The 72,089-nt window shown below is 43.1% G+C and overlaps 2 protein-coding genes across 2 annotated transcripts in view; both read left to right on the top strand.

Moving 5' to 3' along the window:
• ifrd1 (interferon-related developmental regulator 1) overlaps positions 1-25,703 on the top strand; it is a 34,574-nt gene extending 8,871 nt beyond the window's left edge. The window contains exons 2-12 of the mRNA XM_078219899.1: positions 7,175-7,279; positions 11,190-11,274; positions 12,248-12,372; positions 12,687-12,844; positions 12,974-13,024; positions 13,122-13,300; positions 13,804-13,912; positions 16,701-16,835; positions 19,168-19,296; positions 24,787-24,882; positions 25,189-25,703. Of these exons, the coding sequence (XP_078076025.1) occupies positions 7,175-7,279; positions 11,190-11,274; positions 12,248-12,372; positions 12,687-12,844; positions 12,974-13,024; positions 13,122-13,300; positions 13,804-13,912; positions 16,701-16,835; positions 19,168-19,296; positions 24,787-24,882; positions 25,189-25,278 (1,262 nt within the window). The 3' untranslated portion in view covers positions 25,279-25,703. The remainder of the gene's footprint in view (positions 1-7,174; positions 7,280-11,189; positions 11,275-12,247; positions 12,373-12,686; positions 12,845-12,973; positions 13,025-13,121; positions 13,301-13,803; positions 13,913-16,700; positions 16,836-19,167; positions 19,297-24,786; positions 24,883-25,188) is intronic.
• Positions 25,704-36,536: 10,833 nt separating this feature from the next.
• Positions 36,537-65,259, top strand: LOC144499095 (uncharacterized). The gene is made up of 5 exons (XM_078221171.1): positions 36,537-36,968; positions 42,702-42,838; positions 45,255-45,344; positions 60,360-60,497; positions 64,361-65,259. The coding sequence occupies exons 2-5, from the start codon at positions 42,706-42,708 to the stop codon at positions 64,525-64,527; spliced, it is 528 nt and encodes a 175-aa protein (XP_078077297.1). The 5' UTR covers positions 36,537-36,968; positions 42,702-42,705; the 3' UTR covers positions 64,528-65,259.
• Positions 65,260-72,089: the final 6,830 nt, after the last annotated feature.

Here is a 72,089-nt window from a genome sequence, read left to right as displayed (position 1 = left end):
CGAGGCCTTTTCTTTCAGCCGCTGTAGAAAATGTGTAAACTGCAAATTCATCCCTTGGTGGGCACAATGGTTAGCACTGCTGCCTCAGTGCCAGGGATCCAGGTTCGATTCCAGGTTTGGATCACTGTCTGTGCAGAGTCTGCACCTTCTCCTGGGTCTGCATGGTTTTACTCTGGGTGCTCTTTTTTTCCCCCCCTCACAGTCCATAAGATATTCTGGCTAGGTGCATTAGTCATGCTAAATTCTCCCTCTGTGTCTGAACAGGCACCAGAGTGTGGTGACTAGGGGATTTTCACTAACTTCATTGCAGTGTTAATGTAAGCCTATTTGTGACACTAATAAATAAACTTAAACTTGTTTTGGGAGTTATACACTAGTGAAACACCAAATTTTCCAGCACTTAATACATCACACCATTTCCATTTAAATTTGGGCCCAGCAATATTAAATTTTTGTACATATCTGGAAAAGTGGTGTGTGTATATGTGATTCTTATGACTGGACAACATGAGATACTGTCAATTATTGACAGTGAAAATCTAGTCCAATGATGCATGCACCTTTTTGTTTGGGTCAGACTTTAGGGCTATGTTCTATTATGTCCTTAATGTTTGTAGTATTTCATCCAGGTGGTGTTTGGCCAAGTCCATTGATTTAAATAGTCCTGAATTATTTGAAGTCTGGTTCTATTCTTGATGCTTAAAAATAGACCAAGTACCGAGTGGAATAGGACTTTGGGGGTGGGTAAAGTTGGTGAATAGAAGGCTGAATGAGATCATAACTTATCAGTATTCTGTCTCCCACTCGGTTCCGTATCCACTAATAGCCTTGGCAAGCAAAACGTAACCACATTATTTCGGCTTAAAAGGATAACATTGAATTTGATCATGATAATTGTCCCCTTATTAATTAACATTAGTCCAAGTCAGTCTTGTTCATTATAATCTGTATTGGACCCTAAAAATTTGTTACCTTGACTTGCACTGTTCTGGTACAGCTAATGTCATGAGCTTGCATCTTGTCTTTCAACATGACATCTGTGTGTGGGGGGAGGGGGGAGCCGGTTTGTGACGCTGACCTTATTAGTACAGCTATACTGTTTGTTGAGAGGTACTTCCCAATTAGATATGGACTATCTTTGACTGGGGTGACTTGGATGAGAGGAAATCTATTTACAATCGTGATAGTGTATTTAGTGATCAGCATCTCAGCATCAAAGAACATGTTGACTAAGTTGCCATAAAGAAATGCATACAAGATCTAAAACTGATCAGCTGTAGAATTATTTTGTGTAGTATGGTAATGTAGATTTAAGGAAGTGCTCCCCATAAAAGGGAGAGATTAGTGACTGTGCATTTTTCTTGAGCTAATGTATCGTGACTAGGATTGTGTGGACAGGGAAGTGTTGACAGCTAACAGTCAGCATCAATACCCGTTTGAAACTATATATACTTTATGATGAGCATGTACAGATTAGCATGGGAATCCGGAACTTGTGATCTGCTACTCAGTACTCCATCACAGGCTGAGCTAGCAATTAATGAAATCAGTGAGAACTTCAACTTTCCTGCTCCCTTGCCACTGTTCACTCCATTGTTGGGTTTTTAATAACCTGATTAATGACCTTGATAAACTGGCCCTGAAAAAGAAGTGCTAAGTACTCAGGATATATTTCTAGTGCTAAACGATATTTTTAATGACCTTCAACCTGTTTTGGTTTCCTGGTTAGTCTGTGGAAAATCCTTTCATGTGATGGGCCATGAAATCAAGTTGTCCAAGCAGCCAAAGTGGGATTCTCTAAACAATGCTAATTCTCACTAGTTTTGGCGCAAGCTTGATTTGCCACTGACTGCAAACTATGGATCAGTAGTGATCCATAATGAGTATGCATGTGCAATCCTTGTGGGTCAGTGTGTTTGCTATTGTGATATTATAAACCCAGATTCCACTTGGGTCCTAACTCCTCTTGCAGTAGAATATTGGCTGCTAACATGTTCTTGCTGCTTTTGACCATTTTTCTCTAATCATCTAATCATTCATGAGATGTGGGTGTTGCTGGCTGGGCCAGCATTTATTGCCCTTGCACTTGGTGACTTATTCAGCCATTTCTAAGGGCATTTAAGAGTTGACTGCATTGCTGTGGATCTGGAGTGGTATGGAGGCCAGACCAGGGAAGGATTGTAAATTTTCCCCAAGAACAATAGTGAACGAGGTTTTTACTCAAATTTCACTATCTGCCCGAGCTGAATTTTAAGAAGCTCCAAAGCTTTACCCTAGATCTCTGGACTGCTAGTCCAGTGATGATGCCATTACACCGCTGCCTCCCCAAATCATAACTTAAGCTTGGTGGTTTGCCATTAATAGTGGGATCAGCAATAAATGTTGGTCTTGTTCGTGAAATGCTTGTCCAGTGAATAAATTTTAAAGTATCCGATTGCCAATTAGCATATTTATTGGGCTGTAATGGTCTATCATAACTTTGCAGATTATGAAGTGAAATGTGTGGAAGAATGATAGTGTTGATCATGCATCTTTATTTCTTGTCTCAAAATGCAGACTATAGAAAGAGCCTGCTGCACTGAAGTAAATTACTTGGGCGTGAATTAGTAAGTGTCTGGCAGCTTGCTTTTGCTGTTTAGCAGTAAGGGAATAGGATCGTGCTTTTAAATATTTTTCATGAGGTATTTTTTAGTTTGGTACAAATGTTAACCTGGTGTGAAGAATGTGGTTGTATGGAAAATAACTACCTGTGATTTGAAATGTAAATAACCATCTGTGTTGTTGATTTGAATTGTTATTTACTTTAATGTGACCTAATAAACTTCACTTTATAGATGTGAACAGAACGTACTGTACAATGCTTGCCAGCACTGCAAATTTTGTACAGCTAGCTTAATGTTGTAACTCAGTCATTTTGCTGGAATTCTTTTCTGTAATGTTGGCTCTTCCTGGACCTTGATGTATGTATTTTACTCTTGCTACTTTCTTTTATGTTTTAAAAGGGCTTGACCTTGCATTAAAAGAATTGTAATCTATCAGTAGTGAAAATGGTCAGAATTTTGCAATAGTACAGGTCATACAGTATGTAGGAACACGGGCATGATGCAATTGAGTGGGTGTGCTGGAGATAAATACTTGCGTTCTGCAGCATTCTGGATTTTGATGGTATGATGGGGCATATGAGTAAACAACCTCAATCTCCCAGGGTTACTTTTGTGTGGTGTCAATTTTGAGATGGGGTTCTTGTCTCTGTAAGAAGTTTAACAACACCAGGTTAAAGTCCAACAGGTTTATTTGGTAGCAAAAGCCACACAAGCTTTCGAGGCTCTGAGCCCCTTCAGGTGAGTGGGAATTCTGTTCACAAACAGAACTTATAAGACACAGACTCAATTTACATGAATAATGGTTGGAATGCGAATACTTACAACTAATCCAGTCTTTAAGAAACAAAACAATGTGAGTGGAGAGAGCATCAAGACAGGCTAAAAAGATGTGTATTGTCTCCAGACAAGACAGCCAGTGAAACTCTGCAGGTCCACGCAACTGTGGGAGTTACAAATAGTGTGACATAAATTCTGATTCTAGGATCGCATGATAAAGACTCAGGAGGAAAAAAGCAGAAATATTTATGTGAAATAGTGTGACATAAACCCAATATCCCGGTTGAGGCCGTCCTTGTGTGTGCGGAACCTGGCTATCAGTTTCTGCTCCGCGACTCTGCGCTGTCGTGTGTCGCGAAGGCCGCCTTGGAGAACGCTTACCCGAATATCAGAGGCCGAATGCCTCTTGTCTCTCCCAGTGTTGGTCTGTTACTGAATGTTACAAGAATGCTTCTTGTCTCTCCCAGTGTTGGTCTGTTACTGAGGTTCACTGGCATCAAAAATAATGGATTTGGCAAATCTAAAATTTGGGTTGTGATAATCGTGTGGCACATTGGTGCCACCTTTGCATGGCTTATGTGGCTTAATTGAAGTAGTTAACAATTGCCTAGCACTAGATATTCAGTTTAGCGTTAAACTAAAGGTGGCTAGGGCTTTTGGACCAACAACAATTTGGCTGCATAACATCTGACATTTGTTGCATTTCTAGCTCTCCTAATGAGGAAACATCTCATTCCTATTGCAGAATGCTGATCCTTTGCTTTTCACAAATCTCCATTAGAGATTTGTTATGTGGAAGAAAAGGAGATGATGGCCTGGTTGTCTCCCTCTTTTTTTTAAAAAAATCTCCAATTTTTTTCCCCACAATAGAAAACATCAAAACAAAATTACTTTTCTCCAGCCAGCTTTTGCTCAGATCTGCACTTCATTACCCTTCTCTGCAGGGGCATGTGAGCAGGAGAGATGGCTGTTACTGGTAATATACCAGTGATGGCGAATCCCATTACAAACCTACCCTGGTCCTTCAGTGTCTTCTCTTGGAGTTGTATCTGATCTTGTGCCTTTTAACACCATGTTAATTTTTTTGAGGGTCGTTGGTTGGTCATTAATGGAATTGTCTCCCTCAAATCATGTCACCTGTTATTGAATTTAATCAAGGTGGAGTCCGATTCTTTATAAACAAGGAGTTGAGGATTACCAAGGAAAGAGGCAGACAGGACCAGGTCAGCCTCTGATCTTATTAAATGACAGAATAGGCTCAAAAAGGTTGAATGGCAAAATCTTCCTTAGCCCTATGTTCCTAGTCGTAATCCAGTAGCCCAGGTTATTGCTTTAGGACATGGTTTCAAATTCTATTGTGGCAACTGGTGGAATTTTTAAAACATCTGGATATAAAGCTACTCTGTAATGTTGACCATGATGGCTATCATTTTTTTTAAAAAAACACCATCTGGTTCACCTTTTTAAGGAAGGAATTCTGCTCTCCTTGCTTGCTCTGGCCTCTGAAATGACAGTCCAAGGACAAGTGGGGATGAGGACAAAATGTTGGCCATGCCAGTGTTGCCTTTTTTCCATGAAAGGATGATAAAATATATGGCAAAATGGACCCAGTTGGCTGAAGAAACAGTTGGTGAATGGTTGTTTAACTGACTGGAGGAAGCCATACAGTGGGGGTTCCGAATGTGGGTTCTCAGGCTATATATAAATGGCTTGGGTGCACAATTTCAAAATCTGCAGATAACTTGGGAGTACTGTGGACTTTGAGGAAGATGGGCTAGATTGTAGGAGGATGTAGGCATGTGGACATGTGGCAGATGAAATGTAATGCAGAGAAGTGTGAAGTTGATTCACTTTTGTTGGGAGAAGTAATAGAAACTATGCCATGTAGGGGCTGGGATCTTTTGTGTACAAATTGTTGAAAGTAGCAGAGCAGGTTGAGCAAGCAGTTAAAAGTGCATAAGGGATCTTGGGCTATGTAATTAGAAGCACGGTGCAAAAGCAAGGAAATCATGAACCTTTCATAAAGCAGTAGTTCACTCAAATTAGAAACGTGGCAGAAAAGCAAAGATGTAATGTTTGGGGCACTATCAAGGTAGGTGAGAGGCTAGGTGAAAGTAGTTAAGTGGCAAAATTGAGTTTAAAAACCTGTAGATTATAGGATGACAAAGGTGGCAAATTTCATAGAATCCCTGCAGTGCAGAAGGAGGCCATTTGGCCCATCGAGTCTGCACTGACCATACTTCCACATGGGGCCCTATCCCAATAAACCCTGCCAGATTTGCCCTGCAAGTCATCCTGGGCAATAAGGGGCAATTTACAATGGCCAATCAACCTAACCGCACATCTTTGGATTATGGGAGCAAACCCAGAGAGGAATTTTTAAGTCACTTTTTTGTTCGCTTTCTGAATCATGGTCCTATAAGAAGCTTATTCTCAAAGTGCAAAAGTTCCATCCGTCCAAACACCTCTTGTTTGTAGCCTTTTCCCAAGTGCTGTAGAGTTAAGTGAATTCATTAATTTGAAGTTTAATCACTGATGTTTGCAAGTGCAGCAGCCAATTTGTGCATAGCAAGATCCCACAAGCAGCAGACAAGAAAAATTGCCATTCTGTCTTGACAGACAAATGTTCATAGAATCAGAGTCCCTACTATGTAGAAGGAGGCTGGCTATTCAGCCCATCAAGTCTGCACCGATCACAATCCCACCCAGGCCCTATCCCCATAACCCCATACATTTAGTCTATCTAGTCCCCTTGATACTAAGGGACAATTTAGCATGGCCAATCAACCTAACCCGCATATCTTTTGGAGATGTTGGTCAGCAGATTTAAAACCCTCCCCTGCCCCAAGTGTTGCCACAATTGTTTTCTATCCACTTGAACATTGAAGTGGGGTGTGCTTAGTTTATTGCAAGTTTTTCCAACAATGCAGCATGTCAGCTTAGATTGTGTGCTCATTCTGGATTGAGTTTTGGATTCCGCATTCTAATCGAGGCAAGAGTTCCATCAGAATTCAGATACTAGTTTGAGTTAGATATAGGAATAATCTTGGAGCTCAATTTCCCAATCTTGCCAATCAGAGCAATTTTGAGGGAGCCCTTCAAAGAAGTAAATCTTGTCCAAAACTTTATCCTGGACCAGTTTTGATTACGATTTAGCTACCCTTAAAGTCTGGGTAGCCAGGTACCAACAAAACTGGATAGAAAGGTTTTTCTGTTTGGTCAGGAAATGCTAGTATGCAAGAACTAGTGTTTCATAATTACATGATTATTGCTGCAAAACTTCATAATTTGACTGAGGGGTCAGATTGGCAAATGTGTACAAATGGGGGGGGGGGCTGCTTTAGCAGCTCCTTCCAAACCTATGACCTCTGCCACCTACAAGGGCAGACCATGGGAACACCGCTACATGTTCCTATCCAAGCGACACATCATCCTGACTTGGAAATATAATATTCTTTCACTGTCACTGGGTGAAAATCCTAGAGTTCCCCAAACCAGATAAATTGCTGCAGTCTAAGATGGCTTACCACCACCTGGAGGGCAACATTTATTTGTCTTGCCAGCAATGGTTAGAACCCAAAAGCAAATGGAAAATAATGAATCAAGTAATTTGATTTGGAATTTCCTTTTTTAGTTTACATTTTGTCAATTTACAAATACTTCCGACAGTTTTTTGTGATTTCCTTTAAATATAAATGGTGTTCAATGGTTAGTGGATGTGCACTCTGGAATATCTGATTGAAGTGGATTGTCACTCTTTAAACATTCAATTAATTTTTTTCTTCCATTTGCAGGTAGACAACACCGAGCAGTGCAGCCTTTCAGTGATGAAGATGCATCTATTGAAACCATGAGCCACTGCAGCAGCTTTAGTGATTCGACCAGCTTGGCTGATGAAGGTAGAGTAATTGATCAAATAAAGAAACTATTGGTTGTCCTTCTGTTTTGATCTGTAATGATCCCAATATCCATCAGAAGTAGCTGTGACTGGAACCGCTCGTCTTGATGCACAATTATTTCACATTTTCCAGGGCATGTGCTTGAAGTAGATAAGATTCCGAACTGAAGTGTGAATGCAATGTTCATTGAACAACTGATTGATCTGAAGCTGCCTTGGGAGACTGTTAGTATACATTTATTTAAATGCAAATCAGATGGATTTCTTTCAGAAAATAGCTTTTTGGGAATACATGTTTGCGTACTTGGCACCTGGGAGGCAGAGCATTATTGAGAAGCAAGTGACTTTGGACTTGCAAAGCTCTCCACTGAAGATTTTATTTAGTGGTTTTATATCCAAGCCTGTTGTAGACTACTGTAATCAATATGAAGTTGTTAATCATAGCAATCTATAGCCTTCAGAGTAGGTCAGTGTGTTTAGACACTTGTAATTCCAGCAGGGCATCACTTTACACTGCTGGGAGGAAATTTTGGCCCCTCCATGTTTCTATTGTGTGACTACTAAGATGGTGAACTGCAGATTGGAGGGACCTAGGGTAGCAATTTGGGTAATTTATAGCCTGCACTGTCTTTTCTTCCTCTCCCCCTCTCTCTCTCCTCTCCTTTTCACCCCCCCACCCCTGGCCAAACAGGAGTTAGTACTTGCACTGTAGGACAGAGTGCATGGGAAGTGTGTAAGAAAGGTACTGTAATCAATGCACAGGATTGGTACAAACAGCCTGGAAAATGCATTGGGCCAATTGTGGTGCTGAGCAGACTATACTAGACCTGGTCATGACCAGGTTAATCAATGACCTTGTTTTAAAGGAGTCTAAGTGACAGCGATCATAACCTGATTTTCATGTTCAAATTGAAAGTGAGAAGTGTGGGTTAAAGACCAGTGTTTTAAATCTAAATTAACATCATTAAAATGACATGAAGGTAGTGTTAGCAAGGGTGAACTAGGAAACTAGAAATGCTGTGGCAGACTTTTGGGGCTGGGGTGGGAAGGAGGGAGATGTTAACTTTTCAGCCAAGCTTTATTCCTGAAAATGAAATGTGCATCATCCTTGGTTAGATAAGCAAGGGTAGTATCAAGTTGGAAAACAGTACACAATTGTACGACAATTAATTAGTGGTAGGTCAGAAGGTTGGACAGGTTTTACAAACCAGCAAGCAATGACTTAAAAAAAATGAAGGTGAAAGTGGAGTATAAGCTAGTAATATAAAACATTTCCAGAAGTCTACAAGAAGAAAAAAGTAACTAAAGCAAGCGTTGGTCCCCTGGAATAAGTCTGGGGAATTAATAATGGCAAACAGGAAAATGACAAGTGTTGAACAGATATTTTCTCAATCTTCACTAAAGAGTTGGAAAACTTACTGAAGAGATTTGAAAATAGAGGTGGAAGTTAGTGAAGAACTCGGACCTAAAAGCTGACAAATCACCAAGAATGTTGTCCTGCAACTTGGTCTAAAAAGAAGTCGTGGCAGAGATAGGAGAAGCATTGATTATAATCTTTCAAAATTCCTTGGATTCTGGAAGGGTTCCAGCAATTTGGAAAGTAGCAAATTTAACTTCTATTCAAGAAAGAAGGGAGACATAGCAGGAAAGTATGGGCCAGTTATTCTAACATCGGTCATAAAGAAATTGCTGGGACCCATTATTATAGAGATTATAGGATACTAAGAAAATTATAATGTAATCCAGCAATGATTTTGTGAAAGAATGCTAGAATAGAATCCCTACAGTACAGGAGGAGGCCATTTGGCCCATCAAGTCAGCACTGACAACAATCCCACCTAGGCCCTATCCCCAAAACCCCATGTATTTGCCCTGCTAGTCCCCTGACACTAAGGGACAATTTATGCTGGCCAATCAACATAACCTATACATCTTTGGACTGTGTGGGAGGAAACCCATGCAGACACGGAGAACATGCAAATTCCACACAGTCACTAAAGGCCATTGAACTCCGGTCCCTAGTGCTGTGAGGCAGCAGTGCTAACCACTGCCTGTTTGATTAATTTGTGCTCTTTGAGGAAGCCTGATATAAAGCTCTTTATTTTAATAAAATTTGAATATAACCTCACTTCCAGGTATTTTCTTAAACTTGCCTGTCCTCTGAGAACTGCCACATTCCAACACCAGGCACTCCCCTGTGCCCTGTACCTCGGCAAGATCTGAAGATTATGGCAAGCCCTTTTTGCACCTTCAGTACCTTTAGCAACCTGTGATGCAAGCCACTTAGCATAGCCAGTCTTTCCAGTACTTCCCACCTATCAATTTTCTCACAACTATTATTTCTACATCTCCACTTTGACTAATCCTTTTGGTATTCCAGTCTTGCCTAGTACCTCCAAGCATGTCACCTTATTTGTCCCTAATAGCGCGCACTCTGCATCTGTCTACCTGTTTACTATCTACATACTAGAAGGTTTTTGGGTTACACTTTGTTAGCTGCCGTTCTGTTCTTTTTGCCAATCTTATTTTTCTTTACACTTCCCCTTGTAATGGTACTGCACTTGTATTTGGCCCTTTTTTATCTGATCTGGATCATGTACCCTACCCTCCCCCTCTGCATCCAAGGAGTCCTGGTTTTGGTTCCCTCTTTTGGAATGTACTTGGCCTGTAACTTTTTTATTCATTCATGGGGCATGGGCATCGCTAGCTGGCCAGCATTAATTGCCCATCCCTAGTTCCCTTGGAGGGCAGTTGAGTCAGCCATATTGCTGTGGCTCTAGAATCACATGTAGGCCAGATCAGGTAAGGACAGCAGATTTTCTTCACTAAAGGACATGAGTGAACCAGATGGGTTTTTTCAACAAATGTTTTAATCAGATGCTTAATTCCAGATCTTTAAAAAAAATTTGACTTCAAATTCCACTATCTGCTGAGGTGAGATTTGAGCCCAGGTCCCCAGAACATCTGGATTAAGAGTCTAGTGATCTAAGATCGCCTGTTCTTCTGTTATGGTTTTTGATTGTTATAAAACATTTTGGGTGGGATTTTCTGGGCGCACTCACCAAAACCAGAGAACCATGCCCAAGGTCAACCAATCTTTGCATGGTTCCTCCTTTCTCCCCCCCCCCCCCCCCCCCACCCCCCCACCCCAGGCAGGCAGGATGGGCAAATTCCTCCCCCCTCATCTTTTTCATGTAACTGCAAATACAGTTGAATTCCTTCTGAACATCCCAACTACTCCAGACTTATTACTATTGATTTCCACTTCAGTTCTTGCATCTTTATTCCTCATTTAATTACAAGTATAAATTCCACATGGAAATTGCAGCTATCCAATTTATTAGTAACTTGGAACTGCAATCAAGGAATGAGGAAGCCTGCACTATTTCTTTTTTGCATTTTGAGATTCTCGAGTTAGCAATAACATTTTTTCAAGTTGAGCCACACTGGGAGTACACAATGTGCTGACTATTTAATGGAAGCAAAAGCCACACAAGCTTTCGGAGCTGCAAGCCCCTTCAGGTGAGTGAGAATTCCCACTCACCTGAAGAAGGGGCTTGCAGCTCCGAAAGCTTGTGTGGCTTTTGCTACCAAATAAACCTGTTGGACTTTAATCTGGTGTTGTTAAACTTCTTACTGTGTTTACCCCAGTCCAACGCCGGCATCTCCACATCATATTTAATGGAAAGCAGTGTCAGGAAACTACTACTTTACTGTCAGATTTTTGACCATGCAGAACCTGGTGGAGCAGGCCACCAATCATCTTTTGACTAAACCACTCTGCAGTGTAATCTATTTTACACGTTCGGCCAGCAGCATCAACATTTTTGACAAACTACTGTGCTTACTTTATTTTAATGACCAAAATGGCAACTTGCTGCCTCACAAAGGTAATCTAATCTGTCTTCCAGCGATTGAAGATGTTGACGAAGAAGCAAGCCAAGAGGATTATGAATATAAACTGAGAGGATTTATTGACAGCACTCTTGATAAAAGGTGAATCAAAATCCTTGTATCATTGGGAATTAAGTCTTCATGCTTGAGAAATGTTTTCCATTGGTACAAGCTGAAGATGATGATTTCATAAGCAGTAATTGGTTTGACATTTGGATTATAGCTTCAGTAGTTTAGTCCATTGATATACTGTGATAAGACTCAGACATGAGGCTCATTCTTTGCAGTGAATTAAATCAGTTGGAACTGCCTGGGGAGCAACTTAAAATGAAGTGCACTATTGTTCCACATTTTTCCCCCTACCAAAACTAAATAGGTGAGCCTTCAATTTGTATTGATCACTGATCAGTTGTACAGTGGACTCTTACTGCTGAAATTAAGGCAAAAGATTAAAGGGGACAGAGTTAGTGGCATGTATTAGCTCCCTTAGAGTTTCAACATTTAAGTGGTCTTGTGGAAAATGCACATTTTGGATGTGCTAATTTCTATATCTACATCAGACAAGTTTTTATTTCTTAAACACCTTAAAAATTGAAGACCTGATTTGCTTGGGCAGTACTGTATTCCAATTTGGCAGAGTTACTGCAATAGCTTGAAGTTTTGCATTCTTGATGGTTTGCATCAGCTGGTAACCTATGTGAAGTATGATGCTTTCAGGGTCAGACAGGTCACCTGTGACACCCAAGGTTGACCACCTTATGGGGAAGTACATGACTTTTGGAATACTATAATGCTATAATTATACCCACTAGTACTGCACATTAATGTTTCAACAGGCATTGCTACAACATTTAACATGCTAAACTAAAAAATTGCCCCTTAGAGTCCTGAGATGTGTAGGTTTGAGGGAATAGCGGGTAAATATGTAGGGATATGGGGGTAGGGTCTGGGTGGGATTGTGGTCGGTGCAGACTCGATGGGCTGAATGGCCTCCTGCACTGTAGGGTTTCTATGATTTATTAGGATATTGTAGAACTCAAACATCTTTCACTTAACTGTGTGATTACTTCAACAGTGCAAAGGTCAGATTGCCGGCTTTAGAGGGACTGAAGTCTGCTTTCTCTTCTAAAATCCTTTATGACTTTATTCTGGAAAGAAGGGTGACATTAACAGACAGTATTGAGCGCTGTCTGAAAAAAGGTAATTGATGCAGGATTCCTAATTTTCCTTTGAGCAAGGTAATATTTTAAGAAATCAAAGTTGACTGTCTCTTGAAGATCAGTGGTGATCTTAATGCTGACTATAATTTAGTGGTACAATACCGTTAACTGAGCTTTTGAGGGTTTAGAACTTGGTATTAAACCGTGGCTCTTTTCAGTTTGGTTGCTGATTATTGTGGAATTTCTGTTTCTAAATAAAAGGCTAGTGGCATTAATTAGAATATTAAAATGATGTCCAATCTATGATTAAATTGGAAATCAGACAGTTGATTAACCATCATTTTTATCACACAGGAAAAAGTGAAGAACAATGTATTGCTGCCCGCGTTGCTTCTCTTCTTTGCATTCAGCTGGGATCTAGCATTGAAAGTGAAGAGGTCTTCAAAAGTTTGAGGCCCATTTTCAAGACCATCCTTACTGACGGATCAGTCAGTGTACAGACACGGAGAGCTGTAAGTAAACTTTGTTGTTAATTGTCTTTGTAGTTTCCTCCTCTTTGCATCTATGCTACTGTTTCAACTTCCCTATGTAGCAGTTCCCTATTCTTACTAACTTGCACTTTTTTTTTGCTTTCCTTCAAGTGTGCTACCAGTTTGGCTGTTTGCTGTTATGTTGCAGCTGATGATATTGAGGTGAGTATAAATGTATTTTACTAAATAGGTGACTATAAAGTAGATCCTTTTAAAGAATGATGCCAGAAATTTACAGTACCAAATTCATTGCCAACAGGATCTGCATTTAACAATGACCTACCTTGAGAGTGTCTTCACTACATGCTATCAAAAGGAGGATCAGACGGATTGTTTCCATAGCAACCAAACTATAACTCTGGGCATCAGCACTTTGGTAGCATGGACATTGCTGCTAACCATTTGTCCACCTTCATTAATGAAGAAAATATTTCAAACGTATGTTCATTCAAATGCAGTAGTTTAATGATTCATTGCCTGGATAAAGTAAGCAAAAAAATTTTCTTCTGTATCCTAGATGAATTAATTCTGTGTGGGGGAATCTTGCCTTCCAATTGACAGTTTAAAATCAACCAGCCAAGAATATCAATTTTTTTTTTTAGATCTTATTAACAATATTTTGCATGCTGGTAGTAACCTTTAGAATTGCTACAAAATTCATTCCTGATGGAGGATTGAATCATGCACAGTTAACATTCAATCAGAATTTCCTTTAATTTTTAAATAGCAGTTGTCATATAAATTATTCTGGTGGCAACACTACATCTAACCTTTTGATTACTTTTGGGACAAATGTGAATTTCAGCTGCAAATATATTTTGTAAATAAACATTAATTAGTGAATCATCAAAGTATATGGAAGTTAAAAGGATATGTACTGTTGTGAGAACAAATTAGTATTTACACACGTTGCAATGCTTCCCAATTGATTTATATTTCAGCCATTTGACCAAACTTCCCAGCCTTCTTTCTTGTGGTGATGTGAACATGAGGATTGCAGCTGGAGAGACAATGGCACTTCTATTTGAGTTGGCCAGAGATTTGTGCGATGTAAGTTTTTTTTTTTGCCTTGTACTCAGTGTTTTGTAGCTATATTGGCAAACCTATTTGTTCTAGTCAAGACAAGGTATTTTTAATTTTGGATATTGGACTAAAATTTTAACAGGTTTGTGAATAACCATTTTAAATGTGAAGCTCTAAAGCAAATTGAGATAATTGACTTAACTTATCTGCCAGTAAGTTAACAGCTCCATGGAGTTTCATTCAGATGTTGCTTGGCTATGGGTTTTAGAAAGAGGTCCCTTTTGATGGGCAAGACAGTTGATTACCATTTTTTCATCTGTTCACTTAACCAGTGGTTCCCAAAGGATGCACACACTGGCGCCACACTGGTGTTAAGTCTTAACACAAAGAGAGATGGCATGAAATCTGGAAACTTCTATAGGTTTCTATGCATGAATGTTTAAATGTTTCTTTGATTGTCCTTGAATCTTCCTGCCATCCCCTCTTGCCACACCAGTGTGGCATGCCACACCCTTTGGGAACCACTAGCTGTGTTTAGTGCAATAGGTTTCAACCCTTTCCTTCAAGGAATCAGCAAATATTCTAGCTGAGCAGCGCCACTCCAAAAAAATGTAAGCTTTTTTTAAACAAAAAATTGCTTGCCTTCTGCAACTTCAAGTTTCCCTACATCCTATTTCATTTACCCTGCTGGCATATTTCTTGATTGCTGTCAGCTGATCTTCAGTCTATGCCAACATGTTACCCCCTACACTATCAGCTTTTATTTTCTGCAATAGCCTTGCCAGAAGACATTTGTATAATCTAAATACAGTACATCCACCAGTGCTTTCTTTCTTCAATTCCCCAGACCCACTTTCTATAGGACCAGTGCTCACTTGATTAACTTTCTCTTAAATATCTATAGGAACTCTTACTATCCTTGTCTTAGTTTTTCCCACCTTGTCAAACTTTCTGATGCTCTTTACATTCTTTCAATTCTTACCTTCCCTTTGCATAATTACATGTTTTTTTTTGGTTTAATACAGTCTTTAACTATTGTATAGCTAACCATGGATGATTGGCCCTCTAATATGTAGATTAAAATTCCACCATACTTTTCTGACAAGCTCCCATCTCAAACTCTGCCTCACTGTGCAGTTACAAGGAATGCGTGGGTTGTCCTGAGGAAAGGTTGGATAGTCTAGGCTTGTATCCACTGGAGTTTGGAAGAGTAAGAGATGACTTGAAGCATACAAGATCCTGAGGGATATTGATATGGTGGGTGTGGCGAGGATGTTTTTTCTCGTCAGGGAATCTAGAACTAGGGTTTAAAGACTGAGGAGAATTTTCTTGAGGCTCCTAAGCCTTTGGAATTGTCTTGCTCAAAAGACAGGGGAAGCTTGATTAACAAGGGTGAAGGTTATCAGGGATGGGCAAGAATATGAGGGTTAGATTGCAGTCAGATCAGCCACCATCTTATTGAATGTTTTGGCAGGCTTGAGGGGCAGATTGGCCTCCTCCAAATTTGTATGTTCAGACTGCTGTTGGAGGAACTTTTAGCTAGCTTAGGGTGGGAATCTGAACGTAGATTCTGAAGAAAAGGAAACCAAGCTGGAAATTGAAGTCAGAATTAGTGAGTGTGGAATACAGACAAAACAAAGGCCAAAAAATAGACAAGGGAGTTATTCAATTATATTTCAATTCAAGGAACCTAGTGAAGAAGGCAGATGAGCTGAAGGCACACAGACCCTTGGAAGAATGGTATCACAGCTGAGATTTTTAAAAATTCAATATAACTTGGAGTGACATGACTCATGGACTGCAGGCAAAGAGCAGGAGGATGGAATTAGACTGGATAGCTCTTTCTCTTCTGTTGTGGATGCAATGGGACAAATGATCTCTTGTGCCCAAGTCTTTCAATGTTTTCATAATGTACTGCAAAGCTGGGATGAGTGGCCAAGTGGAACTTTTTTTATTGAAAAAGTTAAAAGCTGTCAAATTTAAGCCAATAGCTGAGTCATACTGAGTAGGAAGGCTCCAAGTTTATGCTGAGATTTTATTCTTGACATGGGCAATACCATACATAGTTGACTTTAGTATTCTGGTGTAGTGACATTGGGGGAAAGGTGGCGTGGATGGGCAGGAACAAAGTGAGTGACTTCTAGTGATCATGTTTGTCTTTTATATGTGTATGCTATCTGTGGTGACTGGGTTGATCTTGGTTGTGATAGCCATACCATCAAATTGCATGCTGATATTTGCTGTCAAAGTTCACAAAGGCATGATGATGGCAACTTGGGCAAGGTACTAAAAGATGAACTCTACACCAAGGAGCCTATGCATTGGGGGAGGGAGAAAATTGAGGGGTAATGCACACCCACCTGAGAATTACAACTGACCACCTAAACTATATTGGGAGGTTTAAATTGCATAGCTCTACAGAAGGATGTTGCTTGCAGAAGAGTATATATCAAAACAAGTGAAGCTTGCAAGATTGAAGCATTCAATACTCATCAGAAACTGGCGCCCTCAACTCAAACTTTAAAGATGGAATGTATAGCTGTTCATGGAACTCATGCTTTGTATGGACTCCTAGAGCAATGTAGGTTGTGGCATAGTGCTAAAGGATCCAATAATTCTTTCAAAAGAAAATTTGCATGGCCAAGGGGAAATGATAGCTGGCATGATGTGACTGGCCAAATGAGCTCCTGTGCTGTAATCATTGAGTGTGAATGAGACCATGCCGATGTACATATTTTTTATTTGAGTTTCATGCACAGTTTCAACGTTGTAAATTGCCAGGCATTGAATGATAACCTTTTTAATCTTTCTACAGGATTTTGAATATGAAGATATGGAATTCCTATGTGGAAAGCTGAAAAGTTTGGCTACAGATGGTAACAAATATCGAGCTAAAACAGACCGGAAGAAACAGCGCTCTGTGTTTAGAGATGTCTTGAAGACTGTAGAGGTATATTTCTATTTAAGTAACTTGGGGCCTTAATTTTATTTCGGTTGTTGAAACTTTTTGGTTCCGCTGAAGGTTCATTAGTTTGCATTTGGGCTGAATTTTCTGGTTTTGTAGCCACAAGTCTGTCTTCCGTTGACTGTACAGTTTCTTTTTTAAAAAAAACTGAGGCGGAAGACCCAGAGAGAGCTGTAACAGCTTCTGAAATGTACTTTGGCAATGGAGGCTTCCAGAAGGAAATTCCATTTTATTACTTGGGATTCCAGGTTTTCTGGGAATGCATTTCATAATCCTGACCATTACAAAGCAACGTCAGATATTGCCTTTTGTGCAGTGGTTTTTAATAATTGCTCACACAAGCTTCCTGTACATGCTGAGAGCTCGGTTAGCAGCAATACTTCATATGCTCTTAAGTGTTCAGCTTGAACACTGTCTCCAGACTTGGCAAGCTTTTCCGCAAATAAATAAGGAGCAGGGTGTCTGGAAGTTAATATCACTGAGCCAAAACTTAGTTCATCTTTTGACATTCTGAATTTTCAAATGAGCACTTCAGCTGATGTCAGTTTTTGGAGTTTTGCCAAGATATATTTGCCTTGGTTAGTACAACGGTCTTGATTCTTTGTAAATCTACTTAGGCTGCAGCCTATTGATTTTTGGTGATGGCCTTTTCCACCCTTGGCCATTTGCAAGGGTTCCTGTGCTTAATGGGCAGAAAGAGGAATATGGGAGTTTGAGCTCTTTGGGATTGCATAGAAAAATGGTTGCATCACAGGCTGAAATATTTGATTGTTGGACACTATTGGACCTGAATTCACTATTGAAGTAAAAGGCCAATGGCATTCATGTTTCTGCAAAATGGCACAGCAACTTTGGGAGAGGGCAGGTGAATGTTCAAACACAGATACCCAAAGGTTGTGCTGCTCTGCCATGGTTCTGTGAAAACAGCACCATCGTGCATTGAACATGCACATTGAAGTTTCTATAACTGTACAGAAATGATCAACTATGCTTCCCTCAAGTCTTGTCCATTTCAGATGTACATTTTTAATGACATGAACTTTAATTAAATTAATACCAAATGTGGGGGTCTCATTCCATCAGGTCTTCAATTTTGTAAATTCTTTTTCATGCTCCATTCTGTACCTGATATGGCATTGAACTTGCCCACTAATGTTTCCTTCTGAGTCCTTGTGCTGCTAACATGTCAGAAATTTCATGTTGGTTAAGGCAGTACAACTGTTTGCCCTGTTCATTCTGTTGCACTTGTATAGTTGCCTTTCATTATCAAATCCATTTGCCTGTCCAATCCTGTTTTGAAAAGTTAATTTAATTGCTAGATATTTCTAGGAAGATTAATTGTGGTTCCAGAAAGTTTTACTTTGATCCAAATACCCAGTGCATGTTTTGTACAATTAAAATATTGATCATTTTCTGCTTGCATGTGCTGATTTTTGTGTTTAATCTCCACCTGGGGCTTATTTACAAAGCCAAAGACCAAACTGAATTACTTTGCTCCCTTTTTTTAGGCAGTATTGGTTCAGTAAATTAACTTATTCTTTGTTTTTGGTGCTCCTGATAATTTACTATCAGTTTGGATTAGGAGTAAACACTGGCGAGCTGTTGTGGGGGCAGAGAAGGTCACGTCAAATGTCATAGCTGTTGGGGAAAGCATAACAATTTAACAATTTCCTTTATACCCCTGCTCTCCAACACTCCTGAGTTATCTGGTTGGTTTGTTTGTTTCGGAACATACTTAAATCCCATCTGAGCTGTTCTGAGGAAACCTGGTGTCAGTGGTTAGCACTGCTGCCTCACAGCACCAGGGACCCGAGTTTGATTCCCAGCTCTGGTCACTGTCTGTGCAGACACTGCACCTTCTCCCCATGTCTGTGTGGGTTTCCTCCGGGTGCTCCAGTTTCCTCCCACAGTCCAAAAGACGTGCTGGTTAAGTGCATTGGCTATGCTTAATTCTCCCTCCATGCACCTGAACTGGCAATGGAGTATCAGCTAGGGGATTTTCACAGAAACATCATTGCAGTGTTAATGTAATCTACTTGTGACAACTTTAAAAACTTGATTGTTTAGCCAATAAATTTCTAACTTTCTCTGTCCCTCAGGCAAGTAACATGAAGTGAATATTCTAGTATAATTGAGTCAAAAGCATTGGCTGTTTAAACTTGCCTTACAAGAGGTGGAAGGAAAGTTTAGCATGCTCTGAATTACTAGAGTTAATTTTCTGGACAAATTTTTGCTGGGGGGATGTGGAGGCCTGAAATCAGCATGAAAGATTCAATGTTGTAATAAATATCTGACTAGGCTTTTTTCCTTTCCACAGGAAGGAGACTTTGACCCTGAAACTATTACATTTGGCCCCGAATGCATGTATATTGACAGCTGGGTTAAAAAGCGGACCTATGAGACCTTCAAAGAATTGCTTGCATCTGGTATAAGGTTCCATCTACAGGTTAGAGTCATTAATGTTATAAAATATCTCACTCTGCTTAGGCACAATGTACCACCAAGCCAAATGTGATATGGCAGATTGTCAGAGGGTGTAAGGAAGGAATTCCCGAGGGCCCAGAGAGCTGAAAGCATGGTTCACATGTGGAGCAATTTAAATTGTGGGATGCTTGACACCAAAATTAGATGAGCACATATCTTGGAGGGAGTTGGGGAAAGGCAGATGTTGGAGAGATTTGAAAAATAGTGAGAATTTTACAATTGGAGTTACTTGAATGGTAGTCAAGGTAGATCAGTGAGCACAGGGGTGATGTGTGACTCGTACTTTCTACAAGTGAAGAAGTGGGTAAGTTTTCCCCAATACAGCATGGGCATGAGTAATGGCTGGGCAGCATGGTGGCACAGTGGTTAGCACTGCTGCCTCACAGCGCCAGAGACCCAGGTTCTGCAGAATATCCCATAAATTTGATGGTCCAATTTGATATTGCTATTTGCTCTCAATCAACTTGCATAGTATCAAATGTAAAATAACCTGAGGATTGCAGTCGTGATACAGGACTAGAGAAACTAGAACAGGGCACAGTGGTTAGTACTGCTGCATCACAGTGCCAGGGACCCAGGTTCAATTCCTGGCTTGGGTCACTGCAGAATCTGCATGTTCTCTCCATGTCTGAGGGTTTCCTCCGGGAGCTTTGGTTTACACCCAGTCTGAAACACACGCTGGTTAGGTGCACTGGCCATGCTAAATTCTCCCTCAGTGTGCCTGAACAAGTGTTGAAGTGTGGTGACTAGGGGGATTTTCGCAGTAATTTCATTGAAGTGTTAATGTAAGTCTATTTGTGACATTAACGAAATAAACTTTAAAATGTCGACCTAGGTTATAACTTTAAACCATGGGAGTGAGGCTTGAACCCATTATTGCTGATTTTATCTGGATAAAGCACCATTTTCTTGACTGTTTTTGGTTTGCCCAGCACTTTTGAATGTGACTTCCATGAACTATGTTTTTTTTTGCAGTAAAACAAATGAGCATGCACCATAACATGTCTTTAATGGCCTGGATTTTAAGACCATAAGAAATTGGAACAGGAGCAGCCCTTCGAGCCTATTCCACCATTCAATTTGATCATGGCTAATCTGACACTTCCACTTTTCTGTCCTTTCCCTGTAATCCTTGATTTCCTTACTGAAAAATCTATCTATCTCGGCCTCAAACACAAGGTGTCTGCCCCCAACAGCTCTGGCAGAGTTCCAAAGGCACTCAACCCTCAGTTTTACTGTCATTAGCAACACTGTCAGTATTTGCTGTCATTACGCCATTGAAACTGACAGCAATGCTAAAGTCTACATGAGAGTAGAAGAACATGAAAATCCAGAAGTTCTTGGCGGTGATGGTGTGCTTGAGGACTGTCAGTGCCAACTCTAAGTAATCAGTGAAAATCCCTTTTGTAGAAACCCATCAAAAAGTTGAACCTCATTGAACGAGATAAAGGGTTTTTAAAATATGTACAAGCTTCGTAATTACTGCTAATTATCTGTACAAGTGCTCAAATTAATTTTGTATTTGAAATGTCAGATTTATCCATTATGATAGATGTCACATTTTATATCAAAGTTTCTTTGATTTTTGTTTAAGCTTCTATACTTATCCAATCACGTATTTCCCAATATTTGAACTGTTAAGTGAAGGACACTCGGTGCTTTTAACTTGTTTGCTGTGTGCGAATACTTCAATGATTGGCTGCTTGCTGACATTATTGCTGAACCCCTGGAGATCCTTGACTTTGTGCCAGATTTAAACTGCTGTTGGGAATAGGGGAAATCCATGTGCCATCTCTAATGTTTCATCACTGATCACAAAACCGGGCACTTTAATCGAAATGAAGCAAGCATATATTATGACTCGAGTATGACCTCAGCAGAGTGCTGGGAGTTTGGGTTGAGCGAATCTTATTAGATTTTTAGAAAATAGCTTTTTTTTGTTAACATTTAACTACAAGTGCTATTCTAAATCTTGCCAGGGACCCAAGCAGGGAGATGGAAGCTATCCACTGGCAAACAGCTGTTGATAGCTAATTAAAGAAAATGGTCTGAACTGGTTTTTCTGTACCTCAGCTGGGGTCATTAATGTCAGACAACTGACATTGTGCTGGGAGTTTTGGAGTTGAGGCAATTCTGAGGGGAGGGTGTTGTTCATTTCCTTAATTTTTAAAATCCTGTTGGGATTTGTTGTTGCTCTACTACAAGGAAGAGCTAGCTGAGTATCAGGTGAGTAGTTAAGGTCAATACTATTCCAAGGGTTAAAATAGTACAGGGATTTTGAGCAAGATTAATAAAATAAATAAAACTTCGCTAATTTAGTTAAAACACATACGTAGCAGAACAGGTAATGGCTTGGCTGCAGCATGTGGGAGCTTCTGGATACCATTGTGATCCAGGGCAAACATACCTGCAGTAAGTGTCTGTAGCTGGAGGAGCTTTGCTTCAGGCAAAACTTGCACTGTAACACCAGAGGGGAATATTTGCCTTGTTGCTTTGTACCTGGAAGCAGTCAAATCCCTTGGGGTCGGGCCTTCTGATTTGGAAGGTTGTCAGGGACAGGAAGGAACAATCACCAGGGAAATGGCATTGAGCAGCTTGTTTGGGCTGACGGACTAGATCCTCAGGGCCCCAAAAGAAAAGGCTGCTAAGATGGTTGTGTTTTTTTTTCAAAGTTCCATAGATCTGGGGAAGGGTGCATTAGATTGGAAAATAGCAAATGCCTTTATTCTAAAAGGGGAATTGGAAAACTGGAAACTACTGGGCCATTGGCTTAATCGGTTTTGAAGAAAATGTTAGAAGCTATTGAAGATGTTATGGCAGGGCACTTACCAAAAAAACAAGACAATTGGGCAGAGACAGCATGGTTTTGTAGAAAGGAAATAGTTTTTAACCCATTTATTGGTGTCCTTTGAATGCATAACGTGTGTTGTGGGTAATGGGGAGCTAGTGGTCATACTGGATTTCCAGAAGACATTTGATAAGGTGTTGTGTCAAAGGGTGTTGCAGAAGATAAAAGCTCCTGGTATAGGGGATAATGCATTGGCATGGTTAGATTGGCTAGCTAACAAATAGGATATAACAAGTGGTGTGCCACAGATCAGTGTTGGGGCCTCTGCTTTTTGCAGTTTATGTAAAAATTGGATGAAGGGACTGAAGATATGGTTGCTAAATTTGCTGATGATGCAAAGATGGGTAGGAAAGATGTGAAGAGGACATGAGGGAGTGGGCAAATGTGAAATTGTCCATTTGACAGGAAGAATTAAAACTAATCTAATTGAGTGATTGCAGGACTGATCCATGAATCAAGGCTAGTATGCAAGTAATTGGGAAAGCTAATAGTTTTTTTTTGCGAGGGGAATTCAATACAAGAGTCGGGAGGTTATGTTTCAGTTGTCCAGGGCACTTGAGACCACTTCGGGAGTATTGTGTACTGTAAGAAGAGTTTAAATGTGTTAGAAGCAGGTCAATGTTTGAAATTAATACCAGGAATGGACAGGTTGTCTTGAGGAAAGATTGGACAATCTAGGCTTGTATCCACTGGAGTTTAGAAGAATAAGTGATTTGATTGAAACATGCACCCTATTGAGACCCCTCAGGATCTTGTCTGTGAAAAGGATGTTTCCTCCTGTCAGAATCTCAAGCCAGAGGACTTTCTGTTCACACAATAGGGGTCGCCCATTTAAGATATGAGAATTATATGTAGAGTGCCTTACTAATTAAGCCAAGATGGGATAAATTGGGAATGAACAAAATCCCAATTTGCCATTCCAAAGAATAACAAGTAAGTATCCTGACTTTTGTATTTCAGTCAAAAGAATACCAAATTAATCTCCTGCCCCAAAAGGCAACAGTAGGTGGGCACTGTTTTGTAGGCTTGTGTGTTTGCTGTTGTGCTCAGTTACTGAGGTCACTAACATTGGGGTTTTGTGACTCCAAGCCTGTTCCTTCCAAAAACCAAAGCTGTCAGAAATATGACTTGATTACTCTAGTTCAGCGCTGCCCGCTTAGCCCTCTTTCCTCTGCCCTGCCCAAGTTTTGTTTTATTAATATTTACCCTTATAAAAGTTATTGCACTCTACTACCATTAATACGTTACTGACCCTGTTTATAACTGTCCAGAAAACTATTTGCTTACCTAACTTGCTACCTCTGCAGTCACACCCCTGCTAATAACATGTAGTTTTGCTTTACACATTGGTGCTTTGGTGACTTCTAAATTACATATAATGTAGAGCACAAAGAACATTGATTTAAACCAATTGATCCATATCTGTTTATCTTCTGCTCTTCTTGCTTATCTGACTTTCCCTTAAAGGCATAGTGGCAAGTTTCACTTTTTTCTTGCTTTGCATTGTGTAGCTTCTGCATGTTTCCTGTTTTTTTCATATGCCAGCTTCTGCAAGGTGCTACTCTACACAGTATAGTGTTAGAGTGCCAGTTACTCTTGCCCAAGTAGTAATTGGTGTGATCCCTGAGATTTTTTAAAGTGTTTATTTTAGTGTTGCAAGTAGGTTTACATTAACACTGCAGTGAAGTTACTGTGAAAATCCTCTAGTCGCCACATTCCGGCGCATGGTTGGGTACACCGGAGGGAGAATTTAGCACAGCCAGTGCATCTAACCAGCACATTTTTTGGACTGTGGGAGGAAACCAGAGCACCCAGAGGAAACCTATGCAGACACTGGAGAATGTGCAGATTCTGCACAGTGATGCAAGCTGGGAATTGAACCCAGGTCCCTGGTGCTGTGAGGCAGCAGTGCTAACCACTGTACCACAAAGGGGTTGGCCAGCTGAGTTGCTTGAAGGTGGGAGGACATGAGCTTAATTATGCCCATGGAGACATTCCAGTTGGAGTTGGTGGCTCACAATCTGAAGCTGAGGAAGAGAGGATGAAATTAATTATGCATTAACTTTAGAGTCATTGGCAGGAAGAAAATTGTGACCATGATGGACTTTACTTTTGGGTGGTAGAAGCTAGTTTGTGAGTGTCTTGTCATGTCCAAATCACTTGGGGGGCACAAGATAAATAGTTTGAAGCTATAAATGGCTCCGAGTGGAGTGGTGGCATTCTTCTCCAGCAAAATGTGACTCAGCTTCTCTTTGCTGTTGTACAATCGGCAGAGGCTTCTGAGTGGGTTGCCTAGTTACTCACTCGGCTAGTGATGGTGTAAAGATCTGACAATCTCACAATTTATTTTGTTCTGTAAATACCCCAGAATATTCTCAATGTTTGATACTCTATTTTCTATGATTGAACATTAATTGTTTTGTGCAATAAAGCCTTCCACTGTATTCACCAGGCATATAAATGGCATTGTGAAACTATGAATGAGGCGATTGTAAATTTTGAATCTTTGTTGCCTAGTGACTTGTTGCCTAGTGACCTCTTTGGTCAACATGACTAAACTGTTTTTGTGGGAGCTAAAAGGCTTTTGATGTCTTTGTTCAACAGGCTAATGAATTTGTGCGCAGTGTATTTGAGCTAGGACCACCACTGTTGCTTGATGCAGCTACACTCAAAGCAACCAAAACTTCTCGTGTTGAACGGGTAAGGCAAAAAATAATGCATTCACATTTTATTTTTAAAAAAAAATAGATTGTCAACATTCTTTTTTAAGAATGTAATTTGGAGAAAATGAAAGGCTGAGTAAGTCAGTATTTTGGAAGAGCAGTTGCCTGGATGGCAATGAAATGTTAGATTTTCTGATCAGATGATTACCAACATGTCTAGTTCCAACTATTTTGTTTGTCATACATAAAGTGGTAGAGTTAAAATATAAACTAAGTTTTAATGTACTTTTTAACTAATGAAAATAACCTTCAGCCTTAATTTTTTCATTGTTCTGTTTTTCAGCACTTTTACAACGCTGCTGTTTGCAAAGCTAGAACGAAGGCCAGGAACAAATTCCGTGACAAGCGATTAGACATTGGCGAATACGTTTAAATTCTTGCCAGAATTCAGTAGGAAGTTTCCTCGACTGTGTAACTATTTTATTTTTTGTTAGACATAGTAACGGGGGGTAAAAGTGCTCTTTTTTTTCCTCTTCTGCCCCTGCAAATCCAGCCCTTCCTTGTAAGTGTTTTCCTCGTCATGCTTAAGTTTCCAATCATTTCCAAATATCAACGAACCACCCAAGTATAATGGATTCCTCTATTTATTTTGTAACTGAATTTTGCACAAATGGGAATGATGCTACTTAATTTGTACATGATTTAATTGATATAAGTTGTAACTCTAGCTTGATAGTCAGTATCATAATGCTATATAATAATGTGATCAGAATTTTGCATTTATACAGTAAACATTGCATTCATTTCATGCTGACATTGTAATTTCAATTTGATCAATAAATGTATTTTAAACTGGTAAAATTGTCTCAACTAAGTTTTTTTTGAATATGAATTGAAAGATTTTAAAAAACATTAAATGCAGCACCAGAGATGCAATTAAAAACAGAATACTGGAAATACTCAGGTCTGGCAGCACCTGAGGGAAAAATTAACATTATCCTTTGTTCTGATAAAAGGTTAACTCTGTCTCTCTCACTGCATATACTGCCTGCATACTCAATATTTCCAGCGTTTTCTGTTTTGTTTCAGATTTCCTGCAGTATTTTGTATTTCATAGAAATACAATAGTCTGCTCTAACCTTACTGGGAGCTAGCTATCTAAACACATCTGACCAAGTGGCTGGTTTGTAGTGGACAAGATATACATCTTTAACCAAGCTCAAAGATCCCACATACCAATATTCCACAAATACTTTTTTAATGTCCACTTGGTCTATCTGTACATGCTGTACATAAAATAGAGCAACTGTTATGTTCATCTGTTTGTGGAAAATGAGTTGATCTCTTTGGGGAAAATTTGTCCTTGTATCAAATGTCACATGCCCTTTCCTACAATGGAAAAGGGCAATTGCTGGAATGTCATGGGGACATCAGTTCCAAGGCACATTTGAGCATATTGCCATCCCTTTACTGTTATTGGGCTGATGTCTTTGACTTCCCTACTGAGCATTATTTACCTTGGATTACTGTATTTCAAGAAGGCCCCTCGTGACATCAAAGCTCTGAATGGGCAGTAGAATCATAGAAACCCTACAGTGCAGAAGGAGGCCATTCGGCCCATCGAGTCTGCACCGACCACAATCCCACCCAGGCCCTACCCCCACATATTTTACCCGCTAATCCCTCTAACCTACACATCCCAGGACTCTAAGGGGCAATTTTTAACCTGGCCAATCAACCTAACCTGCACATCTTTGGACTGTGGGAGGAAACCGGAGCGCCCGGAGGAAACCCACACAGACACGAGGAGAATGTGCAAACTCCCCACAGACAGTGACCCGAGCCAGGAATTGAACCCAGGACCCTGGAGCTGTGAAGCAGCAGTGCTAACCACTGTGCTACCGTGCCGCCCCATGTGGTCTTTTCAGTATCTCCATACCAAAGCACAAAATGTAGTGTTGATGGGACCCGGGTTCAATTCTGGCCTCGGGTCACTGTCTGTGTGAAATTTGCATGTCCTCCCATGTCTGCGTGGGTTTGCTCCCATAGTCCAAAGATGTGTGGGTTAGGTGGATTGGCCATGCTAAATTGACCCTTGGTGTCAGGGGGATTAGCAGGGTTAATGTGTGGGGTTACAGGAATAAGGGTCTGGGTGGGCTTGTGGTTGGTACAGACTCGATGGGCCAAATAGCAGCCTCCTGTACTGTAGGGATTCTGATTGCAGTGAGCAACAATTGATGAGGAATGTCTGGTGATTTGGGTTTTCCTTAAATTATAAATCAAAGCTACCTTGACTGATGTATATCCTTGCATTTTGAGGACCACCTACCATTTGAATCTTTTGCTGGGAGGTGGAGGGGAAAATGAGTTGAGGCTCAAACATCAATGCAAGTTAAACTGATAAAAGCATAGCATAATTGTAGATTTTCCAGTGATTATGAAGGTCTAGTAAGTACTGACCTAAATTTCCATTCATTGTGCCTAATTTTTATTCTGCTTGCAATAGGGAAATGAATAAAAAGGCAACACAATATACAATAGGCTTTGTCATCCAATCTCATTTTCGGTATGGAGAATCAGTGAGTGTTTCAAGAGCTTTTTAGCATAAGTGGGCTTCACTGAAGTTGAACACCTTAATCCTTTAGTCATTTAAAGAACCCAGTTGCAATTGCTTGCGCACACACCTGTACTCTTCTGGAATGTGCTTTTGAAGTATAGTTTGGTGTTAGTGGACAAGACTTGGAGCTTCTATACTTCTATGTATAACATTTCACAAGCTATTTTATATGAAACAAATTAACTAAAAAGCTACATTAAAAATGTCTCCGATTTCAACTATGGAAAGTGCACTCAGTCACAGAATTGTTATGGTGCAAAAGGATGCCATTTGGCCAATCTTGTCTGCACCCACTCTCCCAAGGAGCATTATGACCGTGCCATTCTCCTGCCTCTTCCCTGTACCTTTGCACATTGTTTATATTCAGATAATTATCTATTGTCCTCTTGAATGCCTCAATTGAACCTGCTGTGCACTGAATCTCATTTTAAAAACCCAGGAAGGCAGGGTTCTTTTCACACCAGAGTTTGACAGTCCTGGCGCTCTGTGCATGCCCAGTGGCCCTAAACTGTCAATCTCTTGTTTGCTGGCTGGCCCAGGACGACTGCCAGCCCCAAACCCCTCTGCCCCAGAGTGCCCTGATGTCCAGGCCCAACCCACCCCACTCACTGCCCTCTATCCCAGACCGATCCCAATGCAGAGTGACAGTGGGGCCCCACCCCTTGGCACTGCCCTGTCCTGAGGCATGGTACATTGGGGAGACCATGCAGACGCTACGACAACGGATGAATGAACACCGCTCGACAATCACCAGGCAAGACTGTTCTCCATGTGGGGGAGCACTTCAGCAGTCACAGGTAAATGTTCTCCAAGGCGGCCTTCACGACACACGACAGCGCAGAGTTGCTGAGCAGAAACTGAAAGCCAAGTTCCGCACACATGAGGACGGCCTAAACCGGGATGTTGGATTTATGTCACATTATCAGTAACCCCCACAGCTTTCCCCCTGATCTTGCAGAATCTCACTAGCTGTTCGGTCTGGAGACAATACACATCTCTTTAACCTGTGTTGAATGCTCCCTCCACCCACATTGTCTGTACCTTTAAGACCTGGCTGGCTGTAGAGATTTGCATTCTAATTAGTATTCTGTAACTTGACTTCTGTGTTTGTGTACTGTTGGAGAACAGGTATCCACTCTATCTGATGAAGGAGCTGTGCTCCGAAAGCTTATGGTATTTGCTACCAAGCAAACCTGTTGTACTTTAACCTGGTGTTGTGAGACTTACAGTGCCAGGGGCACAGGCTGGTACTGCCAGAGTGCCCATGCCCAGGGACCACAGGCCCCAATTGCCCCCTTCATTCCGGCAGGCTCTCCCGCTAGTTGTCCAAATGTGGGGAGCTAGTCTGAACCTCGCCGGAATGAAATACTCCTGGTGGGGTAGTCCCGAAAATGAACACATATACATGCAGAAAAGATTTAAATTACTTACCAAGCTTCCTACCAGTTTCCAGTGTGGTCTGATAAGCAACTGTTCATCTGGCATATGTGCAAATCCCTGTTCAAGGCTGCAGATGCACGTCTCCCACCGTGACCCGACAGAAAAGTTGCAGGTCGCAATGGGAGAATTGCGGCCAGGGTTTCTGGGGACGCAGAAATCTGAATTCAATATTTTTAAAAAAATCAAATTTGGATAACCATCATTATAAAAACCCACCTTATTCACGACGTCCTTTACCTGGTATGTAATAGTCTAGCACAATGCTCAGCTGTATCCAACCGTGACAAAGCCAACATGTAAATGAAAGCAGATGGACCATCTAGCATTGACCTAGCCACCAGAAATAATTGCAAACCCAGTCCTGTTGACCTTGCAAAATCCTCCTTTTGTGCCAAAATTGATAGACATAGACTAGTCAAACAGCAGGCTTACATAATTGTACTGATGGAATCATACTTTACAGCCAATATCACTAATCTTCTGAATGGCCCCTCCCACCAGCAGGACAGACCCAGCAAAGGTGGTGGCAGTGCAGTGCTATACAGCTGGGAGAGAGTTCTCAACATCAATTCTGCTATTAAATCTCATAGTAGCAGTTCAAACATAGGCATGGAAACCTGCTGATTATCGCATCCTGTACCCTCCCAGTTGATGACTCAGTACCACTCCATGTTGAACACTACTTGGAGGAAGCACTGATGGTGGTAGCATAGATAATGTTCTCTGGATAGGGAACTTCAATGTACATTACCAAGAATGGCTTGGTAGCACCACTACTAATTTGGCTGACTGAGTTCTACAGGCCATGGTTGTAGATTGGGTCTGCAGCAGGTGGTGAGGGGACCAACAAGAGGGAAAGACCTATTTGATCTCATCCTCACCAATCTACTTGTCACAGATACATCTAACCATGACAGTATCAATAGGAGCGAACAGCGCATAGTCCCATCTTCATGTTGATGGTACATTCCATTGTGTTGTGTGGCACCATCACTGTGCTAAATCAGATAGATTTTGAGCAGATCAGCAGCAGCAGAATTATACTCAACTGCAATCTGTAACCTTGTGGTTTGGCATATCCCCCACTGTACCATTACCACCAAGCCTCCTGGTTCAATGAGCAGCATCAGGCATACATAAAAATGAGGTGTCAAACTGGTGACAGTACAATACAGGATTGTTTGCATGCCTAACAGCATAAGCAGCTAGTGATAGAGTTAAGTGATCCCAATGGATCAGATCTATTGGATCAGACCAACAACTCACTGGAGCAGGATGCTTGATAAATACCCACATCATGCTGGAGGAGCAAAACGTAAGGCTGAGACATTTGCTACAATCTTTAGCCAGAAGTGCTGAGTGGATGATCCATCTCAGCCTCCACCAGAGGCCCCCAATTTGATTCACTCAATGTAATATCAAGGAATGGCTGAAGGCACTAGATATTGCAAAGCATGTGGGCCCTGACAATACTCCAGCAATAGGACTGAAAACTTGTGCTGCAGAACTTGCTTGCCCCTAGCTGAGCTGTTCCAGTGCAGTTACAACACTGGCATCTATTCAGCAATGTATGTCTAATAGCCCAAGTATGTCTTGTACACAATACAAGTCCTACAAGTTGACAAGTCCTCACTCACCTGATGAAGGAGCAGCTCTCCGAAAGCTTGTGCTGCCAAATAAACCTGTTGGACTTTAACCTGGTGTTGTGAGACTTCTTACTGTGCTTACCCTAGTCCAACGCTGGCATCTTCGCATCTTGTACACAATATACAGGACAAGCCCAACCAGTCAATTACCACCCCACCAATCGGCTCCCAATCATCAGTAAGGAGATGGAAGGGATAATCAACAGTATTATCAAGTGGCACTTGGGGGAGGCAGTGGCATAGTGGTATTGTCGCTGGACTAGTAATTCAGAGACCCAGGGTAATGCTCTGGGGACCTGGGTTTCAATCCCACCATGGCAGATGGTGAAATTTGAATTCAATAAGAATCTGGGGGGTGATTTTCTAACCTCACCACGATCCTGAAAAATAGAGCTCAGGCCTAAAAATCAGTTTCACGCTGTTGTACCTGTTAATTCTCAGATACTTTCAACCAGTTTACTTACTCCAAGGTTTTACCCCGGTGTCCTTATTTGCAAGATGGACAAAGGACAAACACAAGTAAAGGTTCAACAAGTTTATTAATAAATTATCCACATAAAACAAGAGGATACCCCAGCAGATTCAAGTATACTACCCGTAAAGATGGTTTGGTTGAACTGCAGGCCCGATTCTCTGAGTCTCTCTGGTCCGTCGTCACGAAGGTGAGTCTCGATGGCAGCTTCTTCCTTCCTTCCTTCTTCGGTCAGTCTTCCGAATGGGCAAGGCCGCCTCATTTGTCGAGTCTTCGCTGCTGGTCTCTCAAAGTGTGTCCCTTTATCCCCCAGCCTGCTTGCCTTTCCAGAAACTTCTCTGGCTTCCGGCCAATGAGGCCCCAGGAGGGGGTTCCAATACCCAGTGGGTTTCGTGCTGTCTGCCTGACAGGACACCAGGGTCCGCCCCCCCCCCCCAGGTGTCCCATCTCCCAGGCACTTTCGGTGACGGAAAGTCTGGCCCGATCTGGGCTTCTAACAATAGGCTGGTGCATTTCAATGGGGTGCAATGATCTCCTGCTAAGTATCAAGTAGAGTGTAACGACCTTTGATGGGTGGTTGATGGGTCAGGCTCAGACACGTTTGTGTATTTGTATAATTGGCCTGCCTGAGGTTTGACTGTTTGTCTTTAATATGCCCAAATCTTTAATTTAGGGTATCCAATTTTATCAGCCTTAAAACTAGGCCCTGTTTATATCACCACAACGCCCAGCACCAACCAATTTGAAATGATCCTGGTCCCTTTCCAATGGTGCAAATTGGATCTCAGCCAGAAAAGCAGCATTTAAATATGCAAACACCATTTGACGCTAGATTCTCTCAGCACCTGGGACGTTCCGACCTTCAAGCACAGCATAAGAAAGACGTGAATCACTACTGGTCTCCACCGATGAAGACCAGGCACGAAGGCCATGCCATTGGGCTTAGAGCCCATTAAAGCCCCTACATAGCATTGCCCAACCGGCATCCTGGCAGTGGCCACAAGGCAACCTGGCTGTGCCCACTGGGCATGCCAGAAGTGCCAGTTGGGCACTGCCAGGGTGCCGGGACAGTGCCAAGGGAGTGTGATCTGAATAGATGTGGGGCCTGAGTGGGGGGCTATGATGGGGGGGTCTGCAGGAGTGGAGCAGGAAGGGGGTCATGATGGGGACATGTTGGGGCTCACAATGGGGGTGCATGTCAGGGGTCAGGCAGGGAGATCTATCAGGAGGGCCTCAATGCTGATGACCTGTGTTGGGGAGGGGGTGGGAAACATGCTGCCGGTGGGTGGGGTCCTGATGTCTGGCGGGAGGTGTCCTGATGGTTGGGCGGGGGCTGGGGGAAGGAGAGAGGGGGTTCTCCCATGTACAGTGAGATTGGGACATCCTTGTAAAATGGTGCCTGACCACTCTGCAGACGGCCTTACAGGCTTGTTTAGATTCCCCCCCCCCCGCCCCCCCCCTCCAAGAAGACTTGAACAATATCCAGGGCTGACAAGTGCAAGTAACATACATGCCACACAAGTGCCAGGCAATTACCATCTCCAACAGGAGAGAATCTAACCATTGCCCCTTGACATTCAATGGCATTACCATTGCTGAATCTCCCATTATCAACATCCTGGGTGTTACCATTGACCAAAAACTGGACTGGACTAGCCATACAAATACTGTGGCTACAACAGCAAGTCAGAGGCTAGGAATCCTGTGGCGAGAACTCACCTCCTGACTCCCCAAAACCTATCCACAAGACACAAGTCAGGAGTGTAATGGAATACTCTCTCCTTGCCTGGCAAAGTGTAGCTTCAACAACACTTAAGAGGCTTGACAGCAACCAGGGCAAAGCAACCCACTTGATTGGCATCCCTTTCACAAACATTCGCTCCTTCCGGCACCAACACCAACACCAACAGTGGCAGTCATTTGTACCACCTACAAGATGCACTACAGAAACCTATCAAAGCTCCTTAGACAACACAATCCAAACCCACAACCACTACCATCTAGAAGGACAGGAACAACAGATGCCTGGGAACATAGCCACCTGGAGGTTCCCCTCCAAACCATGCACCAGGGGAATATATTGCTGTTCCTTTACTGCCACTGGGCAGAATCCTGGAGCTCCTTCCCCAACAGCACAGCAGCGGTTCAAGAAGGCAGCTCACCACCATCTTCTCAAGTGCAATTACAGATGGGCAAGGAATGCTGACCTAGCCAGCGAAGCCCACATCACATGAATGAATAAAAAACACACTAATTTCTCCCTAAACTTCAATGATGTCTCACCATCCATCACAAAGTCTAAGATGCTACAACTTTGATTCCAGCCATTCCTACTCAGTGAATTGTGAACTCAACAAATACAGGGATTGCAATATTCTCACACAATGGTGCACATGAATTGGCACTCCATCGTGCTGCACTGTCCCTCTGTGCTGTATTATCCATTAAAGCTGTTAGAATTGGTGTAAACACCTAGCTCTGACCCAAGAAACATTGAATGTTAAAAATCAGAATTTATCTATTTTGTTTTTTTTACCTATGAGCGTTTCTATTTTACCTATTAGTGTTTCAGGGCGGCATGGTAACACAGTGGTTAGCACTGCTGCCTCACAGCACCAGGGACCCGGGTTCGATTCCTGGCTTGGGTCACTGGCTGTGTGGAGTTTGCATGTTCTCCCCGTATCTGCGTGGGTTTCCTCTTGGTGCTCCGGTTTCCTCCCACATTCTGAAAAATGTGCTGGTTAGGTGCATTGACCCGAGCAGGCGGCAGACTGTGGCGACTAGGGGAATTTCACAGTAACTTCATTGCAGTGTTAATGTAAGCCTTACTTGTGACTAATAAATAAACTTACTTATACTTATTTGACTCGGGATCTAGCACTGAGGAACAAGACCTCCTTCCTGCTGTTCACCTATCAAAATAAATGCCTTTCAAAGCTGGAGGTCCCTGACTGCTTATCTCCTCAGGATTTATTTGTTAGTGTCACAAGTAGCCTTGCATTAACACTGCAATGAAGTTACTGTAAAAATCCCCTAGTCGCCACATTCCAGAGCCTGTTCAGGTACACTGAGGGAGAATTTAGTATGGCCAATGCACCTAACCCGCACATCTTTCAGACTGTGGGAGGAAACCGGAGCACCCAGAGGAAGCCCACGCAGACACGGGGAGAATGTGCAGACTCAATATAGTGATCCAAGCTGAGAATCGAACCTGGGTTCCTGGCGCTGTGAGGCAGCAGCGCTAACGACTGTGCCACCGTGCCGCCCCCATTTCAGCAGCCGTAGCCTGAGGAAGAATCCCCCTTCTTATTGGGCAAGCTGCCCACATGGGTGTATGTTTAGTTCTGGCAGCTAGCTCTCCCCAAATTTCAATCGATGCTTGACAAAATCAAATGGTTTGCACCTCCTGCAACCATTGGGTGGACGTAGTGAGTTCTCTGCCCACCATCCGTCCAGTGAATGCAAAACAGAAAAATGTCTGATTATCCCTGAATTCTAAACCTTGGTTTTAATACAGGGCAGGTAGGGAAGGTGACAAGCTGCTGTCATAACACCAACACAAAGGCCAAGTGATATTAACATCCGGACCTTATTTTAATCTGACTGATGGCGTCCCCATCTGATCATATCAGAAAATATGCAGCCTACCTGCAGTGCAACTTTTCAAAGTGGATCATCCTGGAACTAGTTAAAAGACTGCAATGTTTAAAACAAGGTTGAGTTCTGGTTGTTAATTTTGCGTTGAATTCTGTCGGCTGTAATGAGTTGGGGGGTTGCTCCTGGATTTTCAGAAGGTCACAGTGGAGGATGTCAGAGAAAGGAGTGGTACACACTTCTCTAGCATGGTAGGATCATCACCAGTGCAACTACCCAGCAGGCTGGATAGAGGTGGATGAGAGGAAGATTGCCAACAGTATCACCCCCAGGGGACTGGACTTAGTTTAGGAAGCGCTTCAATGATCCTACAGCGCTCAACTCTCCATGGCTTTCAATGACACCTGCCAACAGGCCTTTCATCACCCTTTCTCTTTCAATAATTTCCTCCCTCCCATCATATTCTTCAGCACCCAACCAAAAGGCCCCAATGCAACACCTCTCTTTCTCATTCCAAACATCTCATTCACACCAATACTCACCTCTTCACACCAATATTAAAAACTATCCCAAATCACATCCTAACACTTGCACAACCATCACCTTCTCCAAGTGCTTCTTTCCAGCTTCTCGTACGATACAGGTGCCTCTACCCTCCCACCTTGTGAAGGCAGTAAATGGTGATGAGTGGAGCAGGAAGGAGTCAGTGGTATTGTACACTATCATTTTGTTCCTGGAGTGCTCAGACTGTGAAAACTGAGGCTAAAGTGTGCTTGGCTGCCTTGATGTAGACACAGGTTTCTGCTACTTGCACTTGCATTTCATACAAACCACATAACTTGTTTTCAGGGTTTAATCATCGATCCAAAAAACCAAAATGCTGTACTGAGGAGTTTTCTAACCATCTTTTACTGCTGGTTTAGTATGACTCCCAATTGACCAGGGGGTATTTTTAAGCACCTCGATATCTTGATAATGAGCATTTTTCTTTCCAACATGAGTAAACCAAATTATAACCTATTCTAGAATCATAGAATCCCTACAGTGCAGAAGGAGGCCATTCAGCCCATCAAACCTGTACCAACAACAATCCCACCCAGGCCCTAACCCCACGTATTTACCCTGCTAATCTCCCTGACACTAACATTAATTTAGCGTGGCCAGTCAACCTAACCTGCACATTTTGAGTGTTGGAGGAAACCAGAGGAAACCCACACAGACATGGGGAGAATGTGCAAACTCCACACAGACAGTCATCCAAGGCCGGAACTGAACCAGGGCCCCTGGTGCTCTGAGGCAGCAGTTTTAACCACTGTGCCCCTGTACCATCCAGTCGTTAAAGAGCTCTTTGATATCTTTTGCAAGCGCAGTTTCACTCCAGTTTAACCAGTTTTGGTATGAAAAAGATGACTAATTTCAATTTATTTACATATCTTTCAACGTGATAAAACAACATTTAGCTATAGGTCTAGTTTGTTGATCTCTGTGACTAGTTTGATTTAGTCTTCTTAAACACATTATTAATCATTAGCTTGACTGTGCAACCACATCAGAATCAGGGGAGATCTTAGTTACTGCAGGTTAAAGATCCATTTGTGGATTCTTTTGGAAACAGCAAACAAGATTAAAAGATCAATATTGCCTTCTGGTAAAAAAAATACAGGTCACAGTTTCCCTGGAGATGTGACTGTACACACACACAAAGATGCCGTTGGCTGCTATCACATCATGAATGTTCATTTTATGTAAAATTGAACTTTAGGGGTAGCAGAGTGGTTAGCATTGCTGCCTCATAGCGCTAGGGAGCTGGACTTGATTCCTGGCTTGGGTCACTGCCTGTTTGCACATTCTCCCTGTGTCTGTGTGGGTTTCCTCCAGGTCCTCCGGTTTCCTCCCACAGCCCAAAAATGTGCCGGTTAGGTGCATTGGCCATGCTAAATTCTCCCTCAGTGTATCCGAACAGGCGCTGGAGTGTGGTGACTAGGGGATTTTCACAGTAACTTCATTGCAGTGTTAATGTAAGCCTACTTAGAAACTTCTTAAGATAAATTGTACGGAGACATGGTGCTGCAAAAAATGATTCTCAGTGGATATTCCCACGTCGATTTGATATTTTAAAACTTGGAAACCTGAGTGCATAATGTGGTCAGGTCTATATTTAGAGTGTTGAGAGTAGCTTGCCTGAATTGCACAGCAGGTCTGGTGCAAGTTCTCCTTCAGCAAAGGGAATCTCAAGTAGTATGTTGTTTAAATGAGAATATCTCCACAATTTTGTAATTTTTCTGGGTAACTCTAAGAACTCATTGGTTTGATTTGTGCCTCACTGAATTTCATTGGATTCACCATAAAGCCTGGTAAGTCAATTTTATTTTTGGTGTCAGCGGCGTGAGTCGTTGTGACTGCTATAATTGAGACGCTGAGTTTTTATATGCCTTCACGTAACAAATGGAGACGAAACAGCAACCGTTCATTAATTTTCTATTTGATATCAGATTACTCTGAAAGCTAATTGGTGAAGCAAGAGTTTAAAATGAGCAAAAGTCCTGAAGCATACCAGTTATGACAGAGATCCTGAAAATTATTGTTTAAATTTGATTTTAACATAAGTGCAGTACAGTATGTATTTTTACAGATTTACCAAACCCATGATTCTCCAAAGCCTCCATGTGGGCTTATTTCAATATTCGATCAGCGAATACTTTCAGCTTTATGTCACTATAAAGTTCAACTTCTGTCGGTGGCTAATTAAATCTCTCACTGCTGTGGGGATTCTACTTGGTTCACAAATCTAGACCCATAATAGAAGATCAATAATCCAATGGGAGAAGGTTAAACTTAGCTGTCAACTAAGCTCTCATTTTAGCAGAAAACAAACAGTGAAGCTTTTACGGCCCAGTTGGGGCTGCTGGAACAGCAGTCATTACCTCAAGGCATGTTACGTGTTGATAATTTAACAAACTATTTTGCATAAGTGGTTGATCTTTTGTGGGCATTGCAAGTGTGCAGCTGGATTTAATGGCACCCAGCAGTGAGTTGGCAGGTGGCATAATAAAATGCTCTGGTGCAGTGCTCGTGCCTATCCACCTGCCCTGTCCCACCACAATTGTACCAGTGGCGGGTAGCAGTTGGACCCACCTGTGAACCAACTATGGCCATTAAGTGATCAAGGGTTACCTAATGGCCTGTGGGTGGCTGCCTCACGGCGCCAGGGACCCGGGTTCAATTCCAGCCTCGGGTCACTGTCTGTGTGGAGTTTGCACATTCTCCCCGTGTCTATGTGGGTTTCCTCCGGGTTCTCCTGTTTCCTCCCACAGTCCAAAGATGTGCAGGTTAGATTGATTGGCCATGCTAAATTGCCCCTTAGTGTCAAGGTGACAAGCAGGGTAAATGCATGGGGTTACAGAGATAGGTGGGATTGTTGTCGGTGCAGGCTCAATGGGCCAAATGGCCTCTTTCTGCACAGTTGGGATTCTATAATTCTAGGATCCTGCTGCTGTAAGTAAGCTTTCACTGCACAGTCTGGTGATGGACAAGGGGGGCGTTGGTGCCCATTTAACGGGCCATGTCGACCCATCACAGGACCTACACAAGGTGGGTCCTCCACCCCCCACCCTTGCCCTCACTTCTTCCTTCCCTCGTTGGCCCCTACCAGCCTGGCCCCAGCAAAATCCGCAGACTAACCTAAGGTCCTGGTTCCCATGCAGCAATGCCTTCCTTCTGGCCTTGCTGCAATACCAACAGAGGCCACTGCTCCCAGTGGCGCTGCCAGTACAGGAGAGCTGTTAGTCTTTGATTGGTGAGCAGCTCTCCGCGCCTGAACTTCTCGTTGCTGGGGGCCAGAAGTCCCACCTCAAAACAATTAAAGGCCAGTCAGTCATTAAATGGCTGCAGGATGAGTGCGCTAACCAGAATTGGGGGCAGGGCCACCATCCCCAACGTAAAATTCAGCTGTTCCAATGATGCCACCTTCTTGATCTTGACCTCCATTTTGTTTTATTCTTTCTTTGCTTTGTCCCAATACAACCACCACCCACCTGTCCCATCCCCACCACCCCCCACCCCCACCCCATCGACAGGGTCATCTGTCTTTGTTTTTCAGTTTTGCTTTCAGTGAGCCTTGACGTTTGTTCACCTATTTTCATGTTCTGCTATTTTACCTTAATGCCACCATTAATGCCCCTTTTGTCTTGTGTCCATGATATCTTTGTCAATTTCCCTTTAGCTCCGACCTATCCCTGACCTTCTGTTCTGCCCCAGCTCCACCACCGTCTCCAACAATCTGGTTCATTACATTGCTATCCCTCTTCAAGTCTATAGAAGAGTCATGTGGACCCTCTGTCTCTCTCCACAGATGCTGCCAGACCTGCTGAGTTTATCCAGCATTTTCCATTTTTATTCCAGCTCAAAGCGTTGAGTCCAAACACATGGGTTTAGAACTGGGTTCTAGGGTGGAGGGATAATTGGATTATTCTCGGGCAGGGGGAATAGGGCTAAAGAGGCGGCACGGTGGCACAGTGGTTAGCACTGCTGCCTCACAGAGCCAGAGACCGGGGTTCGATTCCTGGCTTGGGTCACTGTCTGTGTGGAGTTTGCAAATTTTCCCCGTCTCTGCGTGGGTTTCCTCAGGGTACTCTGGTTTCTTCCCACAGTCCAAAGATGTGCAAGTTAAATTGATTGGCCGTGCTAAATTGCCCCTTAGTTTCAAGGGTTTAGCAGGAAAAATATGTGGGGTTATGGGAATAGGGCCTGGGTGGGATTGTGGTCGGTGCAGACTCGTTGGGCCGAATGGCTCCTTCTGCACTGTAGGGCTTCTATGAAATATATCACACTGTCAGCCATTGCTGAGTTAGATGGTTTTGAGTACCTAACTTAATAGCAATGAGGCAGGTCTCTTTCAGACTTCTGTTTTAGAAACAGACTGAGTTTGATTTACTTTCCAATTTATTATAAATTCATTAACCTCCAGGACAGAGAAGTGCTTTCATAAAATTATCACCCTTAAAGAAGAGATTAAATTCAAGAACCACTTCAGAAAGTCAAGCTCCTTGCAGCTCACTTCAATATTAAATTTGTATCAATTTTTTTCTGTTTTGAGCTAGTGGGCTTTAATGAAATTATCAGGGGTCTTATAAGAGAACAGTAACACAGTACTCTAATCCCAAAACCTGGGCTAAGGTCCAGAGACATGAGTTCAAATCCTACCCACAACACCTGGGAGCTTAAAATTCAATTAATTAATACATCTGGAATATTAAACTGCGCTAGCCTCTAATAATTGTCATAAAACTCAATTTGGTTCACTACTGCCAGTTACACTACTACATTGAACTGTAACAGTTCAAGGAAGCAGCATACCACCAGCTTCCTGAGGGCAATTAGGGATGGGCAATGAATGCCAGAGTTGCTCTCATCCCAAGAGTGAATTTAAAAAAAACTGACATAGAAAATGTACTGATTTAAGCATCATGAGGAAGTTAGAATTAATCATTGTCATCTTGTGTCATGACTATAGAAAAGTGCGTTATAGATATCATAGAATCATAGAATCCCTGCAGTGCAGAAAGAGGCTATTTGGCCCATCGAGCCTGCACCGACCACATTTCCCACCCAGGCCCAACCCCCGTAACCCCACATATTTACCCTGCTAATCACCCTGACACTAAGTGGCTATTTAGCATGGCCAATCAACCTAACCCGCACACCTTTCGGACTGCGGGAGGAAACCGGAGGAAACACACAGACACGGGGAGAACATGCAAACTCCACACGGACAGTGACCCGAGGCCGGAATTAAACCTGGCGCTGTGAGGCAGCAGTGCTAACCACTGTGCCACCATGCTGCCCAATGTAAGAGGGAGTCTGTACGTGGCAAAATGAGGGTAAGATAGAAATATAAAGGTTCAAGAAATGACAAAGGCCTTACATTAATCCTTTCAAAACTTCCAGATCAAATAACTTCAGCTCAAATCTATTTTCAGATGCCAGTTATGCATATGTTCTTAAGGAACATTTGTACTGGCACTAGAACCAGATCATCCCCAAGAACCATCTCTAAAGAAAATGGATTCATGGTTTGAAGAGTTATCGGGTCAATTCCCTGACAGGTGATCTCAGCGAGGAGTATGGCTCACAAAGAGTGTAAGGAAATTGCAAGCCTGCTGCATCTGATTTTCTATTAATTACAGAAAATCAAAGCTCTGAGCCTGCGGTTTTGAGACATTTTGTCAGAAACAACTTGTTGGAAAATCCAAACATCACAGCTTTCGATAAGATAGAAATAGGGAGATGGTGGTGGAATAGCTTGGAACAAGAAAAAAAAAATTTACAAAATCTGCATTAAGAAGCATCTTTCTGATTTTGCCTTTCTATGTATATTCTAAATCCTCCCGTACAGCTTTAATGAAGTTAAACTAAAACTTTCATCTGTGTACAAACCCAGAGATTGTTGGCTACTTTTTAATGAAAATACTCCCTTTCATGAGTTCCTTCTTTTTTATCTATTGTTGATGGAAAATCTGGGGAAGTGATGGACTAGTGGTATTGTCGCTAGACTATTAATCCAGAAGCTCAGCTAATGTTCTGGGGACCTGGGCTCGAATCCCGCCACGGCAGATGGTGGAATTTGAATTCAATAAAAAATATCTGGAATTAAGAATCTACTGATGACCAGGAAACCAATGTCGATTGTCGGAAAAACCCATCTGGTTCACTAATATCCCTTTAGGGAAGGAAATCTGCCGTCCTTACCTGGTCTGGCCGACATGTGACTCCAGAGCCACAGCAATGTGGTTGACTCTCAAATGCCCTCTGAAATGGCCTAGCAAGCCACTCAGTTCCAGGGCAACTAGGGATGGGCAATAAATGTTGGCCAGCCAGCGATGTCCGTGCCACACTAATGAATATTGCATGTATCACTTTGTGGGGAACAATCTCCATTGGTGCTTAAAACATTTCAGTTCAAGATTTGCTGATATATATTAGGTGGGATTTTCTCAAAAAAAGGCAGTGTATGTCAGCGATGGGAAAAAACAGTGAGGAAGCCGCTAGCCCCAAAGGCTATTGCTTGGCACATAGCCAGAAAAAAAGGAAGAGGCGGGACAAATAACATCTGCCCCGCCAGCAACTTTGGTTAAAAAGGGCGCCCGAATACAACTAAAAATAGAATCATCCCCCACTCCCGGGGGGAGTATTTGGGCGGGACCCTCTTCCCCCTGAGCTAAGTACTCACCTGAACTACTCTTCATAGAATCATAGAATCCCCACAGTGCAGAAGGAGGCCATTCGGCCCATCGAGTCTGCACCAACCACAATCCCACCCAGGCTCTATTCCCGTAACCCCACATATTTACCCAGATAATCCCCTGACAGTAGGGTCAATTTAGCATGGCCAATCAACCTAACCCACACATCTTTTGGACTGTGGGAGGAAACCAGAGCAACCAGAGGAAGGCTATGCAGACACAGGGAGAAAGTGCAAACTCCACACAGACAGTGACCAGAGGCCGGAATTGAACCTGGGTCCCTGGCGCTGTGAGGCAGCAGTGCTACCCATTGTGCCACCCGACTGTGCCATCGTGCCACCATACTCTGGTGGGTTCTGCTCACTAGATGCACGCCTGTGCGAGACCTGTCATGATACTCGTCTGCCTGCCCTTTCGCTGATGTGAATGGACAATCTAATGGGCAGAGGACTATTGGGCATATAAATAGTATCTAAAGTTAAAGTTAAAGTATTCAAATGGAGTCCCTGAAGTTGAGCGCGGGATTCCTGTCACATCATTGGCGGGGACAATCGGAATGGGAAATCCCGCCGGTGTGAACCATGTGTATGGATTCCTGTTCCTGCCACCAACCCTGCCTCCCGTCCCGTCCCCCCAAAATTGGAGTGCAAAATCCCCCCTAATATCCATGACTTTAATTTTTTAAGAGACTTGAAAGCCTCACTCAATCTTATTCTCTCTAATTGAAATAACGTTATAATATATGTACAGAAATAGTCTAAAAATAACCCCCTTGTGAATTTGAATCCTGAGTATCAAATTAGTACAGATTTACAATTTAAATTGCTACATAACTTTGTTTTTCAGTCAAATGAAAATGCAGAACGGTTTGAAGGATTTAACCCTTTTTGACTTGGATGGTGAAAGCAAACTCTATGTGGTTGATTCGATAAACAACTTGCACAGGGCGGATACTTGTGAAAACCCCTGTGATCCATCTTCAAGTAGGTATTATGGCAAAATAACACCTTAACAATACTTTCCATCTACCTGATGTCAGCCCAGTGGTTAACACTCTCACCTCTCTGAGTCAGAAGGACGCATTTCAGAGACTTGAGTATAAATCTGGTTGACACTCCGAAGGAGTGCTGCAGTGTCAGAGAAGCTACCTTTCAGATAAGGCATTCAACAGAGGTCCCCCATCTGCCCTTTCAGGTGGGTGCAAAAGCTTCCGCTGCACTATTTCAAGGAGAGCAGGGAAATTAATATTCCTCAAAGCAAAATCATTAAACAGATTGGGTGGGATTTCTCCCCCCCCTCCCCCCCCCCCCCAAACACTGTCAAAGGGGTTTCCCATTGCTCGCACCCTCTGTTGCCATGGATCTCTTGGCAAGGGGTTGCTGTCGACGGGACCAGAAGATCCTGCTGGCAGGAACAGCTAGAAAATTCCACCAATTATCCGGTCGCTTTTTGCGGAACCTTTCTGAGCATAAATAGAGTCCAGTGTGTCAGCAGCTGAGTCGGTGCTAGCGGAATCTAATAGTCTCGGAAGAATCTCGACAGTCAGAGGAGGTGGTGGTAGAGGGTTGTCGGTCCTAGTTAGATATCAGAATCTCTTAACGCTATTGAAGATTCAGTTACCCCTAGCTCAGAGAACCCGGGTGCAGAGTTGCGCTGCTCCACAAGAGTCTGGAAGACCCCAGAGTGACTGACTTTGTGAATTTTGCCAAATGGCCCCTCTTGCAAATTTTATTTTGACTGTATATATCTGTACATAAGAGTTTTTGGACGTATTGTATAAAATAACTTAATGGGGAGGATTGTGGTAATGTGGCCCCTTTAGGTGCAAGTGTTTGTGGGTAATGGGACCCTCCTGCCGGGGGAAGCACGTGAACCAGCACCTATTGCGTGTTAGGGCGCGGATCCTGGTGGGAGGGAACCTTTAGTGGAAGACTGGGAGTTGATGGAACCAGATCTGTACCTGCATTGAGCTTGTTTGTATATAGTTTTATCTTTCCTTCAATAAATCACTGTTGTGATTCAAGGCTTCCTCGTCGTGATACCTCACGATACAACAGGGTTCAGGTAAAGGACGGTCACATAGGCAAGGAATTGAAGTTTAATGATGCTTGTGCAATCGTGGAACAATAAGAATTGGTAACTTCAAGACAAGTGGCAGAAAAAGTAAATAAACAAAATAAATGTGATTCTGCTACATAAATAAGCATTTTTGTTTGAGTTAATAGCATAGTTGTTCCCTCCCTCAAATGATAAAGGAACAGCAACTATTTTGTTTGGCATGTGATGTGCCCCTGTACACTTAGCTAGAGCCAATTGTGTTATCAATCCTTCATGCTTCCCTCAAATCTTATGTTATCTTTCACAAAGCACCGACATAGCAATGATCGAACTGAAAGTTCTGCTACCACTCACCCTGAAATACATACTACTCGATATCCGCGGTGGTCCTGACACCATTTCCTCAAAGAAGCTGCGACTTGCTTACAAATGCTTCAACTTTCCTCCAAAGATACTTGCATTGGTACCATTATCCTCCTGGGGCTGTCACCACTTTCACACTGTGGAGATGCCGGCGTTGGACTGGGGTAAACACAGTAAGAAGTTTAACAACACCAGGTTAAAGTCCAACAGGTTTATTTGGTAGCAAAAGCCACACAAGCTTTCAGAGCCTTAAGCCCCATTCTTCAGGTGAGTGGGAATTCTGTTCACAAACAGGGCATATAAAGACACAGACTCAATTTACATGAATAATGGTTGGAATGCGAATACGTACAGCTAATCAAGACTTGATTAGTTGTAAGTATTCGCATTCCAACCATTATTCATGTAAATTGAGTCTCTGTCTTTATATGCCCTGTTTGTGAACAGAATTCCCACTCACCTGAAGAAGGGGCTTAAGGCTCTGAAAGCTTGTGTGGCTTTTGCTACCAAATAAACCTGTTGGACTTTAACCTGGTGTTGTTAAGCTTCTCACCACTTTCACACCCCAGAGAGTCATTTCTACACATCTTCCTTTGGTCTCATCCATTATCATGTAACACCGTGTATCCCTTATACAATTGTCCCTCTATCATGTATATTTAAAACAATACTGAAAGGCAACTGACAATATTTGACACGTTGATATATCCAGCAAGCATGATGCATAAAATATTAGAATTCTTACTAAATGTTTTAACTTGAAAATCCATAAAGGAAATGACATTCCTACCTCTATTCAAACCCTGTTGGCCCAAAGATCCTGTACCGTACATAAGGGGACAACAAAAATATATTATTTAATTAATTAACATATTCCTTTTGGTAATGGCTCGCTGGAAATGATTCAAGTGGCCCTGCGGCACAGTCATTTAAACATGTTGATTTATGTCAAGTTATTACTCTATAAATCTCTCCTAGATTCAGCAGAATGTGGCAGTGTGGCTGAAGAAAGTGAAGCACCCACAAAGGGATTGTTGAAAGATAATGGGAAGAAGGAGCCTGAAGCAGGTATGAGACACAGAATTCAGAGTGGGCAGATAGAGGTTAAATTTTTTAAAAAGAGCTGCAACTTGTGTATACTGGTTTTGTACATGTCATTGAAATAATTTCCTATACAGACAATCAAATATACAGGTCCAACATGAATGTACACATTGTCCTTAAGTAGTGTATTATTAACAGTATAACTCCTCTAACAAAATTATCTTAATGACGTCATGCCAGAAGCTAAAACCACTCCAAGATGGAATTAGCGTGTTCACTTTATTGTGCAGATATTTCAAAATCTGTCTGTTTTAAAATAACACTCGTGGGTTGCACTTTTGGATCACTGGTGATGTATGGAACCTGTTGTGTCCATCAGTTGTGGGAATCAAGAGTATTTTCTGACTGTTTTGTAGGCAGCACTTATCCTGTACGTTTATTTATACCGACAAGGTGAAAGATGAAATAGTGCATTTCTATTATGTACCTGGCTGGAGTAATGCAGACCTGTTTTTCAACCCCTGACAGCATGCCTAATTAGACTCAGAGCAGCATTCTCTGGTGGTAATAATGATTTTCACAGTAACTTCATTGCAGTGTTAATGTAAGCCTACTTGGAAACAAATAAATAAGTGGAGCTTCTATTCATCACACAGCTGTATGACTTAAATATCTATTGTAGGGTTCATGATCCATATAAACCTAGCAGAAAATAATAAGCAAAGACTAACAAAGTTACAAACACACATAAAATATGAATTTCAGGCAAAGTCAAGAATGTATTTATAGCCCTTAAGTAAAATAGATAATCATCAATTGCTAAAGCACCATAACTAACTTATTTTATTGTCCACAATGTATTCACTAAGGGTTCAGCTCTTTGATGGTAAATGTAACCTGTAGGAGTGATTTGACAGAAGTGGAGACTTTTGCCAGTTTAAGCACATTCTGGAATTCAGATACACATTGTCACAACTCTCCAACCATCGAATGGTTGCAAAGGCACAAACACTGATGTTAATACCGGCTTTTCGCAGGCAAGATTCCCTGTTAGCAGTGTAAAATTAATCCCAATGTTTTAATCCCAATTGTACTGCCCAATTGTTTTATCTGCCTGCAAGTCTACCCTCATAACATACTTCATCCCCCTGCTTTCCCTCACCTTATGAAACATCCCCTCAAATGCAACCCTTCTCCTCCTGAAACACTCAAACGCCTTCCCTCTGTCCTCTTTTTCTGCATTAACCTCTTAAGAGGTTGAAGGGAATCACAATTCAGGTTTTAAAATTTGAAACACATGCAGGATGTAGATGTAAACAGGTTCTTTATTTGAATGGTATTACTACATTACATCATGTAAATGCAATAAGGCAGAACCTGAGCTAGAAAAAGCTTATCCTCACAGATTGCTATCTAAAATAGTTAATGCTGTGTGATTATCTATTTTAAAAAGAACTGGACAAATATTTGGTAAAGTAAAGGGCTGAAGGTTGAAAGGACACGTATGTACACAGATGATTAAATATTTAATGCAACATGAAAGGTTCCAGTTTTATGGAAACCATGGGAACGTCAACTGTCTCAAGCAACCAGACAAGTGTAGAATGATAAAGGTTTTTGTAGCATTAGCTTTGCAACGTGGAATTTTCATTCAATTACATTCAGGATCCATAGAAATCAGAGAAAATTGGCAGCACATCAAGGCAACCTTCAGCCTTCATCCCTTCCTGTCGAAGCTACCCAGTCTAATCCCACCTTCCTGCACTTGGTCCATAGGTCACGGCTCTTTTATGTAGACAACTAAATACTTTTTAAATGTGGTTAGATGTTCTAAGACAGAGTTTCGGCCTCTACCAACCTTTCACGCAATAAGTTTGAGATTCCTATCTATCTCTGGCTGAAAAAGATTTCTTCATCTCCCCTCTAATCCTCCTACAATTATTTCTAATCCTCTGCTTTTTGACCCTTCTGCTAAGGTAAATAGGTTGCTCCTGTTTACTCTATCTAGGTTCCTCATAATTTTATGCATCTCAATTAAGTCAACCCTTAGCCTCTACTGTTCCAAGGGGAACAACCACCCTCCCCCCCCCCCCCCCCCCCCCAACACCCCCTCAGTCAATCTTTCCAATCCTGGCAACATCCTCATAAAGTCCACTGCACTTTCGTCAGTGCAATCACATTATGTCCTGTAATATGGTGACCAGAACTGTATACATTACTCAAGCTATGGCCTCAGTAGTTTTGTACATGGTTCTAGCATAACCTCCCTGTTCTTAAATTCTTCACATCAACTACAAAGGGAAGGCATGCCTTATGCCTTCTTCACCACCTTATCTTGTGGTGCTACTTCCAAGGATTTGTGGATATCCATTCCAAAGTCCTTTTGTTCCGCCCCGCTACTCAGTATTCTCCCTTTCATTATGGATTCCGTTGCCTTGTTGCATCTCCCAAAATACATTACCTCACACTTCTCTGGATTGAATTCCAGTTTGTAATGTTCTGCCCAACTGATCTGCAGTCTGAAGTTTTCCTCCTCATTGTCAATCACATGACCAATCTTTGTATCATCTGCACACTTCTTTATCATGTCCCCTGCGGTTGAGTCAAAATGGTTAATATAAACTACAAAAACAAGGAACCAAGTACTGAAGCCTGCAGAGCCTCACTGGTAACAGACTTCAGTCAACTATTACTCTTCACTTCATGCCAATGAGTCAATTTTGGATCCAATTTGCCACTGTTCCTTGGACCCAAAGGGCTTTTACTTTTTTTAAATTAGTTTTCCATGTGGGACCTCATCAATACCCATGCTAAAATCCATACTTATTGACTATACTTGTCACCTTCTCAAAACATTCAATCGAGTTAGTCAGACATGACCTTTCCCTAATAAATCCATGTTGATTGTACTTTATTTATGAATGCATACATAGCTTAATCAAGGTTTATACTGTCCCTCAGAATTTATGCCAGTAGTTTGCCCAAAACCAAAGTTAAGCTAACTGTCCTATAAATACTTGGATTATCTCTTCTTTTTTAAGCAATAGGACAACATTGGCTGCCTTCCAATTCTTCAGCATCACTTCTGTAGCCGGGAAGGATTGATATATGCTGATAAGAGTCTCCATCATTTCCTTTCTTGCTTTCTTTTAACAATCTGTGTATATTTCATCCGGACATGACAATATATCTACTTTCAAAGATGTCAATCCATGCAATACTTCCTCTCTTACAATGTTTATCCCATCCAATATTTCACACACTTTCTAATAAACACAAGGTCACAATCACCCTCTCCCCATCCCCCTTCCGTGAAGACAGCTGCAAAGTATTCATTAAGAAACTTCCCAACATCATCTGCCTTGATACATGGTGTGGTGAACCATCGTTGGTTCCCACTAGATAGTACTGAGCCAGGGTCTGGCCAGTACTACAAGTATGTATATATGTTGCTGTTGGGTTAGGGATGGGTTGTTCTACTTGTTGCTGTTGGGGTTAGGGTGGGGTTGTTACACCTTTGTATTGTAGTATTGTGATACATCCCAGTCGGGCTCCACCTCCTGGGAGAGGTATAAAGGTCCCTGCTCTGGCTGGGACCCCTCAGTCTGGGATCGTGTTTTTATTGGTAGCTGCCTTGTTACAGCAAATAAAAGCCTTTATTTCCTGAGCATCAAGCCTCGTGTATGATAACGCGCATCAATTTTATTTGCTGTAAATAAACTCTCGTCGAAGAAAAAAAAAGAGAGTATGGAGCAGATACTGAAGCCTGAACACCTTACACTAGATCCACGTGCGGTGGGCGCCTCTAACACCTTCGACCACTGGCTGAAGTGTTTCGAGGACTACCTGGCAGCCTCCGCAGCGGTCACCACAGATGATGACAGACTCCGGGTCCTCCATGCAAGGGTAAGCGACACTGCCTACCTCACGATCCGTGCGGCCACCGATTACACAAAGGCCCTCGAGCTTCTGAAGAAGCGTTATATTAAACCGCCCAATGAAATACACGCTCGTTACCTCTTAGCCACTCGACGACGGCAGTCTGGCGAAACGATGGAGGAATACGCGAACGGGCTCCTACAGCTAGCCAGGGGCTGTAACTGCAAAGCTGTGTCGGCTGAGCAGAGTATGAACGACCTCGCCCGAGATGCGTTTGTGGCGGGAGTCGGATCGTCGTACATTCAACTCAAACTACTGGAGAAAGGTAACCTTGACCTTACCCAGGCAATAGAACTAGCGGAGATGCTGGAGACGGCCTCCAAAAGCCTAGTATTGTATCCGGAAGACCACATGGAGACAACATGGCAGGAGCAGTTGCCAATCCCTCCTCGTCCCTCGGGTTCGAAATGCTGCGTAATGGTGTGCTCACACTCGGGCCAGATGACGGCAGCAGCTCCGGGCGGCCCGCGGTGCTACTTCTGTGGGGGAGCGAAGCATACTCGGCAACGGTGTCCCGCTAAAGCTGTGTTGTGCTCCGCCTGCGGAAAGAAGGGGCACTATTCGAAAGTGTGCCGATCTAAATCTGCTTCTAGGAACAGCAGTGCGGCCTGCGATTCCTCAGAGCTCGGTTCTTCGTCGTCGAAATCGTCGAGGGTTTCGTCCACGTGCGAGGCCAGGACGACGCCATTACGGTCGACGGAGTCGGAGATGTGTGACCACCAGGGGTCGCTGAGTTTGGCGCCATCACCCACATGCGACCTATGGGAGCGGCCATGTTGGTCAGTACCGACCGCGAACGACCAGCAGGGGTCATCCTCGTCAATTTCAGCTGCCTGCAGTGGCGCTCATGAACCAACGGTGGCGTCGATCATCCTGGACCAGGCCAAGCCTCATAGACTTGACAAATCTATGATGGACATTCAGGTAAATGACCACTTGATTTATTGCCTGTTTGACAGTGGGAGCACTGAGAGCTTTATCCACCCAGACACTGTGAAGCGGTGTGGACTCCGGATTCAACCTGTCAAACAGACAATTTCTATGGCATCAAGGTCCCGGTCTGTCACCGTGCTAGGGAGTTGCGTGGTAACTTTAACGGTGCAAGGCACAGTTTACGAGCGTTTCAAGCTCCTAGTGTTGCCGCACCTTTGCGCGCCAATACTTCTCGGACTAAACTTCATGGTCCACTTGAGTGTAACCCTACAGTACGGTGGGCCACTCCCTTCGCTTTCAGTGGGAGAACAGCAGCAGCCTCCAAATTGCCCAACGCCTGTAGCCTCTCGACGCTGAAGATCACCACACCCTCCCTGTTCCAGAATCTTGTGCCAGGCTGCAAGCCCATTGCGACTAAGAGGAGGCGTTACAGCGCTGAGGATCGGATCTTCATTCGATCTGAAGTTCAGCGGCTCCTCAAAGAAAGGATCATACAACCCAGCGCTAGTCCGTGGAGAGCGCAGGTCGTGGTGGTCAAGAGCGGGAACAAACCCCGGATGGTCATTGACTATAGTCAGACCATTAATCGATACATGCAGCTGGATGCGTATCCCCTCCCGCGCATATCTGACATGGTCAATCAGATTGCGCAGTACCGGGTGTTCTCCACCATAGACCTCAAGTCTGCCTACCACCAACTCCCCATTCGCCCAGAGGACCGACAATACACGGCTTTTGAGGCGGATGGTCGCTTGTAATCTCAGTTGTTTGGATTTAATCTCAGTTGTTTGGGTTTAATATCAGTTGTTTGGGTTTAATCTCAGTTGTTTGGGTTTAATATCAGTTGTTTGGGTTTAATCTCAGTTGTTTGGATTTAATCTCAGTTGTTTGGGTTTAATATCAATTGTTTGGATTTAATCTCAGTTGTTTGGGTTTAATATCAGTTGTTCTGGGTTTAATCTCAGTTGTTTGGGTTTAATATCAGTTGTTTAGGTTTAATCTCAGTTGTTTTGGGTTTAATCTCAGTTGTTTGGGTTTAATATCAGTTGTTCTGGGTTTAATCTCAGTTGTTCTGGGTTTAATATCAGTTGTTTGGGTTTAATCTCAGTTGTTTGGGTTTAATCTCAGTTGTTTGGGTTTAATATCAGTTGTTAATATCAGGGATTTGTTCCCAGGAGCAGGCTGAGGGTAAGAGAGTGGGTTTTCTGACTTTAATTAATTATTTATTTTTTCAGTTAATTTTGGGTTTAAAATCGGAGGTTTTTTTCAAAACCGGAAGTCGGGCCAGGAGAGGCCTGGGGAAGTTTTTGGAGGGTTTAAAAGCGCACCAAAGTATACAGCGGGCAGCAGAGTGAGTGGGAAGTTGAGTGAGCTGTCAGGGCTTTGGCTCACAGGGCTTGGACGAGCAGGGGTGAGTTTTTGTTTCCTTACACTCTTATTAACTTTTCACTGTCTTACTTGACATAAAGTGTCCAGTATGAGTGTGAAACCAGTGTGTTGTTCCCAGTGTAGGATGTGGGAGGTCCTGGAGGCATCTGGCCTCCCGGACATCCACATCTGTGAGGGGTGTGTCGAGCTGCGGTTCCTGAGGGACCGTGTTAGGGAGCTGGAACTGCAGCTCGAGGATCTTAGGCTGATGAGGGAGAATGAGGAGGTGATAGACAAGAGCTATCATCAGGTGGTCACACCAGGGCAACGGGAGGAGGCCAAGTGGGTGATGGCCAGGAAGGGTAAGGCTAGGGTGGTTGAGAGCACCCCAGTGGATTTGCCCCTGCACAACAAGTACTCCTGCTTGAGTACTGCTGGGGGGGACAGCCCGCCTGGGGGAAGCAGCAGTGGCCGTGTCTCCGCAGTGGAGTCCAGCCCTGTAACTCAGAGGGCTAAGGAAAAGAGGAGGAAGGCGGTATTAATCGGGGACTCGATGGTGAAGGGGACAGACAGGCGTTTCTGCGGAGGTAGGCGGGATTCTCGCATGGTGGTCTGCCTCCCTGGGGCCGGGATCCAGGATGTCGCTAGTCGCGTCCCGGAAATCCTGAGGTGGGAGGGAGAGGAGCCTGAGGTAGCGGTACATATTGGTACCGCTGATGTGGGTAGGAAGGGAGAAGGGGTCATGAAAAGGGAGTACAGGGAATTAGGGAGACAGCTGAGAAAGAGGAAAGCAAAGGTAGTAATCTCAGGATTACTGCCTGTGCCACGGGAAGGTGAGGGCAGGAATGGAGTGAGGTGGAAGATGAATGTGTGGCTGAGGGACTGGTGCAGGGGGCAGGGATTCAGGTTCCTGGACCATTGGGACCTCTTTAGGGGCAGGGGTGATCTGTATACAAAAAACGGGTGGAACTTGAATCACACGGGGACCAATATCCTGGCCGGTAGGTTGGCTAAGGTTACTGGGGAGAATTTAAACTAGATAGGTTGGGGGGAGGGGAGCTAGAAGAGTTGACTAGGATCAAGGAACTAATTGATGGGGTGGAGGATGCAGGGGTAAGGGGAATTACAAAATTAATGGTAGAGGAGAGGGTGCAAGTGAATGAAGGCGGTAATTTAGATAAGGGAGTAGAGGGAGAGGGTGTTCGCGACTCATCAAAGCGGGTCCAGATAAAAGCTGGAATAAGGACACTTTGCCTGAATGCACGAAGCATTCGGAACAAGGTAAATCAGTTGATGGTGCAAATCAGCACGAGTGGGTACGATCTAGTGGCCATTACAGAAACGTGGCTGAAAGGTGACCAGGACTGGGAGATGAATATCCAGGGGTATCAGGCGTTTAGGAAGAATAGACAGGAAGGAAAAGGTGGTGGGGTCGCGCTATTAATAAGAGATAATATCAGGGTAGTACTGAGGGATGACATAGGCTCTGAGGAACAAAACGTGGAATCATTATGGGTAGAGATGAGGAATAGTAGAGGGAGAAAGACACTAGTAGGTGTGGTATATAGGCCCCCAAATAATAATGTTGAGGTAGGGAGGGCTATAAACAAGCAGATAAGGGATGCGTGTAAAAACGGAATGGCAATAATCATGGGGGACTTCAACATGCACATTGACTGGCAGACTCAAGTCGGTAAGGGTGGAATGGAGGAAGAGTTCTTAGAATGCTGTCGGGATAGTTTCCTTGAACAGCATGTTACGGAACCGACGAGGGAACGAGCTATTTTGGATCTGGTATTGTGTAACGAGGTAGGTAGAATTAAGGATCTTATTGTGAAGGACCCTCTTGGGTCTAGTGACCACAATATGGTCGAATTTCTGATTCAGATGGAAGAGGAGAAAGTTTGGTCCCAAACCAGTGTCCTCTGTTTGAACAGAGGGAAATATGATAGGATGAGGGATGAATTGGCTAAGGTAGACTGGGAGAGCAGGCTGGCAGGTAGGATAGCTGAGGAACAGTGGAGGATTTTTAAGGAGATCCTTTTCAGTTCTCAGCAAAAATATATTCCAGCAAAAAACAAGGATTGTAAGAAAAGGGAGAACCAGCCGTGGATAACGAAGGAAATAAAGGAGAGTATTAAAATAAAAACAGCTGCGTACAGAGTGGCCAAAAATAGTGGAGAAACAAGTGATTGGGAAAAATTTAAGAAACAACAAAGAGAGACTAAGAAAGCGATAAAGAAAGGAAGGATAGACTATGAAGCTAGGCTAGCAATTAATATAAAAAATGATAGTAAAAGTTTTTATAAATATATAAAAAGGAATAGAGTGGCTAGAGTGAATGTTGGACCCTTGGAGGACGAGAGGGGGGAGTTAATAGTGGGAAATGAGGATATGGCTGAGTCTTTAAATAAGTTTTTTGTGTCGGTCTTCACGGTGGAGGACACAAATAGTTTGCCAAATATTAACGATAGAGGGTTGGCAGCAGGAGAAATACTTAATACAATTAATGTTACCAGAGAGGCAGTGCTGGGTAGACTAATGGGACTGAAGGTGGATAAGTCCCCGGGTCCGGATGGAATGCATCCCAGGGTATTGAAAGAAATGTCAGAGGTAATAGTGGATGCGTTAGTGATTATTTATCAAAACTCGTTGCATTCTGGGGTAGTGCCGGTTGATTGGAAAACGGCTAATGTTACGCCGCTGTTTAAAAAAGGAAGGAGACAAAAGGCGGGTAACTATAGGCCGGTCAGCTTAACGTCTGTAGTAGGGAAAATGCTGGAATCCATTATTAAAGAGGAGATAGCAGGGCATCTGGATAGAAATGGTTCGATCAATCAGACACAGCATGGATTCATGAGGGGAAAGTCGTGCTTGACGAACATGTTGGATTTTTATGAAGATGTGACTAGGGCGGTTGATGGAGGAGAACCGGTGGATGCGGTGTTTTTGGATTTCCAAAAGGCGTTTGATAAGGTGCCCCATAAAAGGCTACTGAAGAAGATTAGGGCACACGGAGTTGGGGGTAGTGTGCTAAAGTGGATTGGGGACTGGCTATCCGACAGGAAGCAAAGAGTCGGAATAAATGGGTGTTTTTCCGGTTGGAGGAAGGTAACTAGTGGCGTGCCGCAGGGATCGGTACTCGGGCCGCAACTATTTACCATTTATATAGATGATCTGGAGGAGGGGACGGAGTGTAGGGTAACGAAGTTTGCAGACGACACAAAGATAAGTGGAAAAGTGAATCGTGTGGAGGACGGAGAAGATCTGCAGAGAGATTTGGACAGGCTGAGTGAGTGGGCGAGGATATGGCAAATGGAGTATAACGTTGAGAAATGCGAGGTTATACACTTTGGAGGAAATAATAACAAATGGGATTACTATCTCAATGGAAACAAATTAAAACATGCTACCATGCAAAGGGACCTGGGGGTCCTTGTGCATGAGACGCAAAAGCCCAGTCTGCAGGTACAACAGGTGATCAAGAAGGCAAATGGGATGTTGGCCTATATTGTGAAGGGGACAGAATATAAAAGCAGGGATGTCTTGATGCACCTGTACAGGGCATTGGTGAGGCCGCAGCTGGAATACTGTGTGCAGTATTGGTCCCCTTATATGAGGAAGGATATATTGGCATTGGAGGGAGTGCAGAGAAGGTTCACCAGGTTGATACCGGAGATGAGGGGTTTGGATTATGAGGAGAGGCTGAGGAGATTGGGTTTGTACTCGTTGGAGTTTAGAAGGATGAGGGGGGATCTTATGGAGACTTATAAGATAATGTGGGGGCTGGATAGGGTGGAGGCGGAGAGATTCTTTCCACTTAGTAAGGAAGTTAAAACTAGAGGACACAGCCTCAAAATAAAGGGGGGTCGGTTTAAGACAGAGTTGAGGAGGAACTTCTTCTCCCAGAGGGTGGTGAATCTCTAGAATTCTCTGCCCACTGAGGTGGTGGAGGCTACCTCGCTGAATATGTTTAAAGCGCGGATGGATGGATTCCTGATCGGTAAGGGAATTAAGGGTTATGGGGGATCAGGCGGGTAAGTGGTACTGATCCACGTCAGATCAGCCATGATCTTATTGAATGGCGGGGCAGGCTCGAGGGGCTAGATGGCCTACTCCTGCTCCTATTTCTTATGTTCTTGTATCACTTTCTCAGGGTTCCCTTTGGTGTCACCAATGGGGTCTCGGTCTTCCAGCGTGCTATGGACCGAATGGTGGACCAGAACGGGCTGCGGGCTACCTTCCCGTACCTGGATAACGTCACCATCTGCGGCCATGACCAGCAGGACCACGACACAAATCTCCTGAATTTCCTACGCACTGCATCTCGCCTGAACCTGACCTACAACAGGGAGAAGTGTGTGTTTCGTACGCGCCGTTTAGCCATCCTAGGATACGTGGTGGAAAACGGGGTCATTGGCCCTGATCCAGACCGTATGCGCCCCCTTTCTGAACTTTCCCTGCCCACTAGTGCAAAAGCACTGAGAAGATGCTTAGGCTTCTTCTCTTATTATGCACAGTGGGTTCCCAATTACGCGGACAAAGCCCGTCCGCTCATTAAGTCCACTACTTTTCCCCTAACACCAGAGGCCCGATTGGCCTTTGATAAATTAAAAGCCGACATCGCGAAAGCTACGATGCACGTGGGTGATGAGTCCATCCCCTTTCAGGTGGAGAGCGATGCATCTGATTTCGCCCTGGCCGCCACACTTAACCAGGCGGGCAGGCCCGTCGCATTTTTTTCCCGCACCCTCCAAGGCCCCGAAATTCGGCATTCAGCGGTGGAAAAGGAGGCCCAGGCTTTTGTGGAGGCCGTCAGGCACTGGCGCCATTACTTGGCGAGAAAACGGTTCACCCTGATCACGGACCAGCGGTCCGTGGCGTTCATGTTTAATAACACGCAGAGGGGCAAGATCAAGAACGACAAGATCTTGCGGTGGAGAACTGAACTCTCCACCTATAACTATGACATCATGTATCGTCCAGGGAAACTCAATGAGCCCTCGGATGCCCTCTCGCGTGGAACATGCGCCAGTATACAGGAGGACCGTTTGCAGGCTCTCCATAATGACCTATGCCATCCTGGGGTCACTCGGCTCTACCACTTTATAAAAGCCCGCAATCTGCCCTACTCGGTGGAGGACGTCAGGTCCATAACAAGAAGCTGTCGGGTATGCGCGGAATGCAAACCGCACTTTTACCGACCTGACCGGGCACATTTAGTCAAGGCCACTCGTCCCTTCGAGAGACTGAGTGTCGATTTTAAGGGCCCCCTTCCCTCAACAGATCGGAATGTGTACTTCCTCAACATCATTGACGAGTACTCTAGATTCCCTTTTGTTTTTCCCTGCTCTGATACATCCGCTGCCACGGTTATCAAGGCATTCCGTGATCTTTTTACCCTGTTCGGGTACCCCAGCTACATTCACAGCGACAGGGGCTCGTCGTTCATGAGCGATGACTTGAGGCAATACCTGCTCTCATACGGGATTGCCTCTAGTAGAACCACGAGCTACAACCCTAGGGGTAACGGACAGCTGGAACGTGAGAATGCTACAGTCTGGAAGGCTGTCTTACTGGCGTTGAAGTCAAAAAGACTTCCAGTCTCCCGTTGGCAAGAGGTGCTCCCTGATGCGCTCCATTCTATTCGCTCCGTCCTGTGTACGGCAACCAACGCTACTCCCCATGAGAGGATGTTTTCATTCCCTCGGAAGTCTTCCTCGGGGACCTCATTACCGTCTTGGTTGATGTACTCAGGACCTGTCCTCCTGCGGCGACATGTAAGGGCCCGCAAGTCCGACCCGTTGGTCGAACAGGTCCATCTCCTCCACGCCAACCCTCAGTATGCCTATGTGGCATACCCTGACGGGCGAGAGGACACGGTCTCGATCCGAGACCTGGCGCCAGCAGGGGACGTAGCAACCCCTGTCACTCCCATACCCCCTGTTACAAACCCCATAACTCTTGTTTCCCTTCCGGACACGGCGCGGGCAGCATCGGGACCATTACTTAACCCTTTTACTCCCGTGTACAGCTTGCCTGAGTCCAGAGGATGGTCGCCACTTCAGGGCGTGTCGGAACTCCATGGATTACCGTTAACACAGGGTCAACCGGCCCATGGGTCTGTGGAGGAACAGTTGGACATCGCCTTGAGGAGAACGCCACCGCAAGTGCCTACTCCGGTGTCATCGCCGGTATTGAGGAGGTCACAACGACGGTGCGGTCCCCCTGACTGTCTGAACTTATAGACTGATGACAAATTACTCTGTTTTGTACCCCGCCGGCCTTTGTTTTCAAAGGAGGGGTGAATGTGGTGAACCATCGTTGGTTCCCACTAGATAGTACTGAGCCAGGGTCTGGCCAGTACTACAAGTATGTATATATGTTGCTGTTGGGGTTAGGGTGGGGTTGTTACACCTTTGTATTGTAGTATTGTGGTACATCCCAGTCGGGCTCCGCCTCCTGGGAGAGGTATAAAGGTCCCTGCTCTGGCTGGGACCCCTCAGTCTGGGATCGTGTATATAATTGGTAGCTGCCTTGTTACAGCAAATAAAAGCCTTTATTTCCTGAGCATCAAGCCTCGTGTATGATAACGCGCATCACATGGTTACCTTTTTGGTTCTTAATAGGCCTTACAGTTCCTTGGTCACCCTCTTGCTTTTTGTATTCTTATGACACATCTTTGGATTTCCTTAATTTTACTTGCCAGTATTTTTCTCATGCCCAGTCTTTGCTTTCCTAGTTTTTCTTTTAATTTCACCCCTAAATAGGGACAATTTTTTCACTCAGAGGGTGGTGAGTGTCTGGAACAAGCTGCCAGAGGCAGTAGTAGAGGCGGGTATAATTTTGTCTTTTAAAAAGCATTTAGACAGTGACATGGGTAAGATAGGTATAGAAGGATATGGGCCAAATGTGGGACTAGCTTAGTGGTAAAAACTGGGCAGAAAGGACAAGTTGGGCAAAGGGGCCTGTTTCCATGCTGTAAGCCTCTATGACTCTTCTAGGCTTTCTATTATATTAAACTCCGGTGGAGGAATTTTCCTGTCCTGCCTGCTCTGGGAATCGTAGCGGGCGAGACAGGATCATGCAAATGTCCGTTGACCTCGGGCAGGACTTTCCAGTCTTGGGGCGACCGCAGCCGGAAAATCTCTCAACCGGTGTCTGGACATAGGTTTCCCTTTTCTGCCTTGTCTTTTCTTATCCTTTGCAAATTGTCAGGGGGATCTTGATTTGGCCAATCCCACTATTTTTCTATGTGGAAACGTGTTGACCCTAACCACACCCATTGCCTTGCATTGCTCTGACATCAGGTCACCTTCAACTAACTGTTTCCAGTCCAAATTCTCTAAAAAAAATAATTTCTCAGCCTAGTAAAATTCCCAATTAAAAACCTTTCATCTTTGTCCTTTTGCATAACTATGTCAAATATAACTGACACAATTGTAACCTCTTATATATTTTACTAATTACTCAACTCTTTAAGGGAAAATCCATCGTGATCTGAATTACATTTTGTTTGCTGAAAGGATAATATTGGGTTAACAGGTCTGCTTTCACTGTTGTCTGATGTTCTTAAGGACGGCAAATGCTTAAACAATAGTTTTAAATGGAATTTTATGGCAGAAAATGGGCAGTGGCGGATCATTGATGACAATGGAGACAAAAACCAGACAGGATGTAAAATAATGGCCGAAGGGGCGGCACGGTGGCACAGTGGTCAGCACTGCTGCCTCACAGCACCAGGGATCCAGGTTCAATTCCTGGCTTGGGTCACTGTCTGTGTGGAGTTTGCACATTCTCCCTGTGTCTGTGTGGGTTTCCTCCCACAGTCCAAAGATGTGCGTGTTAGGTGGATTGGCCAGGGTGAATTGCCCCTTAGTATCAGGGTGACTCGCTATGGTAAATGCATGGGGTTAAGGGGATAGGGCCTGGTTGGGATTGTGGTCAGTGCAGACTTGATGGGCCAAATGGCCTCCTTCGACACTGTAGGATTCTATGATTCATTACTGCCATCTTACACATCCATAACCTCCAACATAGAGAGGCAGATTCCTTAACATTTTGCTTAATTACTAAAATTAATTTGGATGCTAATAAAATGTGACAAGGATGATATAACTAGTATTTGGCTGACTTTCCTGGCATACATTCAACACTGCAAGATTAAAAGCTTTCCTGATAAGTCTGGTTAGTACAATAACAGCAATTTGCATACATACAGGTTGTCAAAACACAGGTTGATCTCAGTTAGTCTACACGTGTTCATTCCTGACATGGAGGTCAGTTATCTCAGTCGGCTGAACGACTGAGTCATGATGCCAAGCGTGCCAACAGCGTGGGTTCAATTCCTGTAACTGGTTATTTATGGAGGTCCTGCTTTTGCAACTTTGCCCCTCATCTGAGGTGTGGTGACCCTCAGGTTAAATCACCTCTCAGGTTAAATCGCCTCTCAGGTTACATCTTTCCCTCGAAAGGGAAGGGGGAGAGCAGTCGTTGGTGACTTTCATTTCAATTCCTGATAGTGCACAGTTTATAAAGGCAGTTCAAACCAGGTCCTTTCTCACGTTGGAAGGGATAATTAAAGGTTAAAATAATTCTGGGCTATTGTCCTACAGGATGAGCAGTTGTATATTTATAGGCTTTTGCCTTCCTCATAATCAAACAGTACGGGATACCGGAGTCCTAACAAACAAGAAAAATAAATTTTTAAAGGGGAAGGCTGAAACCACAATTTTGCAATAATATCAATTCTGAATTAATATTTTAGTTTCAATAAAATGTGATCTAATTTCATTCCAGACCCAGCTGCAATGAAATCTACCGAAACTGACCCTCCATTGTGCGTCCGGCATTTGAAGAAAATATTATTACTTACTGCAGTAATAGTACTTCTGCTGGTCAGCTTTGTACTTGCTGCACTTGCTATCTTTTTTATCGGTGAGTATTACAAATTTTGGGTCTACCGTGAATACCTTCTCAGAGGTGTCAGTTGCTCCATTAAGCTTCTTCTGGCCTCACACAAGAAATAAGACAAGGTACTTCTGCACCAGACCACCAGTTGATACGAAGATGAAGCACTCAGATCTCAAGCCCTGTCCAGTTGAGTTCTGAAGTGACGTTAAGGTCTCATTAACTACATGAGACCCTGGTTTAGGTACCTAAATTAGCTGAACCACCTATTTCAGGACCCTAGGGAAAATGCTGAATGGTTGGAAACGTGCTGTCAGTTCTTTCTCATTAATATCAGAGTGCTCCATATCTGCTGGGCAGCAAGCCTTAAAAATTCCTTAAAATCTCTGCAGGTCTGACAGGATCTGTGGAGAGAGAATAGAGCCAACATTTCGAGTCTGGATGACCCTTCGTCAGAGCGAATGCTGTCAGGCCTGTTGAGATTTTCCAGCATCTTCTATTTTTGTTTCAGATTCCAGCATCCACAGTATTTTGCTTTCATCTTCAAAGGTCCTTCCTGATCTCACTGGCCACAGAGCTTTAACTTGCTTGCCTCTGACTGCTGTTGCCCAAAGCAAACTGAGTAGCTGGCTCGGTGAGCAACTTGCCACCTTCCTGTTTACAATTTTGAATAGAATTGATTTATTAAATGACGTGCCAATAGAAATGACTTATGTAAATCTATCCTACTGATGTTGGAACAGACTTCTGATCTACTTGTACCCATTTGGCATTCATCTTGATGTTTATTTGAGTGAATTTCCTTCGAAACAAGTTGATCTTAAATTGAGTAGTCAATTTCTTAATTGAGTGCTATGATTAAATATTAATTATTAACTATTACTTTCTGCCAGTGGTGTATATTCGAATCATGCCTCTCACTCCAATACTGATGCCTCTTACTCTCTACGGTTTCACAGATTCTTCTTACATGTTCATAGAATCATAGAATCTATAATGCAGAAGCAAGCCATTTAGCCCATCGAGCCTGCACCAACACCAATCTCATCTAGGTCCTGTCCTATCCCCGTAACCCCAACTATTTACCCTCCTAATCCCCCTGACATTAAGGGGCAATTTTAAAAATTCGGTTTCAGTTCCAGTTCATACGTAATCAATATATTTTAATCCAGTTTGGTTTAAATTTGAGATTATTTTACCAACCATGTTCCTTTCAAAACCACCAGGCATTGCAATTCCAAATGCTGCTCTCAAACCCTGGCCTCTCAATACCACAAAACTCCGGCTTAGTCCTGCTGTCACCTAAACCAATTCCCAGACCTCCCTCCTGCCTTCAGATCCTGAGACCCATCCTGGGTTGCAATCACAGAATCAAAAGATAGTACAGTGCATGAGGAAACTATTCTAGTGGGTAGCATGATGGCACAGTGGTTAGCACTGCTGCCTCACAGCATCAGGGACCCGGGTTCGATTCCGGCCTTGGTGACTGTCAGTGTGGAGCTTACGCGTTCTCCCCGTGTCCGCGTGGATTTCCTCCAGGTGCTCCGGTTTCCTCACACTCCAAAGATGTGCAAGTAATGTGGATTGGCCATGCTAAAATTGCCCCTTAATGTGCCAAGATGTGTAGGGATTAGCAGGGTATCACAAATTAACAAAGCAGTTAATAAAGCACAAGTCCTTTAACCTTCAAAGATTTCTGTACAAACACCATCCCTCCGTCTCTGTTCTTGCACTCTCTTTAAAATTGTACCTTTCAGTTTGTTTTGTCTCTGCTCATGCTTCCTACCAAAATACATCACCTTACACTTTTCCATGTTGAATATCATCTTTTATGGTCCACCCAATCCACCAGATTGTCCATGCCTTTTGAAGTCTACTTTATTCCTTTTTCCTTCCCCATCTTCTCAGGAATATTAAACATCCAAACCTCTCTTTTTTTTGACTCTGGTCTATTATTATCACTATATCACCTGCCCATCTGACTCTCAGGACATGCAGCCCTCAGTCACCTCAGTAACAGCTCACTAATTGACACACATACAAATCTAACTTCGACACTTTTGTTTTTCTTATGATCCCACCTAATTTTGTAATATTTCTTCTCTGTCTCTCCCAGTCCTTTGTTTCACTTTTTCTACTTTTTAACATCACACCTTAGTTCCCATCACGAGCCAATGAAGGTTAAACGCTACCCCACAGCTCCAATTAAGCTGCCTGTGAGACCATTGATCACAGCTCTCTTCAGGTGCAACTCACCAGCCTTGAGCAAGTTCCCCCTAACGTAGAACTGGTCCCAATGACCCAAGGACCTGAAGCCCTCCCTCCTGCACCATGATATGCTTTCACATTCTGAACTCTTCTTTCCCAATACTCCCAAATGCTTGGATTCTTCCTGATGCCAAATCACAATATTTATTTATCCTGGCGTTCCTAAGACATCCCCTTTAGCCTCTTTCCAGTTTTTCCAGAACTGTTGTTGACCCCTCCTGATGTTTCCAGCTTATAGCACACAGCTTCAAAGTTCTGCTCAATGTCGATACCCATCAAAATAATATCAGGCCACTGGCACTCTTCCCAGTTTTTGCATGTTTCTGGGATATTCCCAATGCTGTTTAGTCAATGCCCTTGACAAAATGATTTAAAATAACACTGCTGTGCTTATAAACCCTGTGCCTTATGGCAAAAACTAAGCCACAGGATGTCTGCTGGTAACAACGAACATTTTGTTAAAATGACTTGCATGCCATTTAACCAATTCCTAATGTCATGATCTTGTTTATCACGCATCATGTCTAAGACATTATTATGAAAAGGAATGATCCAAAGTTGTAGGCTTGTGTTGGAGATTACCGATAGTGTGGGAGCAATCAGTCTGGTGAGGTGGCGGCATGTTTCAGTTCACTCAGGAGGACTGCTTTGCTGTGGCAACGTGAACTTCTACATGCATGTTGTGGGAGCTATGGATAGTAATGGTAGACGTGCCATCTTCCTTTCCATCACAAAGCTGGCCAGCATTCTCTCCTGCTCTTCCCACCTGCCATTGGCTGGTGGGATTGCAGGTTGATTGTCAACCTGTTTGGCTGTGTTATTAACGCAACTTCCTTGGCCTTCAAGCTCTGGGGTGAGACTTAAAACCCGGAGCTTCTGGCTCAGAGGCTAGGATGCTACCCACTATGCCATAAGGCCTTTTTGTCAGTATTATATAGATGGTGCAGAATCTGCAAAGGGTATAATCAGTAGAAGGTGCTGCAGAGGTTGCCTGAATGGTTCAACATAATTTCACAATTTCTTAGGTGCTTGTGAACTGAATGATAATGAGGTTTATATTTAACTTTGTCCTGCCTGTTTTATAGTCATAGTAATGACTAATTTAGGAATGCAGAGGTTTATGCCTGGTCTAGACAGCAATAGACTGCCACTGCTAAATTGGTCAGGATGCTTTTTTTTTAAGTTGGCTCTACCGACTGCTCTGAATTGAGTGTGAACCTCATTTCAACTTTGGACTCACCTGATGAAGGAGCAGCGCTCCGAAAACTCGTAATTCCAAATAAACCTGTTGGACTTTAACCTGGTGTTGTGAGACTTCTTACCGTGCCCACCCCAGTCCAATGCTGGTATCTCCACATCACAACTTTGGAATGAAATCCTTGCACTCATTTCAGAGTTAGAGACCCTAAATTTATTCACCCTTGCCTAAGTTTGCGATGTGAAATCCCCAAAGTACAGACGGATTAGTGGGTGTTACTCCAAAACATCTTCTCACATTAAGTGAGAATTAAATACAGTAATACAGGTGTGTTGAGGAACTTGTTGGATTTCATGTAATGTAAGTCAAACTGATACATCCTTAAAAAAAATACTTAATAACCAAAATATCCTTGTTCACCCAGTGCGAATGGAGAACCAGCTCGATTACATTTCGACCAGAGTCACTTTGGAAGAGAAAAATATCAAAGAAATCAAGATTCTCATGATGAACCATTTCAATGTCTCAAAAGGGTTGAATGGCAGTAACATAGTCGGAATATCTCCTCTTCATAACACCCAAAGCCCATGATCAGAAGAAAGTGACGGAAGGGCATCGTTGATGTATAAGTTTACAATTAATCTTTTAAAGATGCCAATGAAATCAAAAACCATCACAAGCCAGGAAGAATGACCTGAGCCCCAGCAACACAGTCACTCTGGCATTCTTATTTATTTTATTCAGAATATGGAGCCCTATGAGAAACACTTGTGAATAACAACACAGTGGTGCAACTACATCGATGATTTATTGTATTCACTTATCTAATGAACCGGAAATCGGCTAAATTGACCATTTAAGAAACTCCGATTTGAAGTACAGAACACAAATCTGCAAAAAGCTTTGAGTCACAATGCTTGCATGGCAGTCAACTTTGTTTTATGGGAGTTTGTTAAATTCAAAACAATCGTCATGTTCCAATTGCTGAGAGAGTGATGACATATACTTCATTGATATGAACTTGCTCAGTCATTGAACATTACTCAAATTGAAGTTGCTTTGCCTTTCTTTTTCAACTTGGTGGTGTTGCAGAAAATGTCTTCATTGCTGTATTATGTTGCGCGGTTCTACAGTGACTTATTTCTATTTATGACAAATCTGTCAAGATGTGAGCAATCACATTAATTTAATTTGGCATTAAAATGTCCATTATAAAAATACTTCATCAATACACAATTGTTCAATTTGTTTCAAAAGCAGATATCTTTATGTTTCTGTTAAGAAGTAGGAATGAGTCCGCTAATTAAATTTTATGCCCTGTAACCACAGTATTTTTTAGAATTTTTATTCTTTACTCATCAGCATGAAATAAGATACTCCACAAAGCCTGAGTTCAAGAATTTTCATGGCATATTCAATGGGTTAAGTTCATTTGAGAGCAATCTTTAACTGATATGTTCGTATAGTCCCCACCATCTCCATTTTCTCTACTTAGTGTATGAACAGCCTCACCAGAGAGCTTCAGCACATTGTTGCCTCATTTTTCGCTGTTTGAATCTCTTCAGCATTAATCTAGGCCTGGCCAAAGTCCCAAATTACATTCTTTATAATGGTGTCCATGAGACATAACCCTCCCTATCCTTCACAAACACTCAGCAATGTCCAATATGACAGACCATGGTTCCATTAGCTCTCCTACATTGTCCAGTTTCTTGGGATTGGCCTCACATGGTTCAACTGCCACCTGTCTGAATGTAGCTAGTGCATCGCGCTCAATGGCCTCTCTTCTCTCAAGTCCTCCAGTGATCTATTCAGAGCCCATTCATTCCTCTTCTTTAAGTACATATTGTCCTGCCCCTCAGTGTCATCCAATGCAAGTATGGAGGCTCTTTCCATATGTATTCTGATGATATCCAGCCCAATCTCACCATCACTTTTCCTCTACCTCTCCAAGTCTCTCTACATCTTTAAAATCTTACTCAAAAATCTTTTTGGTCACTCTCCTCAACTGTCCAACTGCAGCCCAACATGGAATCCTTTCTGCCTTTTACCTGTTTCATTAATTTCAAAATGATTTCCTTCCCCTGTCTGTAGAGCACAATGATGAGTGATATTAATCTGAGTTGTTATGACTATATTTTGGCTAATTATTCTTCCAGATAGTGAATTACTATTTCTCTATGGATTCAGGAGATGTCTACAGCTAAGTTACTTTTAAAAGTTGATCAGAAGAGTTAGAAGGTTGTGGGTTCAAGTCCCTGTCTATAGAATTGAGCGCATAATTTAGGTGGCACTTCAGTAAAGTACTGAGGGCTGCCACACTGTTGGATTAAACTGAGGCCCCAAAAACCCTCTCAAATGAACATAAAAGGTCCTCCAGCTCTATGCAAAGAGCAAGAGGTTCTACCAAATTCCTAGCAAGATTTAACAATCTAAAATGGATGATCTTGCAATTTATTTCATTGTTGTTTGTGTGACTTAGTTGTGCACAAATTAGCTGCACAATTCCATCACGACATCACCTACATCTCAAAATGGTTTATGACATCCTGAGGTCTTAAAAGGCACCATACAAATCTATTTTTACAGATGCATCATAGAAAACATCCTTTCCGGATGTATCACAGCTTGTTACGGCTCCTGCTCTGACCAAGGTCGCAAGAAACTACAAGGGTTGTGAACGTAGCCCAGTCCATCACGCAAACCAACCTCCCATTCTTTGACTCTGTCTACACTACCCACTGCCTCGGAAAAACAGCCAGCATCATCAAGGACACCACACATCCCGGACATATTCTCTTCCACCTTCTTCCATCAAGAAAAAGATACAAAAGTCTGAGGTCACGTACCAACGAACTAAAGAGCAGCATTTTCCCAGCTGCCATCAGACTATTGAATGGACCTATCTTATATTAAATTGATCTTTCGCTACAACCTAGCTATGATTGTAACATTATATTCTGCACCCTTTCCTTTCCTTCTCCCTTATGTACTCTATGAATGGTATGTTTTGTCTGTATAGTGCGCAAGAAACAATATTTTTCACAGTATCCCAATACATGTGACAATGATAAATCAAATCAATTCAACTCAAATAAAATCGAAGAGGAGATCTAGTCACGCAATAGGTAGTGTTCCTGTCTCTGAGCCAGATGCTCTGGTTTTGAGTCCCACCCCAGGACATGATAGCATTCATAATGTGGCCGGCAGGTTAACATACAAAATCCTTCCAACACACGCCAATGGCAAGCGGTAAGGGCAGGAGAGACTCCTGGTCAGCCATACTTTGATGTGGAGTGGTACCCCTCAAGATATAAGTCTCTGATGACAGGCTAGCAACCAGTTCCAGGAAAAGATTCGCTATGGGAACAGATGAAAATCATAGAATCCCTACAGTGCAGAGGAGACCATTTGACCCATTGAGTCTGCACTGACACAGCATCTCACCCAGGTTCACACACTCTCTGCCTACCCAATCCCCGTAACCCTTAATACATCTTACCTACACAACTTGGGACTCTAAGGGGCAATTTAGCATGGCCAATTAACTTAACATGTACATCTTTGGACTGTAGGAGGAAACCAGACCACCTGGGGGAAACCCACGCAGACAACATGCAAACTCCATGCAGACAGTCACCTGAGACTGGAATTGAACCTGGGTCCCTGGCACTGTGAAGCAGCAGTGCTAATCACTGTGTCACCGTGCCGTTCTTGAAACCTGTCAAGAAGGCTAACCTCAAGCCAGTCCCAAAATTTGCCTAGTGCAGGAAGAAAAACAACACAAAGTAGACTCATATTATTGGCTCAATCCAGGCCAATGTGACAATATTTTGGTCAGCTGATATTTACTAATTAATCATCTATTGTTAATGCTTCAGTCTCGGAAGAGGCTGCCAGGGACTAATCACCCGTAACTCAGTGCATTCATTATTGATTGAGTTTATAACGCTATAGAAACTGCATTCAGCTTTTATGCTTACTTAATTTAAATTCACTGACCAATTAGTTCTTGTACCTTTTAATAATGCAGTCTTCAGATTATTAATTTTTAATTACTTTGCCTTTGGTGCTCATCTCAGCTAATTAAAATCCTCCCGTTATATCCATTACTTTAAAAATTAACTTGTCAATTTTAATCCATTTGTGGAAATTTGTCACACTATTTTTCCATGTGTGCTAATTGTTCTGCTGCATACCTTTCAATAATTGTTTTGACTTTAATTAGCTAGGAAGCAGGTTCCATAGCTAGGAAAACAAAGTCATGCAAAATTAACTCGTACTGCTTGTGATCCAGTCCATAACATGTGGTCGACCCTTCACGCTCCCTGGAGTGGCCACGCAAGCTGTTCCACTATAAAATAATGAACATAAAAACGAGGAGATGTGGGTGAGTTATTCTGCTATCCGGGCCTGCATCTCCATTCACAGCAAGGTCATGGCTGCTCTTCCACCTCAACTTCACCTTCCCACACTGACCCCATATCCCTTTGCATCGAGAAGAATTATCAGCCTCTTTCCTGAATTACTGAGCATCCATCTGGGGGTGCAAGACCCTCTGAATGAAAATAAAGACATTTCTTCAATAGAAATGACTGAAACTACCATTTCCTTTTCCTAAGACTATGTCCTCAAGTTTTAGATTCTCCAGTCAGTCAAAAGGCGAGTAGGTCTGTTGTCCCAGCAATGCCACCGCGCTGAGGAACCAGGGAAGACTGGGATCAGGGGTCTCAGTCGGGGGTGGTTGGGGTTGGGGAGTGGAGTTGGGTTCAAGAGGCCGGGGGGGGGGGGGGGGGGGGGGGTGGGGGGTGGGGGGGGGGGTGGGGGGGGGGGAGCGGGGGAGGGAGGAGAGTTGAAGGGTGGACCCATGATGGTCTTTCGGGGTTGCCACCAACGAGCCCAGGGCTCTGTAAAAGGAAGGCCTCCCTTGACTGAGACCAGCTGCTGGGCTTCCTACACGGCCCGAGTCTCCCTGGCTGAAGGCAAAATACCCTTGATGGTAGGATGAGGTCCTTAAATGACAACTAGTTGGCTACTTAGGGGCCTCAATAGGCCTAAGGGTGGATGGGCCGCCCAAGACCTTGCCCACCTCTGAAAGGATTTACACAGGTTGTGGCTAGGTGGGTAGGCAGGGGAAAGGCCTGCTGCTGGATTTTATGTGCCCCCTATCTTCAAATGCACTGGTCAGGGACTGTAAAATTGAGCCCCGGGCATGGTGTGAACAATTGCAGAACAACTTCCCTATAAGTATACTTCAACCTCCTTGCAATAAAGGCTGAGATCACATTTGTTTCCCCAATTGCTTGCTATACATGGCATGTAAGCGTTCTGTGATTCCTTGACAAAGAAACACAAATTTCTCCAATGTTTCTTACTGTTTTAAGAAAGTTTTTTTTATTCTTCCCACTTGTTATATATTAGATATTTTCAACAGTATTAACACCAAGACAAAAGATGAAGAGGTGCCACTGAAGGGCGGCACGGCGGCACAGTGGTTAGCATTGCTGCTTCACAGTGCCAGGGATCTGGGTTCGATTCCCAGCTTGGGTAACTGTCTGTGTGGAGTTTGCACATTCTCCCCGCGTCTGCGTGGATCCCCTCCGGGTACTCCGGTTTCCTCCCACATTCTGAAAGATGTGCTAGTTAGGTGCATTGGCTATGTTAAATTGCCCCTTAGTATCCTGGCATGCTTAGGTAAAAGGAATTAGCGGGGTAAATATGTGGGGTTGCAGGAATAGAGCCGAGGTGGGATTATTGTCGGTGCAGACTCGATGGGCCGAATGGTCCTTCTGTCCTCTAGGCTTTCTAGTACAGGATATCACACCAAAGTGAATAACCTAAAATTTCCCACATTGTACTCCATCTGCTACCACCTTGTCCACTTGTTTGAGCTATCTATGTCCCGTTGCAGATATAGGGTAGATTCAGAAAGAAATTTCTCAATGGAGGAGTCGAGGACTAGGGATCATAGTTTGGGGATAAGGGATAAACCTTTTAGGACTGAGGTGAGGAGAAATATTTTCACCCAGAGAGTGGTATGTGGAATATGTGGAATTGGCTACCACAGAAAGAAAGTACTTGAGGCCAAAACATAGTGGGATTTCAAGAAGAAATTAGGTATAGCTCTTGGGGCCAAAGGGATCAAGGGAAAAGGGGGGGGGGGGGGGGGGGGCAGGGAAGGGGGGATCAGGATATTGATTTTGATGATCAGCCATGATCAAAATGAATGGTGAAGCAGGCTCGAAGGGCTGAATGGCCTACTCCTGTTCTAGTTTCTATGGCTGTGTCCATCTCACAGCTTTGTATTGTCAGTGAATTTGGATACATTACACTTGGTCCTTTCATCTAAAGTTAGTGTCTGTATGTCTATCAATGTATTTAAAGTCACTTCAGCTGTTAAGATATATTCTACCAAAACATGCACTATGTCGAACTATCACTGAAGCAGAATCAGTCGGCATTGCTATATTTCCTGACCAATGTAATATCTTTTCAATCGCTTTTTTAATGCTAGCTTTAGGTCAGGAAGGCAGACAGTTAAGCCATTTATCTAATTACTGCGTGTAATGAAAACCTGATCTGAATATTATGGCCGGTAGTTCATCTCAGTGGAAATGTTAGTGGTCAGCAGAAAGGGTATTTATAGAAACTAGTATTATGTTAGATGGTCATCATGAAATATTTTTATCTTGTATTCTAAAAATAATTGATTGACAATATTGATTGCTGTACAGCTTAAATCAAGAGATTTTATCTGGTGAATTATCATGTACCCACATACTTAATTGAATCCACTATGGAGTTTCAAAAGGATTGTATTACTTCCAGTAGATGGCAGAATTTGCAATAATTCTTCTGCACATTACAGCATGAATAACACACTTAGATATCATTAAGGGGGCATTCTCACATCCTTTCAAGTAGAGAGCACTTTTTTATTTCTCCTGTCAAAGTGTAATGTACATCAAATATAAATTGATTTGATTTATTATTGTCACATGTATTAGTATACAGTGAAAAGTATTGTTTCTTGCGTGTTATACAGCCAAAGAATACCGTTCACAGGGAAGGGAAGGCGAGAGTGCAGAATGTAGTGCTACAGTCATAGCTAGGGTGTAGAGAAAGATCAACTTAATATAAGGTAGGTCCATTCAAATGTCTGATGGCAGCAGGGAAAAAGCTGTTCTTGAGTCGGTTGGTACATGACCGCAGACTTTTGTATCTTTCTCCCGAAGAAAGAAGGTGGAAGAGAGAATGTCCGGGGTGCGTGGGATCCTTGATTATTCTGGCTGCTTTTCCAAGCCAGCAGGAAATGTAGACAGAGTCAATGGATGGGAGGCTGGTTTGCGTGGTGGACTGGGCTTCGTTCGCGACCCTTTGTAGTTTCTTGCTGTCTTGGTCAGAGCAGGAGCCATATCAAGCTGTGATACAACCAAAAAGGATGCTTTCTATGGTGCATCTGTAAAAATTGGTGAGAGTCGTAGCAGACATGTCAAATTTCCTTAGCCTCCTGAGAAAGTAGAAGTGTTAAGCATGGAGCTGTAAACCTTTCTCCTGGTGAAAATGGATGGCCACATCCCCTCTTAAAATTAGAACTTGTTCTGAAAGATGAGACTGCTACTACACCATTTTACCTGTTTGATGATCTTTAGGTTTTAAACTGTTTGATTAAGGTCAGTATTCTTCTGTCATTGTGGATAGTGAGTCATCTCTTACACATGGACGATCCCACATATATAGCTGCATTACGTGTTCCATGTTGGTGCAACTGAGCTTCTTCCTCTAATGCAAAGCTTCCCAAACCTTTTCCCAGTGTGATCTTCTTTTAATGCCTCAGACCTTGTGCGACCCCAGGGTGAAAATTTGGGATGGGTACGAGAGCTGTTGAGTGGGGTGCGGGAGGCTTCAGTTGCTGAGGCGGGGGTGAGGGTTGGTTTGGAGGGAGATGGGGGAATAGCTCATAGCCATTCATAGGAATGGAAAGGAGATGTGGAAAGGCTGCCTCCCAGATCTCTTACTCTTACCTGGAGAGCCTGCTGTGAGATCTGAGGGACTGAAGTGAAGAGCTGGTTGCTATGGAAGGAAAAAACAGGTCAGTTTCTCCAATAAAAAAAGTGTGGATGCAAGTGATCAAGAGAGTGACTGGTGATGGT

The sequence above is a fragment of the Mustelus asterias genome, chromosome 9 (genome assembly GCF_964213995.1).
Source record: "Mustelus asterias chromosome 9, sMusAst1.hap1.1, whole genome shotgun sequence".
Classification (NCBI taxonomy): domain Eukaryota; kingdom Metazoa; phylum Chordata; class Chondrichthyes; order Carcharhiniformes; family Triakidae; genus Mustelus; species Mustelus asterias.
Note: the sequence above shows the minus strand (reverse complement) of the source record. Positions and strands in the feature narration are given on the sequence as shown.

Coding starts and splice junctions, on each gene's coding strand:
- LOC144499095 (XM_078221171.1), top strand. CDS start 42,706: ATGAAAATGCAGAACGGTTTGAAGGATTTAACCCTTTTTGACTTGGAT. Junction 42,839..45,254: donor CCCCTGTGATCCATCTTCAA/GTAGGTATTATG, acceptor AATCTCTCCTAG/ATTCAGCAGAATGTGGCAGT. Junction 60,498..64,360: donor ACTTGCTATCTTTTTTATCG/GTGAGTATTACA, acceptor TTGTTCACCCAG/TGCGAATGGAGAACCAGCTC.